This window comes from Myripristis murdjan, chromosome 3, assembly GCF_902150065.1.
Source record: "Myripristis murdjan chromosome 3, fMyrMur1.1, whole genome shotgun sequence".
Lineage (NCBI taxonomy): Eukaryota > Metazoa > Chordata > Actinopteri > Holocentriformes > Holocentridae > Myripristis > Myripristis murdjan.
The window spans coordinates 25750970-25823058 of record NC_043982.1 but is presented as its reverse complement, the minus strand read 5'-3'; the positions used below and the strand labels follow the sequence as shown (position 1 = coordinate 25823058).

The 72089-nt window shown below is 39.9% G+C and overlaps 2 protein-coding genes across 4 annotated transcripts; both read left to right on the top strand.

Moving 5' to 3' along the window:
* Positions 1-2810: 2810 nt before the first annotated feature.
* pnoca (prepronociceptin a) lies at positions 2811-23146 on the top strand. Its single transcript, XM_030046848.1, has 3 exons — positions 2811-2890; positions 17778-17908; positions 21341-23146. Exons 2-3 carry the CDS (start codon positions 17789-17791, stop codon positions 21944-21946), a joined length of 726 nt encoding a protein of 241 aa, XP_029902708.1. The 5' UTR covers positions 2811-2890; positions 17778-17788; the 3' UTR covers positions 21947-23146.
* A 15967-nt stretch (positions 23147-39113) lies between these two features.
* LOC115380299 (AN1-type zinc finger protein 3-like) lies at positions 39114-63912 on the top strand. Of its 3 annotated transcripts, XM_030081427.1 has the most exons (7): positions 39114-39511; positions 41955-41961; positions 49007-49040; positions 49567-49748; positions 54710-54776; positions 56642-56836; positions 61523-63912. In XM_030081427.1, exons 1-7 carry the CDS (start codon positions 39429-39431, stop codon positions 61675-61677), a joined length of 723 nt encoding a protein of 240 aa, XP_029937287.1. In that variant the 5' UTR covers positions 39114-39428; the 3' UTR covers positions 61678-63912. The 3 variants fall into 3 exon arrangements, with proteins under 3 accessions (XP_029937287.1, XP_029937278.1, XP_029937268.1); XM_030081418.1 differs by lacking the exon at positions 41955-41961 and having other exon boundaries at positions 39115-39511; positions 49001-49040; positions 54713-54776; XM_030081408.1 differs by lacking the exon at positions 41955-41961 and having other exon boundaries at positions 39119-39511; positions 49001-49040.
* The last annotated feature ends 8177 nt before the right edge of the window (positions 63913-72089 follow it).

Below are 72089 nucleotides of genomic sequence, written 5' to 3'. Positions count from 1 at the left end.
ATGTATTACGTAACATCTGGTTGTAAATTCTGTTGTTGGGTACAGCAAAATGATTTTATGTTGGATGGCAGTGCTGGCATAATCTGCCCGTTCTGCTCTTATCAACAGTACTGACTTCTGGTTTGCCGTCTGCCGTCCCCTGATTCCATCTGAATGCAGCATAAACTGTCACACACAACTTGAGGAATTCCTGTTATTTATCTGAATAGATCATGCTTGACTGGGGAAACTTTTAAAATCTTGAAGGATAATGAATTCATTCTAAATGTTTGTTGGTAAAATTATCTACACCGTTTGAAAAAGTTAGTCTTACTTGGATGACATTATTGACAGCACAAAATTAGTGCAGTTTTTGTCCCCCTGGGTGCTATGGGGCCAGTATGTCACTTTGTCAGTCAGCAGTTCGGCCCAGAGGATCATATCTCCAAATCTATTTATTCAATGGCATCTTTACCTTGAAATTTTGTGACAGTGTTCATGCTGTGACAGTATTCATGTTGGCTAGAGGATCTAATTAGTATTTTTGTCATGTTACTCCTTTTAAATTGTAAAGTGTTTTGAGACCATGTTGCATGGTGATTCTACACTTTAAATAAAGTATAAAGTTAGCCAAAACTTGCAGTTTTGGTGACCCCATGACACCCTCTCTAGCGCCACCAGCAGGCCCAGTGGGACATCTGAGAAATAATGGGCTTGTAGGTAGTTAGTAACCTCATTGTGTGACAGTATTTCATATGCCTTTGTGTGCTGAGTACTGCTGAGTGTACAGTATGTCTGTACACTGTCTGTGTGTAGTCTGTGGATAAACGAAAGAGGTCAGCCCGTAGTTTTTAGAAGCCATCGGAGAGAGCCCTTGTGATTTAAAGAAAACTAAACATGCACACAAAAGGAGACAGGAAAAACTCTGAGAGTCTAGAAAGAGTTGCCAGACTGACACGAATCACTGTCTGTAGCCTTGGAGAAGACCACTATACAAACAATGTTACATTTGATAACCCAGTGGAGAGTCAAAGCCTATATGTGTGTAACACTAGCCTGGCTTCCAGACTCCATCATGCTGTAATTCAATAGGGTCTGACCATGTGTCTATCAGGGATGATTTACCAAAGTCAGTGCATGTCCCACCTTGGGCCATGACCATAAGTCAGCGTTAAACCAATCATAGTAGGTTAACTGACTGCATTATTAGGCATCACTGTAGTAACAATAACTTGTAGACTGGCTAATAGTTTTGTCTTTTTTGATGCCTCAACATTTCTCAGGAACAGAAAAAATGCCAAATTTAGCTTGCTGTTGGTAACATCACAGCTCTTCATGGTCCATGCTTGCTTACTTCTCACCAAGTACCATGAAGGTGTTGACTTGTCAAATCCACCCCAAGGAATGAGAGCAATTCCAGACCTTGTCACAGAAATCATCACAGAATTAAAAAAATGTGGGCGTGGTGATTCATGACTGGGCTGGATCCAGGCTAAGTAAAAACGTCATTATGAAATAGCGTACATTGAGCACAGACTGTGAAGGGGGCGTTTATTTGAAAACCTATTCATTTTCTCCATCCAGAACGCCTACGGAACTACGTCATCATTTGTTACGTCACTTATGAAGTTTATTCCTCTCTCAGCATCTAGTTGGCTGGTAAATTAGTTTAAGTTCCTGCCTGATCCACACTCCATAAATCATGTCATAACCCCCTGTCTCTCTGGTGGAGAACCACTGGACTACTCTCCTCTGAAGAGCACAGCGCTTACAGGGCAAACTAATCATAACAGAACAGCTTTACCATGCATAGGGAGGCAAATTATCACCTTTTACAAACTTAGGAGTGAGCCATGTGGGTAGGGTTTGCCACAGACTGCAATACATTTAGCACTGGAATGACAAGACAATCGCATCAAAGTAGTTAAATGTCATTTCTTATGCTCATCTGTGTTTGACAGCTGACTGCACATGAGAAAAATCAAAGCTCTTAGTGCAAGTTCCAGCAGGAAGACAAGCCCTTTAACTGTCTCATTTCTTTGCACACCTGGTCTCTGGCTCATTTATTATCTTCCAATGAACAATTGGATGTCTGACTGAAGTGAATTAATTCAGGCCTGATCACTTCACATCCCTCTCACTCCTTAGGTCTGCACTAACAACATGGGAAGCAAGGTTATCATAACCCCCCCCCCCCCCCAAAAAAAAAACAAAACAAAAACAAAAACAAAAAACAATTACATTGAAAATAAGCTTGCAAGCACAAGTCAATCTCTTTTTTCCCCTCCCTTCATTCCTTTTATACTATTCCTTTTATGTGCTCTTGCACTGATTCAGTACCCCCTTTTCTCCTCTCTCACCCTTCCCTCCTCTCTCCTCAATTTCTCTGTTTCATTCCTCCCCCTGCACCCCTTTTCTTCTCCTCCCCCTCTCATCCCTCTATCCTCTCTCCTTTCTCTCTCCTCTCCACTTCCCTGCCTGTTCTCCTTTCTCCTCCTTCATCCAGTCTTTCTTTCCTTTCCCTCTCCTTCAGTCTCACCACCTCCTTTCAGTGTTTTTCTCCTTCATCTCATACCCTCCTATTCTCCTTCCTTCCCCCTTTCTTTCCCCTTTTCCTTCCTTTTTCTATCGCTCTCTTTGTCCTCTGTCCATCCCTAATGTCTGCCCCCCCCCCACCTGTCTTTTTCTCTGTGATGGGAAAAAAGGGAGTTTGGAAAGAAAGAGAAATCAGATGAGTAGGAGGAGGAGGAGGAGGAGGTGAAGGGAGGGGTGGGACCCTATAAGAACAGCAGCCTTCAGTCTCCTCGTAGCCAGAGAACCACGACCAGGCAGAAGGGAGGAAACGTATACGCCAGCACCCTGAACGAGCACCTGAGGGACCCCAGCCACCCGCAACCTCACCTGAACACAGGTAAGACCCTGCGGGGAGAAAAAGAAGGAAAAAGAACCAGTTTGACCTCTGACCCACAGGATCTTTTGTCTTTTTCCATTTTCATTCAATAACTGATGTTTTACAAAGGCAACCATTTTAGATTTTCATAGATAGATAAAAGTCTTTAATACACAGTTGGACCTTGGACTTCCTGACTATTGCTTGCAATATAAGTGATCAGAGAACGACTGCTCTGTTTAGGACAGTGAGGTCAAACTGGAGTGAGAGCGATTTTCGATCACCCATGATCATTCTACAGCTTTCCCTAGAAACCGCTCTATCAATTATGATCATTCTAGCGTTGCAGGAATATTCACTCCACCTATTGTCTATGACCTTTAACTCTTGACCTCTTTACCATTGGTTGCTTGTAAAAGCTTGTTCTACCATTGATATCAGTGGAATTCTGTCTGGGTAAGTCAGACAAATGACTCGAATATAAAGTGTGAATAATGGACGAGACATTTCCCACTGCAGGGTAGGAAATATCTTAGGTCACTGTGGTTATCAGGCCATTGATTTTGCGTTGTATGCGATTGACGCATCGCTCCCTGGAAGCAGCAACACCACGTTAATGTTCTATAACTAACTCGCCAAGGTTAAAGCTACATGTCTGAGGGGGTTAAAAGCATAAGGCAGCAAGGGTGGACACACACCAGAGAGCATGTGGAGGAGAGGTTGCATCTGAGGTCTACACGGGTGGTTTGTTTTGTCAGTCCATTGTTATTTAATCAGGAGAGAAAGGTCATAAATCGTCAGTGGTCACTGTTAAGTCCTGATTTACTGCTGCGCTCCAGTGGGTTTTTTGAATGAAACCGAAGCTTCTATGGAAACATGTTTGTGCTTATGATTTGTCTCAAGATGTAACAAAAAAGTAATTTAGATGAGTGCATGTTAGTTAATCAGGGTCAGCTTTTCCTTTCATTTCTTCATAGCATTATTTTTAGTTTTCATCTAGCTTGGTGACAGCTATTTGCCTAAAGGTAACTGAGTCAATGTATTGACATGGTTTGTTTTTAAAGGGAACACCCTGCCAGCTTCTTTCCTGGGACAGAATGACTGAATGTGAAAGGAAATTTAATGTGAAATTGTAATTTACTTTATTTTTTTTCTTGCCGTTTTACAAATTTCAGATATTTCGGTTGTCTTCCCTTCTCTCCTTCAGCTACACTTCCCAGTGAGTCGATGACTGTAATACATTTAACTAATAAATTAATAGATAAATTCAAGAATCAGAGCTTTAGAGAGAGCAACTGGTTTTTATGAACTGGTTCATTTTGTTGATGACATCTAGATTTCATGCTTCTTTATCACCCTGTCTGCCCTGAGTACAGAAATCACCAGACAGAATAATACAACAAAATCAAAATTTGGCTTGTTAATACAGGCAAAATGGCGATCTTGACTTTACATACATGACTGAACAAACAGGGACTGTAATGACACAGAACTGATGAAAAAACTCCTGGAGAGGATTCTCAGACAAACTGAGCATCAACCACCCAAATTTGGGCAAGATCACATAGAAAATATCTGCATGATAGATTCAGGAATCATTACCCATGAAATATATTACAGACAGCTACCATATAATCTTTTAAATCTTTAAGTCTTTTCTCTACTCTCTCTCTCTCTCCACAGTGCTTATGTCTCTACCCACCAATGTATAACTTTCTTTAAACTTAAATTTTAAAGTTAAATGTCATTTTTTTACAGTTAAAACAATTCACAATTTGTTTTTATTTAGACTGGCAGGCTTTTCATTTGACCTTTAGCAAACTCCAGAAACACTGACTTTTTAAAGATTTTTTATTAAAAATTATCTATTATAATTAGACACTCTCAGCAGCCACTGGCGATTACAGGTTTGACATTCTGCTTATTCACTTCATCAAATAAGCAGCAGAACATTCTCTTATATCTTGAGGAGGAGGACTCTGCTGCTATAGATCACCAGATAGGGCTCAAGCTGGATCGATGTGATTCTAAAGTGATTCAGAAGCAATTAGAAGCTGCCTTGTTGTATCTTGAGGCGAAAAAAAATTCAAAGTGTTCCCTGTCTGGCACGACTCAGATACGGGTTAGCTGTGAAATTAGCCTTTGATTGGCCGTCTCTTGTATTCCAGCATTACTGCATTACATGACTGCAGAGAAACAAGAGAAGCGCTGTTTCAATGGACGAGGCGCTGCTGAAATGTAAAACTGTAACCAGAGTGAAAACACAAGGTTAGGAGCTGAAAAAGTAAATTAGATGTCAGATGAAACTTAAGCAAGTGGGTAATTTTATATAAGAATGTCATATGAAATTGTGCATTAATGGAATTGCGAAATGTTTGATATAAGTCATAATTTTGATATAAGTCATCAGACAGATATCAAAGCTGTGAGAAGAAGGAAAAAAGACAGCATTAAATGAAAGTGGTATGCCTCAAGACACCTGAGACATGGATTGTCTCTGTGTGTGTGTGTGTGTGTGTGTGTGTGTGTGTGTGTGTGTGTGTGTGTGTGTGTGTGTGTGTGTGTGTGTGTATATGAATGGGAGGGTGGGGGATTGGTGCTGATGTGCCTTTTGGCATTTTCGATTCCATTTTCGTTGTTTGGCCCTGTAAAAGTGACAACACTAACATGGTCAGCCCTCCAGCCCGCTGCAATGAATTATCTGTTAATGCTCCAGCTGCTGGGAAAAGAGACGGCAATTTAAAGAGAGCTGCAACACGACTGTGGTACGCGGTGGAAACCACATTTGCATAATCAGCAAAAAATGACCACTTCCTGACAATTTTATCAGGTTGCTCGATGTGTTTGATAGGAGCACATGGACCCAAAGCACTAAAAATTAGGACTATTTTCTTTACATTGTGATGCAGCCCCTTTTTTCACCATCCATGCTGGCTCTGTTTTATGGCTAAGCAATCAATTTTAATCTGTCATTTCCTCTGCTTAGTACACTATCACTGATTTTTGTTGGCTCTTTAACATCATTAGCTTCACAAACAAGCTTCCCTGACCTGAAGAGACAGCTCTCCTTCCTGGCCTGGACAGGGGAAAATAGAGGGAGGCCGAGCAGTGCAGATCAGAGGTCAGAAGTCATAGTCCTGCAGTGTACAGCTGTGGTGGCTATAATGATTTGGTGAGATTAGCAGAGTTAATCTCAGTGGACAATGTTCCCAACACAGCAGAATCCGTGTACATCCTATTGTGCTTGGTAGATTTCAGGGATCCTCCTCCTCATCCTCCTGCCATCAGTACCCTCTTCTCTGCCTTCTCATCAAGAGAGAAGTGGTAACCTGCTCAACTCCTTTGGGTTACAGTGGGCTGACTTTATCTTTTTTTTTTTTAATTACTTGCACACTGACAAGGCACAAGGGCACTTGTTTGGCCATGAAAACATATCCTTCTGATATAATTTATATATATATGTATATGTATATATATATGTGTGTGTGTGTGTGTGTGTGTGTGTGTATATATATTTTTAAAGATCAGGATGGTGTGCATGTCCACTTTTTGAACAGGTAGCCTAATCATGTGGGACAATGCTTTTTGTATGCATTTCATTTAGTTAGCACATACATGTGAAAATTTAAAACATACAGTAATAAAATACAATAAAAAAAAAAAAAAAAATCACTGAGGAGAAACATAGCAAATTAAGGGCAGGTAAGGTTTGAAAACAGCAAAATCCAGACTTTAACAATTAATTCACAAAAAATAACTCAATGGTGCATATGAAATAAATCTGATATGAATCTAATGGGAATTCATTCGAAATCTGTGAAAGCGCGGAGCTGCATACTTCTCCACTGTTCAAGGACCAATCATCGTTGAGGGAAATTGATTTAGCATAGCGTGTCTGGCTATAATGACTTTCCTAGCTAGTAATCTGCCTGGTTTCACACACACACACACACACACACACACACACACACACACACACACACTGCAATGTACTATACACACATATATTCACTTAAATTCCACACAAAAGAATATACTAACAATGTAACAATGTAAGGCGTGAATTTAGGTCCACGTATTTGGACACAATATTCATCATTTTGCCCTTGTGCACCACCACAGTGGATTTGAAATGGAGTAATCAAGATGTGACTGAAGTGCAAACTTTCAGTTTTAATCAAAGGGGTTCAACAAAAATATGTCATTAACTGTTTAGAATTACAGCCAGTTTTATACATCGTCACCCTATTTTCAGAGACTCAGAAGTCATTGGACACTGGACTGAAAAGCAGTTTCTAGCAGGTGTGGCCTTTTCCCTCGTTATTCCATGACAAATTAAGAAAATAAAAGGTCTAGAGTTCATTCCAAGTGTTTGCATTTTCATTTGGTATCTGTTTATAAGAACCCTCAACATGCGATCCAAAGAGGTGTCCATGCAGGTGACGGAGGACATCATTAGGCTTAAAAAGCAAAAAAAAAAAAAAAAAAAAAAAAAAAAAAAATCTATCAGACAAATAGCAACAAGTTTAGGAGTAGCCAAATCAATGGCTCAGTGTATCCTGAAAAAGAAGGAATGGACAGGTAAGCTCAACAACACCAAAAGGCCTGGAAGATCACAGAAGACGTCGAAAGTGGATGACTGAAGAATTCTTTCCCTGGTGTAGAAAAACCCGTTCACAACATCTAGGGGAGTCAAAAACACTCTGGAGGTGGTAGGCGCATCATTGAGAGAAAATAAATACAGAGGGTATACAGTAAGTTGCAAATCACTGGTGTTGCTCAAGACCAGGAGGGCTTTATTAGACTTTGCAAAAAACATCTAAAAAAGCCTGACCAATTCTGGAACAAGGTTCTTTGGATAGATGAATTGAAGATGAACTTGTACCAGAATGATGGGAGAGAAAAGTGTGGAGAATGAAAGGAGAAGCTCATGACCCAAAGCAGAGAACATCATCTGTCCAGCATGGTGGAGGCAGTGTTATATCATGGGCATGGGCAAGTGGAATATTCTTCAATGGCCAAGTCAGTTCCCAGACCTCAACCCAGCTGAGCTGCTTTTCACCAGGTGAAGACCAAACTGAAGGCCAAAAGACCCACAAACAAGCAGCAGCTGAAGGCAGCTGCAGTAAAGGCTTCGCAGAGCATCTCAAGGGAGGAAACTCGCAGTCATAGACTGCAAAGGATCTTCCTCCAACTATTCAAAATAATCCTTATAATTATAGCTATGCATGTTATGTAGAGTTTGTCCAATAACTTTTGAGCCTCATAAAATGGGATGACAATGTATAAAACTGGCTGTAATTCTAAATGTTTAATGGCATATTTTTTTTCAACCCCTTAGATCAAAGCTGAAAATCTGCAATTTCAAATCCACTGTGGTGGTATGCAAGGGCAAAATTATAAATATTGTCTAAAAACGTATGGACCTAACTGTACATAAGGCAAAAGTTGGATATCGTAAAAACAGGGACACTTTAAGGTTTTCCCATTTTTTTCTTGGACTGTTAAATGAAAATGGACATTGCTGTTACTGAATCACAGTAGTAAAACCATGAGATCAGAACAAGTGGACATCACTGATTTGACCTCACAGAGTGGGGTGGAGCAAGCTTTAGAGAGGGAGCTCACCCTCTGAAGCAAAAAGCATAAGTTTGATGTTCAGGACATAAATTAATACTGCACTGCAGATTTGCTTTCTGGTGCATCATGAAATTCAAGACAAAAAATGTGTTCAGCGTTGTGTGAAGCCTCAGTCATGTGGGAGGAGCTCCTTCACAAAAAAAATCTCGCTGACAAGAAGTTTGATTTGATAGAAATAATGTGCCACTTATCAAAACTTTATCAAACCTGCTGTCCCACTTTGCAAAAAAAAACTGAAAGAATCTGGTGTTCGGCAGACTGTATACAAACGAATGTGCTATGCCTCCTGTGAATATGCAACACGAAATTATTTTGTCAAGCAACATATGACAAATTTATAAATGTATCATGTGTCGGTCTACTCTGTTTTTGATAGATGTCATAGTCAGAGGCTGGAAAGGAAAAAAATGTCCCACTTATGCAGAATTCTGCCCACACACATACATGCACACATGCAGCATCACACAGTAGCACAATACACACATAAGACATAGACATACATGCACACACACACGCACACACACACACACACACACACACACACACACACACACACACACACACACACACGCACGCACACACACACACTGCCATAGGGGCTAATTATTTATTTCATTAATTAATTAACTGTCAGAGAGAGGCGTAACCTATTGATGGATACACATTTCCATTTTTTTTTTTTTTTGCTCTGTTTGCCATTTGCCCTTGGTGTGTGGTTATATGATGAACTCGATGATGAACTGTTTGACCTTTTTCCATTGCGGCTTGGTTCACCAGCTTAAAACCAACATGTGCAGAATATTAACCTCAATTATATCATTCTCTAATTAATAGCATAGTCATGATGGAGCCCAACCCTGATTAGGAATATGTTGGTATAGAGAATACATCAATGAGAGGGTGGATGGATAATCATTATGGGTATAAAAAAGAAAAAAGAGACCATTGTGGTGAATATTGATTTTTTCTATGTGTTAACTTTAAATATGTTTATTATTTGATTTAATGGAAAATGATGATTTGATGGACAAACTGAAAGGAGGGGCTCCATCCACATCAGAAGGAGCACTGCCTCACTTTATTTTTCTGTGGGCGAACAAATATGCAGACAAGTCCAGTCCCACAGAGCATATCTGTGTGTGCAGCATTTACTGTTGGCGTAGATTATGTTATGACAATTGTGGAATAATCAAGATAACCATACTAAATATTTTCTGCATCATTCATAAACCTGAATTGCCTTCAGTGGTAACAATATTAGTATTAGAGTAGCATCAGTGGTATAACTTGTGTCAGCAGCAGCAGTTTAGCTGTATTAGTAATATGTAGCATTTGGAGTGATGCTAACAGGAGCAGTGGCAGCAGTTATAGTTGTACTGTTGTATATGATTGAGCAAAAACACTAGAAATATATGTGACAGAGAGAGAGAGAGAAAGACAGATAGAGAGACAAAGGGCAAGACTGAGTGAGGCTGAGAAAGACCAACAGAGAGGTAAAGGGGATGTTAGAGGGAGAGTTAGATCAATTCATAGATAATGACAAACAGGATTAATGTATAGATTTGATATCTTTCAGCTTCATTTGTAAAATAGATTTACCGTCCAGCGTCAGTCAATACAGAGTTGCACCAAATCAATGATCACTTGGCCATTTTTACCGCGTGGAGTAGAAGTCAGTCAACTATCAATATTAAAACAAAGAACACAAAGTAGCTTGAGTGGGCCTGGACAAGGTGCCAATCAAAGTGAGTTTTCTGACAGAGAAAGTGTTAGTCTGTTATCTGCCTCCAGGCAGAAGACTAAGTAACATTTAATTAACTGTCAAACTGACTTGTCAACCGACAACAAGCCTGACACTCTAAATTCTCTCTAATCATTCAATATTTGATCATTTTTCTTTAATATGCTGGTTTTCTCTCATTTTAGGGTTGGAAGGTGCTGTTCTTCTATTAAAGTTATTACATTTTTGCAGTTCATTAAGTTACTGTGTAGCTTATTACCAGGTAAGGCTGAGCCCATTGCTGGTAAGAAAAAGCTTATAATTAACTTAAAAGGGTTTAAAAACACAGTATGAGCTCAACCTGCGGCCTGCGCCAATAACAATGTTAAATAAATTGATGAATTCAGTGTATTTAATATTTTAGACAGGAAAAAAGAGGCAATAAAAAAAGGAAAAAGTCTACATTTTGTTCAAAAATGAAGTAAAAGTCCATTAAAAATAAATATTACACATTGTTATAGAAGAATAGAACGATAAAAATTACCCTTTTCAATTAAATTTAGATTAAAGAGTAGAATTAAAGAGTTAGAAGAGTTAAGGTCCTGTAACATGACCACTTAAACAGCAAAATTTCACTCTGTCTGTCTGTCACTGACTCCCATTCATATCTGTGTGAAAGGCAAGAAAACATGGTCTTTGCGGTTGTGTTACAATTTCGCAGTCTCTCATGGCAAAAACTTGAACTCTGATCCGTGAATTTGTGCTGCCCACCTCATGTCAGCCAATGGCTACTGGCTAATAAGCATAACAATAACTCTTATCGATTCTGTATATCTTGTTTCACCGCAAAACGCAAAAATCTTTTTGCAATACAACATGCAGATGTGGCCAGGTCTTTATGAAGAAACTATTATCAAACTATTACACTTCCTCTGGTTTTTCCCCCCTCAATCCAGTCAAGTGGGCCTTAAACACATACCTGTATTCAGACTAGAAATACTGGAGCTGCAGACAACCCATCCGCTTTTTAAAAATGGGGCAGGGTTGACAGCTAACACCGAGTTTTTTTGTTTTTTTTTTTTGGCATTTGTGCTTTATTAAAGAGGCATGGTGGAAAAACAGGCCAGAGAGGGGGACTGATATACAGCAAAAGGTCCAGGCTGGAACTGAACCCAGGCTCACATCAACAACATGTCATATTTACTGTAGACTGTGAGCCACTGGGACATATAGCTAGCTTCTGGTTAAGTTTCTTTTTGCTGTAGCTGCATCGGTTGGTTCAAAACTTTCTGGCCAGCACATAAAGTCTGAACAGCAATTAAACTCGGACCAGACTACATATTCATCACACAGTTTTAATACACACTCTCCAGCCAATTTCTCCAGCCGATTTCTAAAACTTAACATATCCAGGTTAGAAAAAGACACGTCATCATATATATGAAATTCATATGAATTTCTTGATTAAATTCTCTCTATATATCTTTATTTTTAGCTTCATCATCAGTTTTCTTCAAAATGTGTTTTAATCACAGACTGAACATACAGTAAAACAGACAAACCACCCCTGAAACTGTATTAACTGTATTGTTTTCTATTCTAAATGACTTTTGATTATAGGTACTCTTGTATAATAATTGTCCTGAAGTGGATTCATGTCTGCACTGTGCAGATTTTTTCTGTATAGAAAAACATGGGACACACTTTTAATACATGTATTAAAAATGTAACTATATCTTTTAAATGACAAAAAACAGCAGAATCTTTTTTAGATGACTCCTCTTGAGGATGGAGCAAATCTGCAGCCGTAGTTCAAGAAGCATGCAATAAAAAGTGTGACGTCCACAAAGACTGCAGCTGTGGTGCGTAATGTGTTATGGTGACTGACTATGAAAAATTTCCCAGTATTGGGATTGTTACTTTTAAGTTATAGCATAATTCACTGTTGGGCTTTTAAAAATAAAGAAAAAGATAAGGTGGATGCACGCTGCTGCTCCATCCAGCCAGGCGTGGATAATCCTGGTTTAACTCACACTTCAGGTTGGGAGCAATTTATTTTACATTTCCTACCCTTGATGAGAAAAACGACGTAATGGAGAAAACTAATAGTGGAAACAGCTGATAACAGGGAGTGTGTGAGAGTTTCTAAGGATGACTGCGGTGGATGAGGAGACTTTAAATCAGGCTAGACTCAACTTTTATTTATCCTGGGGAAGTTGACTGAGAAGGCATGAGGTTTATCCCACAAGGCAACATTAGGCAAGTAGCTCCAGTGTTATGTGCATTGTTGGATTTTCACTGAGACACTTTGCTAAATCTTCTTACTCGTTTTCAGCTCCACACAGCTCGATACACTCACACTGGGAGCTACCCAGTCTGACCAGTTTTTTGCTGTTGGCCACTGAGCAGCTCCACTCAAGCAGTTGAGGTTTACTGCCTTGCTCAAGAGTGCATTGGTGGCAGATGGAGGGGAAATTTCCTAATTTACTTTCCCCGTCCAATTAGAATTAGTGAGATATCTACTCTTACGGGCCCAAGTTATAGATTTTACACTGAAATGTGCTTATCTCAAAAATAATCTTGTACATTCTTTTTTTTTTTTTTTTTTTGCAAATTTTCCTTTGTAATTTCCAACAAACTTCTAATTTTGTGTATATGAGAGAGCCTCATGTCCTATTTAACTAGCCATAAAAAGTTAATGAGGTCAGAGGTCAGGGTCAGCTGTAGAGCAGCAGCTGTGGAGCTTCAGCAGGGTGGATGCTTACAGATGCGGTCACCTGGATGAAGGATTGATTCCCTCCTCACCACCCCACCCTGCACCCTGTGACATTAGAGATACTGAAACAATGAAAGTCAGGCAGTGATATACACTGCGTCAAAAATGCAAATATATATCAATGCAATCAATAAAAGTCTTCATGTTTTGGTGGAGATTTAACAAACTGCTCTTGTCCAGCTGCTTCCCACTACATGCAAAACTAATTCAGAAAATTCTGAGATGTCATATAATCTAAAAATATAATAAAACATGGAAAAGGTCAAATCAATTTTATGACTGTGTTTGTAAATCAGCTCTTGAGGTTTCAGTGGAAGCCTGAAGGAGTGTTCCTCTCCCACAGCGTCAGAGCACATTGACAGGAGGAGCATATGGTTCAATGTTGTATATTCATACTCAACTGGACTGTCAGACCTGCATCAGGAGTGCCTCAGCACAGCACCGGACCGTAATGACTTAATTAACTGGTCTATTTAGTGGTTAATCACTTAATTAAACGCAGTAATTGGGTTTCGAAGGCTCTCCAGAGAACCTAACTGACATAATTACAAGAACACAGGAAGGTTCACATTTTGAGACTGAAGACCAATTTACTTCTAAAGCTTTCTAACAGACAGGTTTGTCACAAAGTACTTTACAGAGGACAAGGAACATAAATACAGATAAGAACAAGGCAGCATAGAGCAAGGTAGTGTGTGTGTGTGTGTGTGTGTGTGTGTGCATTTGAAAGGAACATAATCTTCAGGACACAATTGGTATCATTTTCTTACTTTGCATAGTTTATGTAATGATCAGACAAAATACTGGATAATGTTTGCAATTTGCAATCCTAAATTAATTCTATGAGCTTTACCTGGAATGAATTCACTGTCTGCTTTTGAGGGAAAATTAGCTTTTCTGGAAGTTTCATAAGCCATCACAACTCCACGCCTCCTACAGATATGAACTGATTATTCACTGCAATTAAATTAGATTGAATGAAACTTAATGATCCTGGGAGAGGGAAATTGCAGCCACAAACAGAAATAGCATATACCTTCCCCGATTGTGTTTAATCATGAAGCAGACCAACTTTTCATTTGCATTTAGAATTTATGTGTTATGCTTATCTGTATTCTGAACAGACGTATTGTAATTGCATCTTATTTTTTAAAATATTATTTATTGGCAACGTGGCCCTTGATCGAGAGAAAGACTGGGGAGATAGAGCCAGAGGAAAAAGTCTCAGGCCAGACAATAAATTGTACCAACTCTGATGTGTAGTTGCTTATTGAAACTGAATCTTCACAAATTTTATTTTCAGTCAGTGCTCCTCTTGTCCCTTTGTGAAGAGAAGCGAACAACATGAAGACAAAATGAAATATTAAAAATGTACATTTTCACGATTCTAAGATAATTTTTTTATTGTGTCTGTATACATGGGGCAGGCCAGCTTGCTGTATATCTAAATTCCTTGGCAGAACAGATGGTGTGTTGTTGTTGTGTGTGTGTGTGTGTGTGTGTGTGTGTGTGTGTGTGTGTGTGTGTGTGTGTTATTGCGGACACACAGCACGTGACTGGTATGGGACTTTAATGCCACAGTGTGAAAGCAGCACAAGCAGTGCTACGTGTCATACATTCAAGTTAAATGCAATTCTCTTACACTCTGCCTGTCTCCACTGAACTCCTCTTATCTCTGCTTTAACTTAATAAGCTGCTTTTAAAAGCCTGTTAACCTGGCAGGCTGTATCACATCCCCTAAGCTGACTGTGCCAATACTCTTAACAATGTTGAATAAAGTAAAAATAAATCACTGCATATTGGTCATGTGTAAAGTGCAGCCTTGTGTTGTGTGGCTGATTTAAGGGGATCAGACAGGAAAAACCAACCACGCCCTCTGGGGGTAAACACACGTGTTCACACGGGTTTGAGCCCACCCAGGGACCAAGGCTTTTCATATCTAAAGAACCAGTAGATAAGCCTTTGCAATACTTCAACAAACAAATGTCAACATGGGACAAAGAATAAGCACTTGGCTGGCTGATGTCACACAGAAAAGCTAGCAGCCTTGTCTATGTACTTTCAATGCAGTCTCACAACTGCAGAGGCAAAGTCAGAAAAGTTAATTGTTTTTTTCCCCAAAATACAAAACTGCCTCTTACTTACTGAGATAAGAAGCCGTATACTCGTGCACTTTGGCACATGGTGCAAAACGTGGTTAAATGCCCGGTGGACAGTGCTCAGGGAACATGACGGTGTGCATTTTCTTCTTTTTTAAATTTTGGACAAATTTGGCCTGCTGTGTTTGGGAATGGTGTGGGATTGAGATTAATGTGGGGTATGTTAGGGGCTGGGACTGACTTAATCAATCAATTGTTGTCCTCCTTTAATGGCGCTTACAGACTGTGAGATTTCAGCAATCACTGAAGCTTACTGTAAGCTACTCTGTGTGACATCGATCCAGTAAACTTGGGAACAACATCAAAGTGATGTGTGATGATCACGCCGAGTAAATCTTACAAGATACGACACAAATAATTCATAAGAAAACATCATCAGCATGCATCATCCATGTGTGCCAATGTGGTGGTAAACAATGTAGCTAAGCAAGAATCAAACCCTTGCAACAGTGGCATCAATGTGTTTGGACAAAAATCCAAAGAAGAGGAGGTGGAGGAGAATGTGGACCTGGTCGTTTTTCTTTCTTGTTGGATTCCCAGACATTTCGTTTTTGCTCATTATACCACCATTATTGGGTTTAAGGCCAGTGTTGTATTGAACATTATCTAAACACAGCATCAATCAGATTTATCTGTGATGAGATGATCAGCTCCCAGTCAAAAACAAGAGAAATTATTTTAATCATACCTACTGAATTCTGTTGAGATGGCTGATTTGTACATTGACATTTGAAGTTTAACTGCACTTCATGCAAAATACGTTTGATATGTGAAAAAATATGTGTAAATTTGTCCCATGTCCTTTGCTGATTTGGCAGTCATATTGGACTTGTAATATAACTTCCATAAAAACTTAAAAACCTTGAAACTCTATATTGATAGATACAATATGAAAATGAAAAAAATAATAAGATAGGAACAAAGCTGGAGGTTTTTTTTTTTTTTTTTTTTTTTTTTTTTCCTCCACACATTTTTTTTCTTGTATGCACACTAGAGGCCTGATTTGTGTTTGCCAATACTGCAGGTTTGCTATATTTCATGGGATTAGAGATCGGAGGAAATTCTAATTGAATTGCACACTCATCAACCTCTGATTCATCTAAATGAATTGTAAATTTCTGAGACATTATGCAATAGAACATTTGATTGAAGAATAATTAGTTTAACTCTCTGCCATGTCAGTTTAATTGATAATGACAACCTTCATCTCAGAGAGCACCTTAGTACACGTGTGTGGGCAGGGCTGTGTGTGTGTGTGTGTGTGTGTGTGTGTGTGTGTGTGTGTGTGTGTGTGTGTGTGTGTCTGTGTGTGTGTCTGTGTGTCTGTGTGTAAAGATGTAGCTGTGTGTTTGAATCTGTGCATGTTGTGCATGTTCTGTGTGTGTGTGTGTGTGTGTGTGTGTGTGTGTGTGTGTCTGTGTGTGTGTCTGTGTGTGAGTGTGTGCATGCATGTGTGCACATATGTTTGTGTTTGTTAGGTCAGTGACTCAGTTCATCGCCAGAGGCATTAATTGGGGCATCAATTAAAGGAGTTAACGAGTTTGTTTAATGAGATGAAAACACTGGTTGTGTTTCTGACGTCAGACTCTCCAGACTGGGCTGTTTGTACCATAATAAGGTCAAACAATTTTCTTTTCCTCCTTTTTTCAGTCTTACCTTCTCTTTCTGTCTCGATCTCCCTTCATCTGCCTTGCTCGCTATCATCTCTCTATCTTTCTCCCTTACGCACCTGTCTCTTTTTCCTAGTCTCCATAATTCTCTCTCTCTCTCTCTCTCTCTCTCTCTCTCTCTCTCTCTCTCTCTCTCTCTCTCTATGCCCTCCACATGCCTGTAAATGCAGCTAATTTGCTGCACAAACATACACTTCACTATAACAAAAACATTGCAGTTCCTCCTGTGATTATGGGAATAATGTTAGGGCCAACATACATGACAAAAAAGTTTCCTTGGTACCACAACAGATAATAAGGCATGATAAAGCACATTTTAGACAAACCAGATTGTTTGGCTGTTGTATAAATGCATGTTACATATTCTCAGACTGTTGTTACATTTCACTTTAAATGTCTAATCAATGATGTTTAGACCAAAAATAACAAGTAATATATAAAACATATATGTATTTAATGCATGAAAAAATCTTGCAGGCTTAGAAGGACACATTTCATTATGCATGGCATTGGTCGCATTATCTTAGGGGCCACCAGGTTTAGCTCATGTGACTCAGCACAACACTATAAAGAATATAGAGGCTCCTCTATGCTGAGTCAGTAGGTTTTAGTATAGACTTCCAAAACCAGAGTCAGAATGGCTGTTTCAGAGGGAAATTGAGAATTGGTCCTTTAACTGAATCAAATGAAACTTATTGAAACCACTGAAGTAGTAGTTTATTATTTTTTTTCAAACAGCAGGTAAGGGAGTCTGGGTTGAGATGGAGAGTCACAGGTGAATAAAAAGATATTTATCCTCTACCTGCGCAGCCTAGCTGGCTGACTCTGCATACCAACTGGTGGGAAGAAAGAGGATTTCTTGGATGAGAAGAGTGTATAGACTCAGTGAGTTTTAATGTACTGAATGTCCTGTGCTGTGCTTGCTCTGTCCTGTGTTGTCCAGACAGTAGGACCATGAAGACCGTGGTGGCTCTGCTGCTGCTCTGTCTGTGTGATCCTGGACAGAGCGATTGCCAGACAGACTGCCTGTCTTGCAGCAACATCCTCCCCAAGCAACTCAGCTTTGACACCCTGGTGAGGAGCGCAGTGCAAACACACACATACACAGACACATACACATACAAGTGGCTACAGTAGAGAGGAGCCTCCCATGGAAGCTCACAATGTAATAAAGCCAACAAAATACACAATGCACACTTGAATATGTGAACAGACAAAATTAAAAATAAACACAATCTTTACAGCAGCGTTCTTTCGGTCAAATGATAAAATAAGTAGAAGCCCCTCACCCCCACCTTCCTGCATTCATTCCTTCCACCCATCTCCCTCCCTGTCTCTGACTCACCAAATTACCCTACTGGCATTTGAGTTTTAATTTGTGGTGGCTAATTGATTCCTGAGGATAAATGTGTGAGTGTTTCCCTTCTCAATGCTCAATGTCAAGTCGTTATTTGTCTCTGGTTATTATTTTAGCTGGGGACACTTCAGAAGATTTTAAAACCCATTCTGAAAATTTGTTGCATCACATGCATAACAAATCAGATTTTTTGGTCTCTCAGTGGCAGATCTGTTCAGATAAGAGAAGACTTGTGATCTCCAGTAAATTAAGACAACACACTCATCCGAATAGAAATGTTGTGTTCATTAGTTATTGATGGTCTCCTGTCCCCACACAACAGAGGATTTGTTCAAGACCCATTCCAGACCTGTGAATCACACATTAAATCAACACACAACACACTTTAGAGCAATTCTGCAGATGGTAACAGAGTGTAACGAGTTGACAATTCAGTCTTGATCTAAGACAACCATTGATGCCTTTTATTCATCAAAATCCAGCATGTCTAGACAGCTGACCAAAGGGGACAAAGATTTCCAATGCAACAATACTTCAGGAACTAAAGCCACCTGCCTTTTAAATCATCTCTTAAAACCAATGTTTACGAAAATACATATTGTTATTAATATTAATTAGGGCTGAACAATTAAGATATCAAGATAGTCCTGAAATAGTAATATGGAGAAGACATTTTTTTGATAAAGGTGAAATATGTGACAAATCATTATTATTACATTATTAATAAAGTACTATGATGCTACAGAGAGGCCCTGGCCTACAAATTGCATTTTACAGATGTAATAAAACATATTTGTTTGGTAAATCATAATCATTTTTAACAGATTTTTCAGTGAAAATGAAAACTGTGGTGCAAAAATGATAATTCCTACTAAGATTGTGAATCGTGAATTGCAAATCTATAAAATTAAACTTATATATAGAGATAGATAGATAGATAGATAGATAGATAGATATACATTTTTTTTTTTACTGAAGACAACAAATAAATGAAGCAAGATATATGGAATTATGTAGCAAAGAAAAAAATGTTAAATAACTCTAAATCTGTTTTATATTTTAGATTCCTCAAAGTAGCCACCCTTTGCTTTGTTGACAGCGCTGCAAACCCTTGCCCTTCTCTCAATGAGCTTCATGATGTAGTCACCTGAAATGGTTTTCACTTCACAGGTGTGCCTTGTCAGGGTTCATTTGTGGAATTAATTGCCTTCTTAATGGGGTTGGGACCATCAGTTGTGTTGTGCAGAAGTCAGGTTGGTACACAGCTATAACAGCCCTATTTGACAACTGTTAGAATTCATATTATGGCAAGAACCAATCAGCTAAGTAAAGAGAAACGTCAGTCCATCATTACTTTACGAACTGACGGTCAGTCAGTCCGGAAAATTGCAAAAACTGAATATGTCCCCAAGTGCAGTTGCAAAAACCATCAAGTGCTACGACGAAACAGGCTCACATGAGGTCCGCCCCAGGAAAGGAAGACCAAGAGTCACCTCTGCTTCTGAGGACAAGTTCATCCGAGTCACCAGCCTCAGAAATCGCAAGTTAACAGCAGCTCAGATCAGAGACCAGATAAATGCCACACAGAGTTCTAGCAGCAGACCCATCTCTAGAACAACTGTTAAGAGGAGACTGCGCGAATTATGCCTTTATGGTCAAATAGTTGCTAAGAAACCACTTCTAAGGAAAAGCAACAAGCAGGAGAGATTTGTTTGGGCCAAGAAACACAAGGAATGTCCATTCCTTGTGTTTCTTGGCCCACACAAAGTGGAAATCTGTGCTTTGGTCTGATGAGTCCAAATTTGAGGTCTTTGGTTCCATCCGTTATGTCTTTATGTGATGCAGAAAAGGTGAACGGATGGTCTCTAAATGCATGGTTCCCACCGTGAAGCATGGAGGAGGTATGATGGTGTGGAGGTGCTTTGCTGGTGACATTGTTGGGGATTTATTCAAAATTGAAGGCACACTGAACCAGCATGGCTACCACAGCATCCTGCAGTGACATGCCATCCCATCCGGTTTGCGTTTAGTTGGACCATCATTTATTTTTCAATAGGACAATGACCCCAAACACACCTCCAGGCTGTGTAAAGGCTATTTGACCAAGAAGGAGAGTGATGGAGTGTGGTGCCAGATGACCTGGCATCCACAGTCACCTGACCTAAACTCAGTCTAGATGGTTTGGGATGAGATGGACTGCAGAGTGAAGGCAAAAGGGCCAACAAGTGCTAAACACCTCTGGGAACTCCTTCAAGTCTGTTGGAAAACCATTTCAGGTGACTACCTCTTGAAGCTCATCGAGAGAATGCCAAGAGTGTGCAAAGCAGTAATCAAAGCAAAGGGTGGCTATTTTGAAGAATCTAAAACATAAACATGCTTTGAGTTATTTCACACTTTTTTGTTTACTACATAATTCCATATGTGTTCATTCATAGTTTTGATGCCTTTAGTGAGAATCTACAATGTAAATAGTTATGAAAATAAAGAAAAAGCATCAAATGAGAAGGTGTGTCCAAACTTTTGACTGGTACTGTGTGTGTGTGTGTGTGTGTGTGTGTGTGTGTGTGTGTGTATACATGTGTGTGTATGTGTGTGTGTGTGTGTAAATACTTAAACTAGATTTTTTAAAAATGAAATTTTTACTGCATCATTTGTTATTCATTAATTTAGTACAATTTTTTAAAAAACAAAAAAACATAATTATGGTCATTTAATCTACATTACATTAACGTTTTGGAAATGCTACTATACAAACAGTTTTTTTTTTTTTTTTTTCTAATTGCTGTTTTACTTGAATCTGTAAATACCTCACTATCAGATCTTTGCCGCTGACATTCAGTCTCAACCACACCTCTGACCGTCAGTGTTGGCAAATCTGGAGAAGTCAGCCCGATAATCCTCAAGTCCCTGGCCTTAGCTGATACTGATGTGCAGTGACTTTCAATGAGTAAACAGGTAGGGGTTCAGGGTCTTGCTCAAGGACACTTAGACATGACTGCTACCTCTGTCCTTTGCTTGTGCTCAGTGTTGCAGCTTCAGGCGGTGGTTATGTAATTTTGTTTGTTTTTAAATATGTTGTAATAATGTAATGTAAGACAAGTAATGTCTTTAATTAAAGGCTGACAAACTCTTGTCTTTTTCTCTGTTAGGTGTGTCTCATTGAGTGTGAAGGCAGCATCTCCCCATCCTCCTCCTGGGATCTCTGTCGCAAAGCAACCTTGTCGCCGTTCTCCATCTCAACAGGGGGTGACATGCTGAAGAGAGCTCAGGAGGAGGTGGAGGCCCTGTTGCCCGAAAACGAGGCGCAGGTGGAGGGAGGTTTGCTGGCGCCTGCTGCCTTGCAGAGGTTCAACCATGTGATGGACGAGAGGGATCTGAGTGGCAGGCTCAGCCAGCTGAACGCTGCGTACGACTCAGAGAATGCCCTCTCCCTGAATGAGGAAGATGATGAAGAAGCAGGGCAGGAAGAAGGGGACATCGATGTGGCAGCGAGAAGGCAAGGTGAAGTAGGACTGAGTGTCTCCAAGAGGTTCGGCGGCTTCCTCAAAGGGAGGCACGGCTACAAGAAGCTGCTTTCTCCAGGAAGGTCCTACCAGAAGAGGTATGGCGGCTTCATCGGTGTTCGGAAGTCAGCCCGCAAGTGGAACAACCAGAAACGTTTCAGTGAGTTCCTGAAGCAGTATCTGGGCATGAGCACTCGTGCCACTGAATTCAACAGCATGTCAGAGGACCTCACCCAAGAGAATGAAGTTTAGCAGATTGCACCTTTAAGCCTAAAACAATGTCCCTGAAGCATTTTCACTGATCTCATTTCATTTTAAAAACACCACCATTGTAAAAAATTGGCTTGCTTTGACCACTCTTTCACCAAAAATGATCATTTTAAGTTCTTTGCAAAAACATTAAATTTAAGACAGTCATGAGGTCTAAGAAATATGTACATATACAATATATCTGTTCCACCTGCTGGTGCACTTGTAACCTCAAGATGCAAGGATAACAGCTCCTCCATCTTTCTTCTGTCCCCAGTAATTATGTTGCAAACCATTTGCCTTTATCTGTCATGGATTTCCTGAAGACACTGTCAACCACCTTAACCTTTCAGTGGATATGTACATGTTCAAGGGCCTTGTATCATTTGATTAGCTGTCCTGTAACATCAGAAACACTTTTCTTAATTGGCTGTTAAGGGCAGTTGCTCTGGGTTTTGAAGATCCTTGCTGGTCATTGAGTGGTTTCCAGCAAAATAAAGAAGGATTCAATTTCACTGTTTCATTTCATTAGCCAAAAATGAGCACACTGACAAAAGTGATTTTTGCTTTTCCAATCCCAGTGATAGATTTTTACAGATTATTTTCATGTGTCATGTTGGAAAAACAAACCTCAAAGATGGGGATTCCCAGGGTGAAATTTTCTTTCATTAAGGCCTGCCCTTTTGGGGTCCTTGAAATAGAAAATGAATGATATTCTCTGGTTTCAAGCCTGGCAGGATCACACTCTTTATTATGCTGCCATCTTGTGGCTAATATGCATAATGCAAGCTCCAGTAAACATTCAACATTTGTCAGCGAAGCCTTAGTCTGCCTAGTAATATGAATCCATTGGTTTGTCACTGTGCCAAAACACCACTGAGACAGGGCTACTGAAACAGGTTTAATTAACATATCCCTACTTTGATCGGGTGCAAAATGTAACAGCAACAACAAACTGAAAGACTATACAAGACTCAGTATTCACTTTTACATGCCAATGATCTGTTTGCAAAACCGATGTTGTGTCTCTAAAAGTGCTCTCGGTCTGGCTCTTGTGCTCAGGCCCCAACATACTGTATGTACCAACGGTGTTTGGAATTTTCTTTAAAGTGTAACGGTGTGGATTGGTTGTGTTGCTCACTATCAAGATCTGTAAATAGCTGAATTTGAACATGTCAATAAAGATAGTTTACTATTTCCTTTGTGACTTGTCATGCAGCAACTGATTCTGTGTCTTGAGGTGTTTTGTTCAATCTCTCATTTAGCCAAACAAGTCATTCTTATTTAACCAGGCCACTTGACTAAAGACATCATCATTCAGGTAATTTGACTAATACAGTCATATTTAACAATGCAAGTAAGCTAACAACACATTTTTGTTTAACCAGGCTACTTGACTAAACACTTTCTTATTTAATTACTGGCGTTGTTGATCAGTCGACTAAGGAAACATTCATACTGTTTGACAAGAACATGAATTACTCAAATTTACACAAATTTATTTAACTTGGCAAGCTGACTAGAACACATCTTCTGTCATCCAGGATGGTCAACTAATTTTGCACTATTATTGCTATATTGCTTCATATACTTATACTATATACATAATATAGTATATATACATATACTATATTATTGCTCTGGGTTACGGAAAAAGCTCATACGGTGTCTCAGTGCATTCACAGAATTGTATCTCTAATTTCCAGAGTTACTGTAGAATTTTCAACTGCCTTCATTGACAAATGATACCAATCATTCAATCAATCAATCAATCAATCAATCAGAACAAGTCTAGAACAAGTCATACATTGAAGGAGTGCATTACAATTGACTAGCCTATTAGTGATAAAAGCAGGCACTAGTTTGTCACTATCGGCCCGCCTCCACCTCCTTGACTTACCTTACGGCATTTAATTTAATTTAATTTTATATTATATTCATTGTGTCATTTATACTCAACTGCTGTAATATTATTTTCAATATTATGCCCCTTCCTTTTGAGTCAAATTTTCCAGTTTAATTTGCTCCGTAATGCCTAACAAATGAGCAAGACAACAACAGGTAGTTAATTACATTCTTATTTAATCAACCAATATTCTGAATACTTAAGGAGTTGCAGGAAAGGGAGAGTTTTACATATTTTCATGTGGCCCTGCACACCCGCCATCTTTTACTGCTGGTAACTCAGCAGCTCTAGCTGAAGCTGCAGGGAATTTAAATGCCTTGCTCTACTGTGATGGGAATTGAGGGCAGAAAGGACATTTCTCAATCACCTCCTCATGCAACTCAATTAACCAGCAATCAGAAAATTTTAACAGAATATCCAAAACACTTTCTAAGTAAGTAAGTAAGTAAGTAAATAAATGGCATAACTACAATGGACATAGAAGATAGAATATTCAATACAAAATGAGAAAATACGTTCTCATGAATCTTATGATCAAAATTTTGGATTGTGTTTATAATGTTATCATTCACTTTGTTCATTAAACAAATGTGAACAGCACAAAACAGCATGAATAAAAATTAGTCTTATTCCCGCTGACTGACTTTGTTGTCATGTGTAAACAAACCAAACAGTCTAGAATGATAATAACAATCCATTCATAACATATCACATTTAGTTAAAATCAAATCTCAAAGTGCCCAAGGTAATACAAAACACAAAAAGCAAGAAAAGCACAATGGGATGAAAAAAAGAAAAAGCAAAGTGAAGTCTGCTAAAGTCCAGCTACAGTGAAGAATTTGCAGAAATGTACTATTTACTTGTTCATATTTGCTGCCACCTAGTGGTTCAATCATATTTACTAGAGACAGTGATCAGCTCCTTTACCTTCACGTGACTTTTTTAAACAAGTACCTGGACTTCAGTTACATCAGTGGTGGAAAACACTCTCACTTAAGAAAAGTAGAAATTCTATCAGTGAAATACATAGGAGAGTATACTTACCGGTATACATAAAATAATGACAAAATTGAAATACTTCAAATAAAGTGCTAGTACCTCAACACTTTACTGAAGTATATTTCTATGAGAAAGTAAAACAATTATGCGTTTTTATTCTTCCTCCACTGAGTAAAATTTAACTGTCAAGACTTCAGTCTGAATAAAATATTTCATAACCCTATCCACCCTGAAAATTACAACAAAAGAGTCATTAGAACCATCAGGTAGAGCAAATTAAGTTAACAACGCTTCATTGATGAACTTACTGTACCCACACCTGTAAGGGAGACCAAGGCAGGCGAGGGGAGAACATGCAAACTCCTCATAGAAATGGGAACTGAACCCTCACCCTTTTTGCTAAAGAGGCCACAGGGGGTGCTGCCCCACTTAACATGAGTTAATAAAGCTAACCTTAAAATGCCACAGAGAAAACAAACAACTACAGCAGTCAAATGGATTCCTATGAAAACAACTCAGCAACTTTAATAGAACTGTGTCTTATATAAGAAAAACACTGACATCTGCACTATAAGCAACACGTCGACAGATAGAGTAGATAAATATGAAGATGATATATTTATCAGCATGTAGGGTCAGGTAACTTCACTCCTACAGATCATCATTGTCACTAGTGCATTCAACTAGGTCAATTTGTTTGTGTATCCAGCCATTGGACCAAACAGGACTAGAGCCAGCCTCCACGCAAGGATTTGTGCAGCGGCTGGACAGACCCCTGATGTTGTGTAAGCAGTAAAAAGAGCCACTAATGCACAGACTGGACCAAAAAACACCGGTCTATGTTATGTAAAATATGTTTTAGAGTTTTAAGTGGTATATAGCGGGATTTTCCATGCCTATCCCGCTGTCTTCTACAGTAGTGGCACCAAAGTGTATGATAGAGGCCAAATGTTTTAGTCTAGCATTTGTATGTCTTCAAGCCTAAGGGATATCTCAAGCCACTTGAAAACTTTTACTCAGGCTTCTCCTAGATGGAGTTTACCTGAAGGAGCTGATGACTGGTTTTAAGTTCAGTTCAGATTTTTATAGCCAAGGGGAAATGGACAATAAAGAAATGGACAAGAAAAACATATGCAGACTGTACCAAAGGGGTCTTAAATCAATGCAAAATATGATCAAATGCATATGGTCAAAATGCAATGGCATGTGAAGTGCAGTGACAAATTGCATGGTGTTGGTATGGGAAAGAAGACACAATACCAAAACCTGGGAATGTGTCCCTTTAACATGATATATAAAACATGTAGGCAGTAAGCATCTACAATATCAATACTGGGGGGAGCAAAAAAAACAAAACAAATGAATGCTGGATGTTTATACATAAAAATGATGCTGAGCAACTTCCATACACAAAGATCAGTGTTTATGAAAAGGGAACTTGACCTAGGATCCTGTATAAACCTCATGGAGGTGGTGTATACAGATTTCCAGGGAGCACAGGATTTACCAACACCTAGTGATGGTGGGAAATTATGCAGAATCATAACTTTGATGTTCATTGTCTGTTCATTAATCTATTCAGTGTTTTTTTTTTTTTTTTTAAATCATTCAATCAATCTGCAAATAATTTGTGATGTGTCCGTTATGGCTGGCTACTTGATAAGACTTAATTATGAAATTGTTACTTTTCTATTTTATAATATAGCTCTTTTAAGATTGAGTATTTCATGCTATAGGTGACACAGGATATCTACTAAGAATGTGGCTGCTCACTCCCTTGATAAACCCTCAGGGTGCACAGCAAAATCCACTGCTGTGCCAGGTCAGTGGTAGAGCACACTGTTTGTTTGAAGAGGAGATGGCTGTACCGGGATGCTGCAAGTAGAATCATTTCTTCATAGTCCACAAAAGGTCCGTGCTTTCTGGTACATGTGGTCATTAGAAATGCTGTGCCTTTCTCCCAAGAATTTAGCACAGACCAGCCCCAGCTGCCCCCAGCAGCAGCAGCAGCAGCAGCAGCAGCAGCAGCAGCAGCAGCAGCAGCTGTGAACCAGCACCTTGCAGCACCATGCAGCAAATTCAACTTGTGAGATGATAAATTTGACAAGGAAAAGCTAGAATTTAGATTTAATAAAAAATTTTTTTTTAAAATGGCACGATGACTCAAAAGCCAAAATGTATTTCCTTAAGATAATGAAGTCAATGTAATTAAGGAAAGTTAGATGAACACAGGTTTTATCTCTGTGTTCTCTTTCGGAACAGTTGAATCAGTTTTTGCAACTCGGAGTTCCCTTAGTTCTATTGCAAAGTTGTCAATTGCCTTAATAATTTCCCTCTGTGTTTTGAGCATAGCATGAATGTGGCCCGGACCCTCCCAGCTCTGCTCTGCTGGGAAGCTGGCCATGACACAGTAGTGCAAGCATTTCCCTTTTTTTCCCCCTTAAAAATATATAAGTGTTGATCACGGGGGAAAAATATATATGTATATATATTTTTAGTTGAGTCACCTCTGCTGCATCATGGCGTTTTAATTTTGTGTGAGAGCCTTGGCAGAGACATTACTTAACAACCTCTGGCAATTCTTTGCCGTACACTGAAAGAGAAGCAGCATGTTTGTTGACTTGCATGTTGTGTTCGGGTGTGTTTGAATATGTATAGTACATTTTCATATACCGTCTAGCCTGCATCTGTGCTGGAAAGTTAGTCAATGTGTCCCACATAAAAACAGATCATACTATTGCTCTTCATAAACACATTTTTTTAAAACTTCATATATATCATCAACTTTACATTTGTTGTACATTGTGAAATATAACTACAAAATTCAGTGGCTGAGTCAAAGACTGAGATGTGATTATGTGGAGCATCGTGTGGCATATCCTCCCCTCCCTCTTCTCGTCTTATCTGCTTCCACATTTTTGACTTTTCAAAATTTCGTACTGGTTGGAGATGAGCACTTACTATCTGTTTCATCACACTTTAATGGGCCTGGGTCCCAGGATGAAAGAGTATATTTTTCATTTGGATCCCTGGTACAAAGCATAAGAACTCTTCATTTAGAGAAAGCAGTTCTCTCTGTATTTTGGTGTTCTGTGGTACTTTTGAGATGATGCAAAGCAAGTCTCTAATTCACTGTCAGAGGTGCTTTGGGAGTCTTTTCTTCATGAGATTACAAAAGGAGTCAACTGTTATATGTGTGTTTGAAATTATAAAGTAGTTTTTCATTACAGAGCTGATCCTCACAATGTCTTGTGGCATTGATCAAATAAACAAAGCTAATGTAGAACTAAATAAATGCTCACACCCCCAGTTACAATTTGGTAGGTGGAGATCAGGAGACTACTTGCTGTTCATTTCCATGTCACAAATGGAAGCTTTGTTAGTATAGAACTTGCAAAGAGAGCCTGTCTTATTGATTTGTCATTTGTCTTATAGTGTAATGCATACAAACGTCAACATTTATTCTTGACAGGTGCCACCTCTGCCCATTAAGAGCGAGTTTAGTTCACAGCTTTCAACTCACAACGCCTGGCAATGGTTCAGAGAGAGATTTAAGTTGTATTTTAGCAATAATCAATGGGTATTTTGAATTGTGTTGTTGACCTATTAGCACAGTTTATTTGTTAGGATCCCCTTTGGCCACCCTGTCAGCAACTTTCCAAGGTTCTGTGCTCACATTCATAAACAAATCAGTCTCCACTTTACATGACTTGCTTCACTTGTGAAACGTGGGAGGAAAATCCATGCAGGCACAGGGATAATTATGCAAGCTCCACACAGAACATGCCGGGGCCTGGAATCAGACCCAGGTCCATCTTGCTGTGAGGCGACAGTGCTGAGATGCTACTCTTTCAGTGCCAGTGCTCTCCAACAAACTCACCCGTTAAAGAGAGGTTACTTTGTCCTGTTTTACAGTTTTCACTATTTAAGACCCTTTTCATAAGGATTTTCTACATACTTGCTGAAACCTGCATCACAACCCACTCTGTATTACGGAAACACACAAATTCACAAATCACATACACAGACACACACACACACACACACACACACACACACACAGGCACAAACTTTTCAGTACACCAATCACTCCACTCGTCACTATCACTGCACTATTCTTTGTTGTTTTTCATGGTTGTTGGGTTATGCATATCTTAATGTTGAAACTTTCCTAAAAGGAGGAAAGCTTGCGATGTGTGCAGGCGGTGGGATAATCAAGTCTAGTTGCTTCCTTGTGTTAATTACTGACAACGGGATGCCATAATCAAAGTTTTCAAAAATGCAATATTGGACTGAGCATTAATGTGCATAATATTGAAGAGGATGTGAATGCACAGTCTAACATACAGATTTAGATATGCATGCACACATGCCTGCATGTGCACGCAGACACACACACACACACACACACTCACAGACACTCACACATACACACACTTCTTACACTCACACACACTGAGATATCATCTTCACTAATGGATAGACAGCTCTGATGAGAATTCATCTGCATATCATTATCATCACATTACTGTTTTTCCAATCAGCTGGTGAATTAGCATTTGGATTAGAATCTCGCAATCATTCAGCGACCTTTCTAAAAACTGCATGTTAATGTGTTGCTAATGAACATATGCTACAAATGAATCTTGTGCTTCTTCCGATTGTTTTTGGATTATCAGAAGTTATGGCTGAAGACCTCATGGAAAATATTTTCTGGCAGACTTGTATCTGAGAATGTTCTGTTTTGTAATTTTCTAGGCTCATACACTGTTTATCTGAAATTCGTGCTATTCACTGTTTCCCATAAACAGTAGAAACAAAGAGTTTTATTCCATTCTGTATGCTGTGATGTTTAATGGATGAACAGCTCCATAAAAAAGGCACTGACATGAGTGGGGGAGTCTTGTGCCTCTAACTTCAGTGTCTGAGCTGTGGATTTGCTGTGAAAATGCCCTCTGCCTACTGATTGTGGCAACTGAGGGCAAAGAAAATCACAGGGAAAAGTAATGAATTTAGAGACTAAATACACATGGGGAATAGGACTACTGTAAGGTTATCAGTCACTTTAGTCAAAGCAGATGTTTTCCTCCACAGGATGGCGCACTTGGATCATCAGTGGCAGCGAAGTGAAGCAGCGCAACTGTATCTCCGCATCGTGATCCTTTTACAGCAGAGGAGACGTTCCTCGGATTTGTGCCGGGTCCCAAGCTGGCATCGCTCCCAAAAAATGTCCCTGCATTACTCTCCCTGCACCTAAGCTGCTTAAAAGAACATGCTCTTAATTTGAATGATTCTATTTCAAACGGCTGTTTTCTCACAAGGGTCTCATTAATAACTTTTTTCTTTTCTTTCCTCCGCTTGCATGATTGTTTGTCTTTTTTTTGCCCAGTCACAGAGACATTCCTACTTTAATTAATTCCAAATGTGTGGGAGAAACTTTCAAATAGACCACAAAAGTGATCACTTTTCATTTCTGAGGGTACCGGAGGTGGTGTGGCCTCTCTTTTGAATGTTCACATCTCCTTATTTTCATCCTCTTACACAGGCATTTAAACATCACTGAAACGACCTAAACTGAGAGTGGTCTATGTTATGTCAGTATATTATACTACACTTAATACAACTGTGCCAAACAATAATTGTGACAGTGCTATTACCTAGATCAAGCAGTATTTGCAAATAATTATAATCTGTTTTACATGGGTGGGGTTAAACGCATCACGTCAGTTTAAAAATTACTTGGTAATTTTTCAGTGAGTGGGAAAGTTTGAAATACTTTTCTGTGATTGCCTCTTGCACTCATTCAATTGTCTTATCTCATAAATCCAACCCATTTGGCACCTAAGCTGCTTAAAACAAACTATGCAAACTATTTGAGAAGACTATTTGACCTGGGCTTTGCCTGCAGTTTGAAAAGTAGGCTACTTAATCATTCAGCTAAGGTATTCAGAGCAGCAGCTTTTGTCTTGGGGATCAGCAAAGTGCATGGACATGCCCAGCTTTCTGCCTCTGCTTCATGGTGTTGCAGCTGATGCTGCCTTTCCCTCTTTACATCAAGGGTTATATCAAGGGGTATTAATGGGGTAAATATATAGCTCTTGGTTTAGTTGACTAGCAAGATACTGTACATAATAATAACAATGTATTTATATAGCACTTTTCAAAACAGAGTTACAAAGTGCTGTACATACATGAAATAGAGTAAAATAATGAAAGACATGGGGAAAAGACAGTGTCAGTCAAAGCTTGTGTTACAAGAACAAATACAAATATGAATGTGAAAACAATAAAATGATTAAAATAAACAGACAAATGGTAAATAAAATCATCAGATTCTAGAATAAAAACAGCTTTATACAAATGTGTTTTGTGTAGTGATTTAAAATGGGCACTGACTCAGCATACCTGACCTCCTCAGGCAGGGCTTTCCGATGTCTAGGGGCTCTGACCGCAAATGCACAGTCACCTTTAGTTTTTAGCCATGACTTTGGAACAGGTAACAGAGTTTTGCTTGAGGATGTCAGGCAGCACGTTTGGTTGTGAGGGAAGAGCAACTCGGAGATATAAGTAGGTGCCAAACCAGAGAGAGCCTTAAAAGTGATTAAAAGGATTTTAAAATCAGTTCTAAAAGACACAGGTAGCCAATGTAGAGAAGCTAGATAGGTATAATATGGTCACATTTTTTGGAACCAGTTAAAAGCCCAGCTGCAGCATTTTACTGACTATATGCTAATTTGGAGTTCCTCAAGTGATGTGTGATTAAGTCTTTCTGTCCCTCTCTCTCTTTCTCTCTCCCTCTCTCTCTCCTGTTTCTTGTTGACAAATAGATGGCCGACCTCCAGTGGAGGGTTATACATGGGGCAAAAGCTACATACAGACATGAGGCTCACCTGGATACTCTCTGTGGGAGGATAACCCTCTCTGTCCGGCCTCAGAAACACATGAGCATGTGTACTCAAGTGTCCTGAGTTAGGGGGTAATTTAGACTTTCAGAAAAAATTGTGTTGGGAGCTTTGAGAGTTTTTTGTTTTTTTGTGGCTGAGTTGGCTGTCAAGAAGAGCAAGAAGAACCTGATCCAAGGTGTGGGCTCTGCTCATGCTGTGTCTGTAACCATTGGTCAAATTGGACTTGTTTATGCTCACCTGGAGCATTGGTGGTGGCTGGGGGTGGGAGGGTGGAAGGTGGGGGGAGGGTTTCTTTCCATGGAGAAGGTAGTGGAAGCCAATTGGCGCTCATCCTGATTTCAGCATTGAGTTCTGATGGTTGGTTGGTTGGGTGGTTTTGTAAAGGGTGAAGGGTTAAATCAATGATTTTTTTTAAAATTCAAAATTCAAGCAAAGTGCGCGGTTAAAACAGAGATACACAGATACACTCACTGGTCTTATATGCTAACATTCTAAATTGTTTTTCTTCTTGGTTTGACTAGTTTCAAGTGTGGATGAGCAGAGTCCAGGTGGATACTGTTGCTGATAGATTGCTGCTAGCCACAGCTGACCTCTGTTTCTCCCACAAGCTGCCAGGAAAAGGGTTTTACACAGAAAAAAATGAAATAATTCCACCTAAATCACTGCATGGAGTGGCAGGTAATTACAGGAACCTGAATATCAGGGTGACTTTTTTGTATTATACTGCCATCCATCTCTTTTCTCTTGCTCTCAATCACACAGTCTCACCCTTCTTCTCTCTGTCTCTCACCATCACACCATCTCGCTCACTCTTGTCGCTCTCTTTCTCTAGAATGCACACATTCATGTCCATATGCTATCTCTATCTGATTCTGCTGTCTCTTTTGCACTTGCTCGCTCTTGTTTCTCTGTTCTATGTCTTTCTCTTACCCACACTTTCCCTCACTGCTCACTCTCTTCCTCTTTCTCCAGCCAGAAGGATCTTCTCTCTATTCCCTTTGATCTTCCTCCTCCTCCCCCCGTCTTGCCCTGTAAAGGCTCCTCACTAACTTTAATTGAGCAACTTAAAGATCAGCAGCTGATGCCATTGTTCACAGGCACTCATAGGTAAAGCTGGAAGTCACTATGTTTTGTAATCTCTCTCTCTCTCTGTGTGTGTGTGTGTGTGTGTGTGTGTGTGTGTATGCATACATAAGCTTAGCTGTTTAGATATTAATTATGCTCATGGTTTTTTAAAGCATATATTGGTATGTATCTGTGTGTGTATGTGTATGTGTGCATCAAACTGACAGGGATCAGGAGTGGAATTCCACATCTAAAAAAGTCCTCCTTGCTAATTGCATTGCTGTGCATGCTCCACTCTTGCCCCTGCTGTAGTTTCTGGCTGTTTAGCGATGCTTTGATCAGCAGATAGTGAGTATGGTGGGGAGGATGGTTACGTTAGTTTCCATGCCTGATGCGCGGGTGGCTTTGCTACACATTCTGCACACAGTGGGAGGCACGGATGTGGGTGAGGGTGTGTGTAGGAGAGAGAGAGAGACAGAGGGAGAGAGAGAGGAAAGAGCAGGGTGAAAGAGAAAGAAAAGGAGATTGTGTGGTGAAAGAGAGAGGAAAAGGAGAGAGGGAGACAATAATTAGGTGGGGGGGCATTTTGCATGTATTGAGGAGTGCAAATAGCTTTTTTCCGGCTGCCTGGCAGGGTCTTCTCTGATGTTTATCCTGCCTGTGTGTACTTCTAAACATTGCCTACAGCCACTACTGCTTCACAGCCAAGTTGCGATCTCTTGGCTCCTTGTCAAAGATGATTCTCCTCCTCATGTCAATGAGTGTTTGCGAGCAACAAAAAATCCATATTGACAGCACAGAGTTTGCACTAAACATCATTTGACTAAGCTCAATCAACACACAGGAAGCGCAATATATTACACTGCGTTGCGCAATGCACTGCAAAAATCCAGACAGAGGGAAAGAGAGACTGAGATTTTAATAACACTGTAAGTTAAGGGAGACTGCATCAGCTTTCATCAAGAACAAAAGGCAGCACACCTCACCAATCTGTCCCTTCCATTCCAGATGTTTGCTTATTTTCTTTTTTTTCTCCATAACAGGATGGTGATATCACGATTAAAATGATCAGTGAATATAATTTTTGACACTAAACCAGCTAATCAGTGAAAAACGATTGTTAGACACTCTGAGGATCCATGTCCAAATAGCTCAATTACTTAAATCTATAATGCTGTTTTTAGCAGTCATCTGACTAAACAGGGTAATCCCGTTTTGTGATAGGAGATCTATAAGCAGTGAGACGTTGGTTGTCCTCCTGTCAATAACTGACGGTCGTGTCTATCTGGGGATGACATTAAGAGATAAGAAAGACCCTCATTTATGGACAAATGTGCTTGCATGGATTTCCCATGCAATCCATCCACAATGTGCTTAAGAGAGCCTGCCTCTCATATTAGCAGCCATGAATCAACTCTCTTTTATCGACACATGGAGCAATACTGGGCCTAATCAGCATGTGTTATACAGGCTCTGATTTGTTACCTGTTACTGGGGCTACACAGTGGGTGTGAAGTTGCAGGATGGTGACCCTGCAGCATTATGATAATTGGACCACACTGGGTTGCATCTAAGCACAAATAAACTGTCCTGCAAATGAAGCTGAAGTCCAGTTATTAACCTATAAAATTAACAGGATTAAATGAAATTTTGGAAATTATTTGAATTAATATTTCTTTGATGTGCGCCGAGGGAAAATGATGGTGGGAGCAGCCCTTGTGGCAAAAACACTCTTTTAAAAACAGACCTTCAAGGAGTGGCTGCTCTATCAAGGAAAGTTCCCTTTTCCTTTTTTCTCATCTGCTGTAATGCTGTCCCTCAGTGTGAGGATCAAAGGCTGCAAAATATCCCTAACCATATCACTTGGTGAATAAGACAGGGGTCAAAGTGATGTCTGTATGAACTGTCATGCTGGATCTGAAATTAAATACACTACACAGCATGTGTCCAAGATATAGCATAGATGACACGGGATACAACATTCAGCATTTGATTGTGCCATTCTGAACATCTTAAGTGAGCAGAATCTACAAACACATCTTTGATCCAGTGTCTAATTAATTCCTTAAGTTCTTGTGTTTATTGCAGGAGGGGAGAGAGGGGTATGGTATGTAAGGAGAGGGGATCTGTCTTTGAAGTGGTGTTCTGCAAATCTCTAGAGGACAGCCAGGCCCGAGGCTGGACTCAGGCAGCAGTTAGGGAAGCAAGAACCACTTTTCCACTGCCAGGCCAAATAGGTGCTTGCCGTAGCCATGTTTACAACACTGAATTGTCAGTGCTGTTTGTTTATTTGAAACAGTATGTCCCATCAGATATATGATGTCCTAAGGCAACAAGATGTCGACAGAGAATAAGACAGAAAGTTTGCTTTTGAGAAGACTGAGTGACATAAATAACAAGTAAACCTTTGCTAGCAGTGTTTGGCCCCACACTGGAAACTGGGCTCTAAGCAGTGCTTTGAAAAACGAGATTCTGCAACCCTCTGCGGTATCCCCCTCTCTGTTCCTAACTAGCTAATGAACTATCATCCATCTATCTTCATTCCACCTTGGGCCCACTTGTCCTTTCCCTGCAGACAGAAGCTACTGGTTGGCAGATCTTGCTGAGGGGAATCCAAACCTCCTGGCTCAAAAGTAAAGTGCTGCATTCTTCTGAAAGTCATTTTGAGGTGAACAACAGAATTCACCGATGATCTCAGACAGCTCCATCAATATTTGTGAGCATGAAACAACTCCATCCCCAAGCTAGACACCAAAGAACTAAGGCTGTATAATCTGAGATGTCAGCAAGAGACAGAGTCTTGAGCTGCTCCAGTCACAATAAATTGCTGACTGCTTTAGAAGAGTTGCATGACATCTAATCTCACAAGCAAAATTAGAAATTAATCTCTCATTTACTTTGGAAGACTACAACTGTTTTGACTCGACTCTAGCTTTAGTATTTATACATATTTTTCATGTTCATAATTAATGACTAAGCTTTTCCAAATAACAATAATAATATGCTGTGTAATTCTTACTTACGCCAATCTGACCTTTAAAAATAATGTTGGAGCTTTGTTGGAGCTGCAACATAATGTGTGCCCTTTTCACCCAGAAAAGTATGCTGTTTCAGATTTAAATTTTGTTGCACATGACAAGGACTGCATCTGATATATTTCAGTCATTTTATTTCAAGGAATAGCTTGAGGGACTGACTGATTGATTGATTTCAAGTCTGCGGTTGTCTGCTGTTTGTTTTTGAAATGAGCTCTCTGTTGATTGATTGATTGATTCATTTAAGTACTTATTTATTTATCAAACCGAGGGAGACCCGTCTTCTTGACAAGTGTGATCTGGCCGAGTAGAAAGCGGTAATCAGTTAGCAGTGCAACTTACAATTTTAAATATCACAAAACAAGACAGAGCTGTAAGTTAAAAGCAATGCAACAGCACACCCACAGTACACTCTCACTGAAGAGAGCTCTTTATAAGGCTCATAAATTCTCCGAGAGGAACTAGTACAGCAAGGTAGAGTGTACTTTGCACACGATCCCACGCCTGAGATGCACGGTGAGGGAAAGTTAATTTTCCTGGTTCTGTAAGTGACCTGGGAAGTAATGAGTTGGAGCCATCTAGAGGAAAGGGTTTCAACACTAGGGTTATTTAAAGGAAACGGTCTATAGAGACAGTGGGGGAGCTTGGACCAATAAGTGCTTCATAGTTAAATATAAGAACGTAATGCTGTCTGCACATAAAGTAATGTTACATTTATGAAACAACCTGATCTAATGTCTGCAACCCATGAACTATTTCTGCCCCCATGTAGAAACCTAGCTTGGATATTAGCTGAGAATGGAGTGGGTGATCTCCAGTATTAGGGTGAACAAGTTCCTTTATTGAATTTGGCCTGTGACACCTTCAGAAAGCTCATACTCACACTCAGCAGAATTATAATACGCTTACACTCAGCTCACAGCATTACACCCAAACATTTCTAAGCAATTATAGGCTAAAGAGATGGCTGATCCCTCTGGCCTGAAAGAATGCCCCAGTAGTATTGGAGTGTAAAATACGCAAAACTGACATAAAAGTCTTACAGGAACAACAAAAACATACAACTTAACAATCATGCTATGAATTCATCTAAAACAACTTTAAATTTGATTTATCTCAAAACAAATAACATCCAAGTATTAATACATATTGGTATAGTCCCTGCTGATGAGGTTTATAGATTTATTCTGCAGTGATACAAAAATATGAGTGTGTGTTTGGGGAGGGAAGATTGCACCTACATGCAGTAACAAAGTGTAAAAAGGGTGATTTTCTGTGCAAGGTACAGAATCCTGACCCATCCCATTTTACAGCTGCATCATTCACTCAGAAAATAGCAGGAAGGGGCTGCTATAAATGTCCTAGGGCATTTAATATATCTTTGCACTTGAAACCACATCAGTTTGCATACCCATCATCTGAGGAGCAGATGTAGCATGGCTGGAAATGGGCCGACCCAAAAATATTGTGTTTGGCAGAGGATAGTGTCAGACTGTTGCAATGTTGTACCACTGTCAAAACCATATTTGTTTAAAACTGTGATTATTACTGATTATAATCATCATTATTTGATCACCATTGTTTAAAATGTGTTTTGAATGTATTGTTGAGTCTCTGCTGTTGCCTGTTTTAGATATTTGTCTTATTTTGTGTGTGTGATTGCAGTAATCTTACTAATTACACCTTGACTCATATGACAATGAAGAAGAGCATTTATGTTACATGACCTTACAGTCACTTACAGAGACAATGCAAGTGTATTTGTAACAGGTAGACAGGTAGAGTGTTTTTAAAGATTACCTTGTCTATATTTTAGGTTTCAATCCAAGGTATGGATCTTATGTCAAGAGATATTATAGCACAGGACAATATCACTGGATTAAGGTTTCAACTATAAAGCATTGGAACCAATCAACTTAAATGATGAAAACTGCATTGCATCTATGTAATTAAAAACTATTAGAAGGAGTGCATAAAGCCAATAAGAAAGTCCATGATGACATCTTTCTCTGGATATGCACCTGCCTGGCATTGAAGTGTCTAAAAGGTATGGTCATCGTGAAATCACTTCCTCAGTGATTATCACTGTGAGAAACTGACAACTTATGGGGAATGTAATTTGATACTTTACTGCCATTTCAACCATTGTTGATTGAAATTAAGGTGTAAACTGATCCTATTAATTTAGGATTAATGCACCTAAGTCATTTGACAAATTCATGCACATTAAGGGATTTTTAATGTCAACAGCCAACATGCTCCCATTTAAGAGGAAAATTTTGAGGAGCATAAGGAAAACAGCAGAAATTATAAACTCATGCATTTCCCTGTAACAATTTAAAACCCTATCATCAAAATCTAACAAATCAGCTTGTGATGGAGGCCATTCTGTGGGCCAGAAGATGCATGGCAAATTGTAAAGTTAATCGAGACATATGGCTTCTTGGTGTGCAGTGTTGGATAAAGTTACTATTCTACATGTACTCAATATAGAAATACTGAACAATTAACATACGTAATATTGCAGGTTAGTTGATGTAAAATAGGACCAAGGTCCTCAAGGTCTGTATTTCAACATCATGCCACAAATGTTATGTCCTCTGGGGTGACAGATTTCACCAAGTACCTAAGGGACACCCGTTTTTAAGCCCACTGTGCAGCAGTGGCCACTGGCTGGTGTGTGGACCCTTAAAGAGCCCTACACAGGAAAGATGACATTTTCTCAAAACAATAAACATTTTAGGGAGCAGACAATGTACTTAGCAATTGTATATGTGATCTGAATCACCAACACATGAATAAAAAAAGTTATTTACAAAAATATGAGTACGACAGTGTCATACCAACCCAGGTAACTTTGACATACATAATGCACAGCCTACCACTGAGTGTGGGCAAACTCCCATGCAATGTGGGAACTAAGTTACAACACAATCTTTCACTTTTAAAGTTAGGTTATCTAGTTTATTCAAAACTGTCACACGTTTTAGTTACTTCTTCTTCTTCTTTTTTTTTTTTTTTCTTCTTCACAGTTCAACATATCAGTGTGGTGGGTTTCCTGGACTATTTGTGGGAGTATAGTATTTAATGGATCATACCATATTAACCTAAGAACTTCGCAAAATCTCACACATAAATGCAGCGATTTTAATGCCTGTAAACATGACATCGGAACATACATATTTTCATAACCACATTATCACAATCTATTCATCGGAACTACGTGTGTGTACGTTGTGACTGCCGTGTACCCTGCACGGCTGCACCCCGCTCTCCCGGTGGTTCCTTCCTCACTCCAGCTGATCGGCCCTGGATTCCCCGGTGGCTCTACCCGTCGGTGGTTGTAACCGCTGGCTTGTCCAAACGGCAATTTAAACCGTCTTAATTGCCACAGTCGGCGTGGCTTGTCGTGTCGGCAAGTTATTCCTTGTCCAACGACACTGAAAGGGATATATTTTCGGAGTATTTTTCTCTGTAGTCGTTATTAAAGGCAGGGGATCTGAACACAAACAGGAGGCCCAAGCCCCATCCCCGGATTCACCTGCTACGCGGAGAGCCTCACACACAAGAGCGACATGGGGGACACGGGCAGCGAGCGCAGCAAGCCTCCGAGTAACGTCAACGTTATACCCCCGCGCTGCCCTTGTGGCTTTTGGGGGTAAGTTAACGCAAATAACCTGTAAAATATCCTGTTTGACGGTGGTTGTGCACATAGCTAGCCGAGTCGCTAGGTGTTAACGTTAGCAGCTCAAGAAAGGATGAGCCGCTTTCCCTGTTGTAACCCCCCTCCCCATTGTTTGTAGTGCTAGCAAGCTAACAGTGGCTAACTAGCTCGCTAACTTGATGTGGCCCGTGTCCTGCAGGAGAGGCAGGGCTGGTTGGGGGATGTTAGCCGACCAGGTGCTGTGACAGGTGTGACAGTGGTGATACAAGTAGCTTGTCGCTTAACAGTAATGGACTCTGTATAACACACCGAACAATAGTTTATCCACAAACTGAACTGGGGTAGAAACGCAGCCGGTCATGACTTAACCACTCAGGCTACATGGCAAGATGCTGCCACATAGTACTGGCTCTGATGTATGTCGCTGCCACAGAATGGCAAAGGATAGCTGAATAAATATAAACATTGTTGCCGTATTTTGTTGTATAATATTTAACTGTTCACATTACATTGGCCTCTCCCAAATGAGACAGTGATCATGTAAATAAGTGTTGGTGGCAGTTTCAGTGGCAGCCATGTTCAATCCTACTGCATGGCCTTTTCTTGGTTACTTGGCCCTCTGTAACAGCTGATTATATGCCAGTATCTGTCTATATCTATCTGTCTATATATATGTATTTTTATGTGATTTGGGGAATGAGGACACTATGGTGGCTATAGTTCAACAGTTGCCAGTTTTTTTTTTGTAGAGGAGCGCAAGCAACATGGTAGCCATCAGGTCAGATTTACTTGCCTTATTTGTGAGTGTGTGTGTGTGTGTGTGTGTGTGTGAGATAAAGATAGTGAGTCTTTACTTTTCCTCTTGTTGACTAATATAACCCTCTAGACCTGGCCACTTCTGTCTACCTTCAGTGGCAGAAATGGCCAGGTTTTACTGAGTGAACTCTTCAAATCTTCCAAAAGAAAAAAAGTGCGCATGAATAATGTTATACATACATGTATCATGTATAACCTTTTTGATAAGCCAGTTGCCTTTTCACCTCCCTTAATTTAAATCATAGCATTTCTCCTTCTAAAATATACTTTGAACACTGTGCCTGTGTTCATAGTCTTAAAGTGTTTACAGATGTCCTATTCTTGATGAAGTTCCTTATTCTATATCAGACACAGACTAGCCCTACTTCCTTCTATGAATTGAAACCCCTTTTTTTTTACCTCATTATGCCACATGAATTTTACAGATACAAAATAAATTTAGCTCAAAATTTCTCTGAAAACCGTCAAAAATCTGCCAATTCAGTGATAGTTTGTCCTTTGAAATGCACTGAGGTGCATAGGCGCACACAGACACACATGTTGTATCTTCTCACTTCAGCATAGACTCTTGATTATTGACTTGTTTGTGTGTATATGGGACTCACTGTTAAACAAGTAACACGGTTCTGATTATTCAGAGTCTTAGCAAATGATTTATAGCTTGTCTGTATTTTACTTTGATATATAATATGCTAGCAGCACACGCTCTTTCAATTAACAGACAGCCATCATTCAAAACTAGAATAACCTGCTGGCACACAGTTTACAAGCGCTGAATCTGTATGCTCTTAAACCTGGAATCTCTGATTTTTTTTCCAGTAAGACTTAAGTATTTTTTCATCTGGATTGATGAATCAGGATGCACAGTGCCATTTGGAAGTATTGCCATGACATGTTCTCCGTAGACTGCTACTGAATTCTTTTGATGGGGTGGCACTGGGTGGACAGATTTTGCTCACAAGTTTCCAATAGCCTGGTTTTAGACCAGTGAAAAGCATGTTCCATCTAAAAAAAATTTACAGGGATTCATATGGCGCTACTGTGCCCAGTTCAGGTGCGATTAAAATGTGCCAGAGCCTAAGAGATCATAGCATATCAGCTAACACTAACAGCGTGAGAAAAAAACAACCAAAAAATGGGTGATAAAGTAATAGATACCACAGTGGGTGTTGTTTTAAAAAATATATATATATCTAAAAACACAAAGCATAGCAGCATTGTTTTGTGTGTTCTGTCGATGGGATAGGTAAACATTTAATTCATCACCTAGCCCTGCTGGAAGGGACCTCCGCAGTGTTTGTTTGAATAAGCCTAACTCTGTTCCAGGGAGTTTGTTTCCATGGATAGTGTTCATCTTAATGTTTTTCATTGTTTTTTTTTTTTTTTTTTTTTTTTTTTGCCAATATAGAGCTCTTTTATCATAGGACAAACTCTACATTTGTCCCATATCCATCTGTTTGGACCTAAGCTACACTATATTACCAAAAGTATTTGCTCACCCATTCAAATGATCAGAATCAGGTGTCCTAATCACTTGGCCTGGCCACAGGTGTATAAAATCAAGCACTCAGGCATGCAGACTGTGAAACAAGACATTTGTGAAAGAATGGGCCGCTCTCAGGAGCTCAGTGAATTCCAGCGTGGAACTGTCATAGGATGCCACCTGTGCAACAAATCCAGTCGTGAAATTTCCTCGCTCCTAAATATTCCACAGTCAACTGTCAGCTCTATTATAACAAAATGGAAGCGTTTGGGAACAACAGCAACTCAGCCACGAAGTGGTAGGCCACGTAAAGTGACGGAGAGGGGTCAGCGGATGCTGAAGCGCATAGTGCAAAGAGGTCGCCGACTTTCTGCACAGTCAATTGCTACAGAGCTACAAACTTCATGTGACCTTCAGATTAGCCCAAGTACAGTACACAGAGAGCTTCATGGAATGGGTTTCCATGGCCGAGCAGCTGCAGCCAAGCCACACATCACCAAGTGCAATGCAAAGCGTCGGATGCAATGGTGTAAAGCACGTCGCCACTGGCCTCTAGAGCAGTGGAGACGCGTTCTCTGGAGTGATGAATCACGCTTTTCCATCTGGCAATCTGATGGACGAGTCTGGGTTTGGAGGTTGCCAGGAGAACGGTACATTTCAGACTGCATTGTGCCGACTGTGAAATTTGGTGGAGGAGGAATTATGGTGTGGGGTTGTTTTTCAGGAGCTGGGCTTGGCCCCTTAGTTCCAGTGAAAGGAACTTGAATGCTTCAGGATACCAAAACATTTTGGACAATTCCATGCTCCCAACCTTGTGGGAACAGTTTGGAGCGGGCCCCTTCCTCTTCCAACATGACTGTGCACCAGTGCACAAAGCAAGGTCCATAAAGACATGGATGACAGAGTCTGGTGTGGATGAACTTGACTGGCCTGCACAGAGTCCTGACCTGAACCCGATAGAACACCTTTGGGATGAATTAGAGCGGAGACTGAGAGCCAGGCCTTCTCGACCAACATCAGTGTGTGACCTCACCAATGCGCTTTGGAAGAATGGTCAAAAATTCCTATAAACACTCTCCTCAACCTTGTGGACAGTCTTCCCAGAAGAGTTGAAGCTGTAATAGCTGCAAAAGGTGGACCGACATCATATTGAACTCTATGGGTTAGGAATGGGATGGCACTTCAGTTCATAGTATGAGTAAAGGCAGGTGAGCGAATACTTTTGGTAATATAGTGTATAGTAGAAACTCTAGTGCTTTTAATCATAGTAGATTCATCACTTCTAAGAGAATAATTTTTTAGTTTTAGGTAACAGTAAAATGCAATTACAATGTTTATTTTAATCTCAGATTTTCTCTTGCGCAGCACTGCTAAATGAATACAGAGGAAACACTGATCTTAGTGTTGTTTCCTAAATTGGACGTAAGTGAGGCGGTGGTAGGCTTCATACAAATTTTTTATGTGAAAATAGGAAAATAGTGCATGCTTCTAAATGATAATTAGCCTAATATATTATTATTTCTAAGCAATTAGACTATTGCTTCAGACTCGAACAATCATAAGCATAGCTCTGCATAAAAAGACTAGCGTTCAAATCATGGCCAGGAAATCTGAAGAGGCTGGCAGGAATCAGAAGCAAATATATTGATAAATACTGCTGTCGAGTTGCTTTGACTAAATAGTATGATAGGTATGTGTTTTATTAGTATAATAGCTTGGTAAACTTGTGTAAACAGGGTTGTTTAACAAGTGTAGTTGATTGATGACTGTCAGTGACACTGGAGCCTGCTAGATCCATAAATGCTGTTTTGTCATGCAGCTTATTCGTGGGAATAAAATACATTATTCATAAGTATGAATGTGAATGTGTAGAAGAATCTAAAAAACTATAGTTGCGATATATTACCACTAGATAGGCCTATTGGTAGACCAGCTAAATGTCATTCCATTTTATTTTATCCAGATTTGTTCTTGGCTGTCCTTTCGTAGCTCATTACTGTACAATGTATAAAACCCATAATTTACCCTGTGCCATCATAAGAAGACAGAGACATTGGCTGAAGATTAGTTTTAAGTGTATGCATTTCAATTACCCTCACTATTTAAAACAGCTTATGGTACCTTTGTCCTTAAATTATCAGTTGAGACGTTGGATAGCTCTTTTTTCTGTTCTTAGAGTCTCTAAGTCAATAGCTCCATCTTAAAGCTCTGATTACAATAGTCTATCTGTAAATATTTGATCCATGATATCATCTTTCCACTTAATTACTTAACTTGTTATTTTTAATTATTATTATTTTTTAAATGTTTTGTCTAATTGTGCTTGTACTGTGTTATTGTTATTGAAGACTTGGTACATTTCAAGGGGTTATTCCTAATAAATAATATCAATATTATTTGTATGAATAAATAAATATGAGTGACGATTGGTTTCCAGTCACTCCATTCATGGTTCGCCCTAATAACTGTTGATGTACTTTAATGATTGCCTGCCGAGTGAGCCTCAATATTGTACATCTTTTGAAAAAATAAAATAATTATAATATAATATAATTATTGATAATTTTCTAAAAATATTGACTTTTCAAAATGGCATAACTTGGCAGTCCTTTATAGCTAAGAAAGCTATGCCCCCATAGGTAATAGCTAGTAAAGTACAGCCTACTGGTAAATACAGGGAGTAAGGCAGTGTAGTGTGCAGGTTTGCAGTGGCATGAAGGAAGTAAACTAAGGTTGCTGGTGGACTTATTTACTTGCTAAATGATCCAAGTGCCATTGTTTTATACAGGTCATGCTGGAATTTTGTGTTTTATGCTAAAATCAATTGTCAAGGTAATTTAAATCAACGACCAGTTAGCAAGGGAATTTCCCCCAGTGATGGCTACAACCTGTTGTCAGTTCTTAATGTATTTGCTGAATTGCCTAACCCTGCTGTAACTCCAGATTCTGTAAACACTGACACCATGTCAAACATCTTATGTTCCTTCAAGATTCTGCAGAGCAGCAGGGCACCTACTCTTTGTTTAATAATCTTTCTTTCTGTGTGTCTTTCACATTCTGTCGCTCTTCTGCTCCTAATTTGAGGGAAGCACACTAAGGTGGACCCTGTGTGGTTTTGATTGGCGCACCGGCCATGGCTCATAAGCCTTAATTGCATCTGACATTTAGCAGGAGATGTCAAATTAATCCCTGCGCCTGCTTTGTTATTCCCCCCTGAGAACAGCAGACTTGATTGGCTCAGAGTGATCTTCGACAAGGAAGGCAAAGGAAAAAAGCAATGGAAAAGTTAAAGCAAAAAGACAGGAGGGGTCTTTTGCCTTTATTTATTTTCCCATTTTGTCAGCTTTTTTCACAGTGTGGACACTGTAGGACTCTAATAACCAACTTGCCGCTGAGAGTGCTTTAGTAAAATGGATGCTAGTTAATTTGGCTGAGCTGAGCTCACTTTGGCTTTTAAAGTTGACCATAATCATGCTAGTATATTTCAGGATTGAGTGCTAGGCCTCTAGTTCCAGTGCAAGTGACAAGATTTTTAAATGCATAGCCTATATGTTAGGCAAACCTCAGCTCAGGTTAGTACTCACAGCGTGTATTCTTTCTTCTTCAGCATTTCAGGTTCCCTGGATATTCAGCTCTCATTTGCTTTTGTGAAGATTCCAATTTCTCATCCTTTTCATCATTGGGTATTTGCTACTTTCCCCATTTGACTTGATTACCTCTATCAAGTTCAAGACAGTGCTGCAGTACTGGTAACTCATGCCAATTCAAGCTTCACATTATCAGTCTTATACCAGCTTTGTCCTTTCAAGTACGGGCTGTTTGTGCTGGGAGTGAGTATGGGCTTGTGTCTGTGTGTGTGTCTGTGCGCACACACATGTCATGAGGGTTGCCTAGTATAGCTTACCTGCAGCCTATCTCACAAAGCAAGTTAAACATAACAGTGGTATCTCTGTGATAGTTTCCGAAACCAAACCGGTTTCATCGAAGTGGTTCTCAACTTACTCTGTCAATCCAAGATTTTCCAATCCAACTATGAACTCATTACATAAAAGGAGTGGGGTTTGTAACAAATCACCAGTCACATGCAACATGTGCACCTCTAGAACACCATGTTTAAGATAAGATTAAATTTTATTGATCACTACTGGGGCGGGTCCTGAATATCCAACTATTCAGATATTTGTTAGTTGAGTAGGTACTTGGTTTTCAGTTATGGGATTCAGATATTCTTTAATTTTTTTTTTTTTAAATAGTTGCCCACTGACTTTACTTGTCATTTTTGTCAGTGGTGAAATCTTAGACTCTAACATTTTTTACAGTGTTGTGCTTCTCTAGCGTCAGATCTTTGAGTTGTTGATGTATAGTGGGTAACTCGCCCAAAAATGAAATGCATATCAAGATCTTTTCACCTGGCATCGTAGCAAACATCGCCGCAGTAGGAAACAAAAGTGAGTGAGCTACACAGTGAATGAGGTAAGAAAGTGACGTAGCACGCTAGTAGTGTGAAAAGACATGAAGAGAGCTGTGTGGTTTGGTGAAACAGACGAATTGCAGTGATGAACCGCTGCATAGTGATCCTGACAGAGAGAGAGAGATAGAGAGAGAATGAGAGAGAGAGAGAGAGAGAGATGGTTTAGCAAGGTAGACGGCGAAATGAGTGAGTGGAAACTGGAAAATCAAATATTTTTTTGGAAAGGTTTTGAATCACCACAACCGTGAGAGGTTGTTCATCATACAGTCATAACTGTGTACCATTACTGAGCAGGATATTGGTCTAATTAAGATTTTAAAGCTCAAACCACAAGTCCTGTACCTAACAAAAACAAACAAAAAATCTATGTGGCAGCCAACTGATTGAACCAATAATTTAAAAGTGTATTTGGATAGTATTTCTACCAGAGGTGTGAACATTGAACAGACTTCCATTGCTGTTTCATTAAGTTATTTTGTTTGCTTTACTGCTCAACTCAACAGTATGTATTACAACTTAATCCCCTCGAAAATGATATCACCCTTCCTCCCTGCGCTCTGTTTTGCCTGTCACTCAAAGTGAATTACCAAGGTGCCAGAGCCCAGCTGCCAGTCTTCGCCAATCAGAAGTTCTCATTAGCAGCAGCGGTGGTCTAACTGCAAGTGTTGACTGATTGTCTGGTTCAAACTTCATTCAGGCTTGACAAGAGTGCAGTTTTTCTTTTTAATTTCCATATTTTCTGTTTGTGTATTTCTCTCTGTTTCTTAATTTTTTCACAAAATACTTATTAATTTCTTCTTCTTTTCTCAACCCTTTTCATGTGCTTAATTATCCTAGATTATGATTACCTGTGATTAATGAGTTCAGCAACAGGAAATAACTGCTGTTGTTTACCTATGGTTGGCTTCCTGCCCGCCCGCGCGCCATGATGAAGTATCTTCTATATCGGCCCTTCTTCCTTCCTCCTTTCCCCTTTAAAGTGAGACACAGACACACTGACAGACAACCCTCAGGTTCACTGCTACCAACCCTACATTTAGAAATGAGGACAAGGGTGTGCAACAGAGCGCTCAAAATAAATAGAATGTGACTGATAGCAGCGACCGTCACGCTCGACGGGTGGACGGCATGGACAAGGGCTAGAGAGGAGACGAGAGAAGCCCTCTTAGAGACAAGTCGAAGCCGCCTGATCAGAAATAGCTGTGCCACCGAATTCAGCTAGGCCCCAGTGAAAAGGTACAAAGATACAGGAATTTACTGGGCCTTAGTTTTTTCCTTAATTGGAAGGGAAAATTCATGTTCAGGTCAAACATTAAAAACAATTTCCACTTCAGCTCACGGAGGAGCCAACAAGCTTTCCTGTACAGATAAACAGTAACAGGGATAAAACAAAAGCCTGAGGGGATATTCTTGAGGCTGATCAAGACTCTGCATTCATACGGGTTGCCAATACATTCATCAGACCTTTTGCAGAGTTGTCAGCTACCTGCTTTGCCAGCTTACAGCCTAGCGGTGTTGGCTTTTTTCATCGGAAGCAACTGTGTAGTTGTGGGAGTTGCTGCGGCCCTTTTTAACACTGAGCCAGCTCCATCCGTCTGACTTGGATGTGGAGTATACTGCTATCAGACAGTACATGATACTGCAAGGATTGATTCATAATTCTCAGCACAAGGAACTGCCAGTTCCATAACAGTAGAAAGAATTTTTACTTTTACTTTGTACAATTAGAATTAGTTGGTGCCATGTCAGCACACTACAAGTTTCTAGGTTGCCGGGCCCCTAACTAATGCCAGGCTGTTTGACTGGCTATTCTAGGTATTTGTCACAGAGTGGTGAACTGAACTGCTCAGACTACAGAAGCCTCTGAGATGGGCACGAGTGGCAGTTTGTCTCCAATGTGTGTGTGTGTGTTTTTTTTTTAATCCTACATATAATTCTATATGTTTAAATTATTAATATATGTTCAAATTTTCAGGTCTCTGCCACATACATTGTAGTAGCCTTAAAACTGGCCAAAGGCCAGTGTGTAGCAGTGTTGCAGCTAATGCAGGGCTCTCACACCAGTCTAGCTAAGCTGAGCAGCCCACCTGAGATGGAAATGAGCTCTGTATGACAAAGCTCATGTGTGCAGTTGGTTGGAAATGAAGGCAGTGTGCCATGGAAGTATCATCCATACGACTAGATTAGACTAAATCAGACAAGCCAATGAATTCTGTGTACAACTAGTCATTTCAAATATAAGTTTTTTTCCTTAATTCCAAGCTTCTTTAAGGTGAAAAAAAAAGTTTAAAAGTTAGATATTGCAGATTTTTTCCTCTGCTTCCTTCTACACTGTAAAAAGCAATTTTAAATTTTCCTACTCCCCCAAGTCAGCAACTGCAGTAGCTGGCAGCCATCTTTCCTAAATGGCTTTGTGTCAGTTGGTTACCATGGAGATCACAGCTTGAGCCGCCAATGTCTTCTAATACTTTGTTTTATCATAATAGCATCAGTGTCGTCCGACACTTTTTGCAAGACGCTTATTGACATGACAAGTCTTATAACCATAAACAGCCTTTAGGCTCATGGAAACATCATATTACTTTTGCCATGTGGAGACCCACCAGCAAATGCAATTACCTTTTTCTGAGTCCTGTTCCATATTTTAGGTACCCCTGCAGTAACATTACTATTTGATTACACACTTTTCTTTCCCTGTCCCCTCTCTCCTCAGGTCGAGCAAACCATGAATCTCTGCTCAAAATGTTTTGCAGGCAAGTTTTTGTAATTCTGTGTTTCTGTGTATGTGTGTGTTGGGGTGACTGACCCATGTTGTGGTAGCATAGACCCGTGTGTGTGTGCGCGTGTGTGCGTGTGCGTGTGTGTGTGTGTGTGCGTGTGCGCGCGCGCATGCATGTGTGTGTGTGTCTGTGTCACAGATTGTTTGTTCTGCTGTTGCTGTTTTGGCTGGATCTTGAAGTTGCTGAGGCTGGTCACCCAAGACAGTGAAAAGAAGTCTAATAAAGAGACCATGGGGTATAGTGGAGTGTAATCCCCCCAACTCTGTTAACATATTTTTCTGAAAGAGTTTGTAAGGTGTGATAGAAATATGGCATCATAAAACCTATAAGCCCATGCAAGAAGACAAAGAGCTATTGATCACAGTATGCACCTGAGTTCACCATGCACCAGCTTTAGGGAGTGCCCATATTGACAGTAACTATTCCATACTCCAAAGCTGGGACGTACATGTAAACACACACACACACATCATTTTCACTGTTTGACTTTTTCTTGTAGATATTCAGAAGAAACAGCCAGACGAGGGTTGTGCCTCAAAGGCCACAGTGAGCACTGCAGCCAGCAGCCAGGCAGACATACTCACAAACAGCAGCATCAGTCAGTCCCTGATGTCAATGCCCAAAACCTCAGAAGAACCCTCACCAGTGGAGACAGGCGTGCCATCTCTACCTGCTCAGGAGGTAAGTCTGCAGTTAATGAGGAAGGAATACATAGTGTTTAGAGTTTCCTTTCAGCTCAGATGGTTTAGGGCTAGGGCTCTTAATTTATTTTCGAGCCCAGGACTCAAATGAGTGATTTACTCTTGCTATGGGCCCATAATTCATTAAAAGGCATAAAATCCTTTAATTTTGGGAACCCATCAGAAAAGGCCACTTGTGCCTTTTGGCTCTAGACCAATAGATAGTTGAGCACTCCTTCTCTGTGGGGCCTGAAATGTTTTCATTCATTTAAAACATAAAATTTCAAAGGTATGTAATCCATCCTGTTGGTAAGTCATGCCTAAAACATTTAAGTCATGTAAGTAAAAGAACCAATCATCTGGATTTATTGCCTTACCTCTACATCGCTGCTGCATTGTGTGTACACTTCTTTTTCCTCTTACTGTAGTTGATTGTAATGCTCTGTTTGAGTGTTTTATGATGGTAATTATTTGACACTTTGCATTTTTTTTTGTCATTGACGGTTTCAGTTTGGTAACATCAGCAGGGTACATTTCACATAGCGATTGAGGCTTGAAGACTTTCCATTAGCCCCACACTAAGCTGTGAAAGCAAGCTATTAAGTCTCATTCAGGAATGCAATACAAAAACCTGTTAAATATATCAAATTATTGGAAAAGATATTGAATATATGACATTCTCCAGATTGAGATAGAAAAGATAATTGCTATGCTAAAAAATTAGATGGCATTGAAATCTGCTTCATCTGCTTCTCCAGAGCAGGGCAAAATTATACTTTCCAGGGCTTGTGGGATGTGGTAGAAATGAGTATTGTCAGTGATTAATTTCATTCATCCATTCATCCATTCATTCATTCATGTAAGGAATTAAGTTGGTGCTCAATGTATATAACTGTATGGAAATATAAATTTTTTAGTGTAAAACACTGAAAAATTATATGATGGGCAGTTTGTCCTTGTTTCCTAATGTTTAATGATATGGGAAAAATCAAATATCACCGTATCTTTGATCATTGTCATATTGGAGGCATGGCTATAGTTTCTTGCTTACAATCTTTGCATACATTATGTTTGATAAACAACCTCAATTTGACCAAGCAGCTAACAGAACAGCTAAAACACTCTAATTAAAAAAAATATCTTTTCTCATATCACAATATTGATGAGACAGTGTGGCATACGATACATGCCTTGGTTGCAATGTTTTAAATTAAATTTGCTCATCAATTTGTACAAAATAATTTGTGCAGCTAAGTAATACATACAGTCCTTTGCTGCTGAGCATCTTCATCACAAACGCCAGATCACTTTCCAACAAGATCGAGGAGCTGGAGCTTACCATATCCACGCAGAAAAACATCTAGGAGTGCTGCGTTATGGTAATTTCGGAGACATGGCTCAGCCCAGCTGTCCTGGCAAAGGCTATGAGCTAGCAGGCCACTCAGTGCACCGAGCCGACAGGACAACAGACTCCTGCAAGAGCAGAGGAGGGGGCTGTGTGTTTACACGAATAACAGCTGGTGCACAAACACTGTGATAACTGACACTGTTCCCTGGACCTGGAGTTTTTGTCAGTACGATGTTGCCCCTTCTATCTGCCACAGGATTTTAAAGTCGTCATAACCTCTGCTGTCTACTTTCATCCCGATGCTAACACCACAACAGCCTTGGGCCATTGCTAACTGCTATTAGCAAACAACAGTAGAGCCATCCTGGTGGAGTTTTTGTAATAGCAGGTGGTTTCAACAAAGGTAATTTAAAGATTGTCCTCCCCAAATTTCACCAACATGTTCAGTGTCCCACGATAGGAAAAAACACACTTACCATGTTTATAGAAACATCAAGCATGGACTTAAAGCATCACCTCTCCCCTATCTGGGACAGTCTGACCACATCTCCTTGTTTTTGACTCTAGCTTACAGATGACTTATTAACACGGTCAAACCAACTGTTAGGGCAATACAAGTGTGGTCAGAAGGGGCTTCTGAGCAGTTGTAGGACTGCTTCAGTCACACTTACTAGACTAAATTTGAGTATGACAATATTGACATCTACGCCTGCTTTGTACTATTTTACATAACATGCTGCATGGACAAAGTCACCACAATGAAACAGATCCGTGTGTTTCCTAACAACAAGCTGTGGATGACAAAGGATGTAAAACTCCTACTGAAGAGCTCGCAACATTGCTTTCCGGTCTGGTGAAACGCAACAGTACAGTGCGGCCATCCTGAAGAAGGGCGTCAGGGACACTAAGGCAGCCTACAAGCGAAGGATCGAGGACCAATTTGGCAAGTCAGACCTCCACTTGGCATGGCAGGGGATACATCACATCACCAGGCAGAAAAACATCAGCGGTGTTTCAGTGGCCGAGCAGCTCAGTCAGTTCTTCGGCCGCTTCAAGGAGAAAAGACCAGCGATGACCATCAACCTGGCTGCAGCCACCAACAGCCAGGCACTTATCCACCCTAACCATGTGATATGCACACTCTGTAAAATTAACACACAGAAAGCAGCTGGACCATAGGGTGTTACAGGGTGGGTCCTCAGAGACTGTGCTGCTGTGTTAGGTGAAGTATTCACCAACATTTTTAACCTATCTCACATATCTATTGACCAAACAGGTCGATGGATGATGCCATCTCCATTACCCCCCATGCTATTCTGTACCACTTGGAACAACAAGGGGCATATGCATGGCTGCTGTTTGTGGACTACAGCTCTGCATTTAATACCATCTTACCCAACAGACCGTTTTCCAAAATGTCCGACCTGGGCATAGTACTCAGAATCTGCCTGTGGATAAAAGACTTCTTGACAGACAGACCACAGCCAGTCAGGATGGGCCTCCACTGTCCCTCCACTCTGAGTCAGCACAGGAGCCCCACAAGGCTGTGTGTTGAGCCTGTTTCTCTGCTCCCTGTACACTCATGACTGTGTTTCATCCTATATACCACTACCATAGTTAAATTTACAGACGGTACAGCTGTGTAGGGGCTGATCACCAAAGGTGATGAGTCTGCCTACAGAGAATAGGTAGTGAGGCGGACAGAGTGGTGCATAAAAGATAACTGTACTCAATATCAAGAAAACAAAAGAACTCATAATTGATTTCAGGAAGAGCAGAATGTCCATTCACCGGTGCATATCAATGGGGAGAGGGTGGAGATGGTGACCAGCTTTAAATTCCTCGGCACACACATTTCAGAATACCTCTCATTGATGACAATCACCACGGCAATAGTCAAGAAGGCACAAAAGCAGGTATACCTCCTTAGGACGCTCAGGAAGGTAAACCTGTAACAACAGCTTCCGGTGTCATTCTACTGCTCTCCATTGAGAATGTCCTCACATACAGCATCCTTGTGTGGTATGGTAGTTGCTCTGCAGCAGATAGGAAGCCTCTGCAGAGAATTATAAAGACTGCATAGAACATCACACACAGCAGCAACAGCTACCTGCCCTGGATGACATCTTCACCTCCCAGTGCCTGCAGAAAACTCAAAACATCCTAAAAGACTCATTCTATCCTGCTCATCACGTGTTTGAACTGTTGCCCTGCAAAATATGCTACTGGTCCATCAAAACACGCATCACAAGATTCATAAACAGTCTCTACCCCAAAGCCATTACCATACTGAAATCGTTTTTTTTAAATTTTTTTTTTATCCCATTTTAATTGCATACAGTGGCAATGAGTGTATGAAGTGGAAGTGAGACATTTATTTATTTTTATGACTTTTTTTTTTTTTTTTTTTTTTTTTTTTTTTACTATTTATTAATAATTTTTATGTATGAGCCCGGTCCTTGAGTGCACCTGAATTTTGTTGTATGTTTGTACAATGAAATCTCAATCTGAACAATATCATTACAATATGATTCCACTGAAAGATCGTATATTATTTTTAAATTAGTGCCCAGTTCTTCTTGGTCCAAATCAAAATGTTTATAAAACTGAATTAAAATCAGTAGGCCAATTTCGTCCTCTTCTATAATTTTACAACTTCAGAATCATCTGCTGTGTAGAAAAGTGCAACAGGTATCATAGAAAGGTTATTGTGTTGGGCAATTCCAGAAATGTGAATGAGCAAACCCTGTTTGACCTTATTCTTGTGGTCAAAACTGGGCTGTTGTAGCTTTTAGGCTAGAGCTTGATATTGTAGAAGACTGAGACTATTTTCCGCAAACCAAAGCAGCAGTGGCAGCTGCAGTGCCCCTGCCTTGGCTATATTTGTCCTAGTGGCACAGATAGAGGTAATGATAGGGAAGGTTGTGTATTCAGAAGAGAAGATTTGAGTAAGACCGTTTTGGTTGCCAGGGTATCCTTCAACTCTGTGCAGAGACAAGGTTATTTGTTGAGAAAAGAGGCTGCATATGAGTTGCATATGGGCTGGAGGCTCAGTGAAAGGAGGTGGTGTTAAATGAATTACAGAACAAACCAGTGGCCACTAAATGGAAGCAGAAATTGAACCCATAAAACAACATCTTTATGAGGTAAAAATTACATTTTTCAGGCCTTCAGAGCTTTGAATTCAGTAAATACAGAAAGAGATATGATAGTACCTTACTGTATTGAATTTTATTTACTTAACATTTTATTTATTTATTTACTTCATAACATGAGTGTTAAACATAGAACACCATAAAACCTTACAACTGACAGTGTATTAATTGCTTTAGTATCAATTTAATATCTTTAAAAACAAAACCAGTACCATATACTTTAAAAACAACAAAAGGTATGACAGATGCTAAGACAGCTTTCATTATTCATTTTTTTTTTTTTTTTATATTACTTTTTTAAAAACATGGATTTTGTAGTTGGATTCTATTTAGAACATTTGTCCATTTAGAAGACCAGTGTGCATCATGAAGAAAATAACCCTGTTGAATAGTGTTTATCTCTCTTTCTTTCTTGTCCTCTCTTTCTCTCTGTCTCTATTTTCCTCTCTCTCGCTCTCAGAAGTATCCAGCACAGACACAGCCTTTGGCACACTCTCCACTCCCACAAAACGGCCCTTTGAATCAGGTATGCCTCAGCAGAACCTACAGCAGTTTCCCTGTCCAGGGTTATGTTTTGCACTGCTTGCTTGTCAACTTCACTTAAAGAGCCAGAATGGAGGAACTAGTAGCATCAGCGGCTTTGATTGATCCAAAATGGCCAGGTTAATTGGTCTTCCAAAGGAAACAGCAGAGGGGAAGAGATTGGAGATGTAATAGAGCGTGTCTGTGAGAGGGTGCAAATGTAAAGGCAATCAAGCGATTACTGGAGTGGATGTTGCCACTGAATACATGTGAGTCACAGACCTCGCACAAAAAACTAACCTGTAGCTGTATAATGCTGAATTTTCATGGAGAGAAAATTATGTAATGGTATTTCACCTGCAATAGACAAGGGCACATAAACACACACACATGCACATCCACATGACTTAAGACAACTGCAAAGTGGGCATGGCTCAGCCATGGTGAGTGGGGATGTTGATCCCTTGTCTAATGCGGTAGGATCATGTGAGCACTATGCCATAACACACACACACACAGGATCATGTGAGCATCGTGCTGTGGAAGGCCTTTTTGCCATGTAGTCTTACTCCTGTTTACAATGACTCTAAATGTCGCCTTTTGTATGCATTTGATTGTGATTCAAAGCATGGATTTATTCAGTTGTTTTTAACAGTCTTTTGCACAGCCCATCAGACTCTCTATTCAAAGCTGCATTCTGTTTATAGAACAACATTCTCTTTGGCTTCAACCATCTTTCGAATCTTGTTTTTTATTTAAAAGAATAAAACTACATTCTTGTTAGACCAAAATCAAAGTAGTGTTTCAACCAATGTAAATTGGCCACAGAGATTTACCAGGATAACAGAAGGCAAGCAGGGAGGAAGCAGTTTTTGGCTCTCAAAAAAAAAAAAAAAGACATGCGCAAAAACACAGGAATCGATGGGGCAGGCTAGGAGGATCTGGCTGCCCAGCTTGGCCTAATTCTCAGAGATTTATTGAGTGCTGATCTGCATTCAGCCAGGCCAGGGAAAAAGTATGCAGGATGGATGAGAAAAGCTGAGTTGAAATTCCAAGCAACCAGTGGAAGTAGCTGTGTACTCTTCCTGTCTCAGGTGCTAGAACTCAAAACATTATGCTTCAAAAAACCTTTTAGTAGTAAGTAATTTATGTTGTAGTGGGGTTTTGTCAGGGCAGACAATTTACATTCTCAGGTGCAGACCATATTAAAACAGAAACAATGTCTGTATACTGAATGAAAGGTATACAATAGTATAGGAGATTCTGTGTTTTCTCTTGAAATAACTACAGACCTGCACACCTAAGCATTTGGTGATATTATGTGAGTAAAGGAGACAGGGAAGTGAAAAAAAGGCGTGAGATAAATGAAGTATAGTTTAGTGGTAGTTCAATTATTTGAAAGAATTTCTAGTAGATCCTTTAGCTAGCTGAATACTTCTGATCTGTGTTAATAGAAAACAACCAACAGTTCATTTTTTTTGTTAGATAGCTAGCCTTTCTGGCTAGCTAGCTACTTAATTCCATAAATCCATCTTTGGCAATTTTAAACTAATGCAAACATTCTCCTTGAGATTAAAAAAAAAAAAAATCTCTGTATCTATAGTTCTCTTTAAAAATACTTGGCTGGAACCACAGTAGGGGGGTAACCCCTGTGTAATCATTAATGGACTGAATCATAAATGTATTACAAATGTCCCTCAATGTAGATACGAGATTTGAAAGAAGATCTCAAATACTGACTTCAGAGATATCAAACCACCTCTTCACAAAAGTAATTAATTGCTATTTCTTTTCACACTTGTTTTTGTGTGTCTGTTTATGCATGTGTGTGTGTTTTTTGCATGTGCTCATGCATGTCTCCTGTTTCAGAGTCAGAGAGTGATGTTTCTCCCGAGAAGCAATCAAGAGTGGGAGAGGTGCCAGGGGCTGAGGAGTCTTCATCATCGTCATCTTTATCGTCATCCTCAACTCGCAGTGGCTCCAAACAGCGGAGCCGCAGACGCTGCCATCGTTGCCAAACCAAACTGGAGCTGGTACAGCAAGAGCTGGGCTCCTGCCGCTGTGGTATGATGCTGCAACAGATTTACTCAGCACATGCACATTCCCGCTCACACATATGCATACACACAGTGGTAGTTATTATAAAGTCCTCAGTTATGTATATCCTGCTTCTTTCTCTCAGTGGTATTGCCTTGCCGTTAGCAACCAATTTTTAATCAGATGATTCAGAGCTGAAGGCAGTGTTGACCCAATCAGCAGGTATCAAGATCATTCCAAATTTCAATTTCCATTTCAGTGTGCTTTATTGGCATGAAATTTCATGAAGTAATATTGCCATAGCATCAATATTTTGTTGCGTATGTTCAGACATTACATTGTATTACAATATATTCCTTGTTGTGTTTGTCAGGGTTAGGCAAATTTTGTAATATATTGTATAGAGTTTATGCATGATTATTTGATTATTTATGATAATTCTTTCCACCTCTGGCAGCTGGAAAAAGAAATCAACTTGTGAATTTTACAAACAGTGTCTTTGTGGAGCACTAACCCAGCAATAGTTCAGTGCAGCACAGAACACCTGAAGTGAAAAGAGACTTTTATGGTGGCTATATTTGCATATGTATGAGTACATATTTGCCTCATGGACTTGTGTGTTTTCAAACAAACTGAATTTCAGGGAATTTCATGACCTGTGAAGTACATTTTGTATCTGTGTGTTTGGGGCAATGTTGATGACAGTGGTGCTTTTTGCCACCCTCAGGGGAGCATTACAGAAGGCCGACTGTTTACACATCACACATAAAACATAAGCCAATTACCACAAACACTAATGCAGTTTAAACCAATACTTGGCCCGCTAATCAACTTGTTTGCATACAAATTAAAGTACTTAAAAAGTCACAACTCTTCACTGCTTAAAGACCATGTGCTTAACCCCATGCAATCATTTTCAAATTGGAAATTGACTCACCTTTTTTCACAAGTGGCAGTGAATGCATAGACTATCCGTCCTTAAAATTATCCCTTGTATGAAAACAGATTTTTTACAGACTGAATGGGATAATGGTGGCAATTGCAGTGATTTCTGACTATTGCAGTAATTGCAGATTACTTTACTAATGGTGCTGCAGAATGTTTCACACTGTCGGCTAAGAAGGTCTGATAATGACTTGAAAGGATGGGAGCTTTTTAGAATTTAAATGGGCTAAAAAAGTCGCTTCAGCTGGGAGGCTGATCCAGTGTTGTCACATTAAATACACTTCCTATTACAGTGTATATATCCCCATCAATAGGCCTTAGTACAACACACAGTATAGCTACTGGAACTTGAGGGCTGATTTAGGTACATAGGCACTCTTTATGATGTGTGGGCCCAACAGAAACAGGGCCACAATCCACCACAATGTTAAAACGGTAACAGCCTATTTACTGAATGTTTCTGTGGGTGCGTCTATTATGTGTCTGTGTGAGAGTGGGATGCTTTTACTTTGCACTGTTTTGTGCAAACAAGAAGGGATGTAAAATTCAAGTGGTATAATAGCCTGATTCTGATATTCCATAGCATCCCCTCTTGGTTAGGGCTAGTGTTTCGCCTATCCTACAGCTCTGTGTTGCATGTCTGTTGCTTCCACTTCACTCGTGTGCTTCATAATCACACAGACTTTAATTGCACAGCAACGGGCTGTCAAGCAAGGCTTTTAATCACTGCTCATTGAATGCTAGCAGTGTTATTATGTGTATTAATGAAAGAATTTAAGGCGATGAGAGCTAACGAGCTTCTCTGAGCTTAACGAGCCTCCTACTGCGCCAGAGCCTTTTGTTGAGTGTGCTACAGAAGAGACAGGGAGTCCATGAGAGAGATGAGGGTTGGCTCTCTTAGTTGAATGGAGTTAGAGTAAGAATTTATCAACAAGGCTGTCCCTGGTAACACTGAGACCTTTTACTCACAAAAGTGTGACTGCAAAACAATAAATGTAGTGTGCCCTTGAGAATGCAAAGCGTTTTAGATGGAAGGAGATTTTGTCATTGTACATATCAGCACATATAGGAGCTGATTTAAGTAAGTTATTTAAAATCGCATTTGCACTTGAACAGATGGCATATGTCGGAAATGCTACTATAGCAAATGATCTAAGAGTAATTGTTTTGGAAACAGATTTATGTAATATTTATGTAGTCATATGTAAATGAAGCTTTCATGTGTTTGGACTACTTTCAACCATGGGGAACTTGTGAAACTCAATAAGTAAAAAAAAAAAAAAGTAATAGTATTTTATTAATCGAGTAATCGGATAAAATGCGTTTCTGCCAACATAAAGAGCAATTATGAATATACAAGAGAAAACCAAACATTTCACTTAATGAATGACCAATTGATTTCCATTTTTAAAACATTGAACATTTATTTCTCAAAATGCACATTGTGCATAGCAGCATTAAAACAAAGGCATCAATAAAAAGAAAAAAAGGCATAAACATTGCCCTCAATTGTAGCTGCCAAAGGGAAGTTTTTTGGAATGAAATAGTTTGTTTTAATATTTACCTGGGGTCCGTTTCACAAACCAGATTTAGTGAAAACTTTGAGTTTCTTAACCCTGAAATGAGGGAAACTCTGAGTTTTCCGTTTCACAAAGGGAGGTAACTCAAAGCAGAGAAAGAGGGGTAACTCTAGCCTGTTTCACAGAGAGAGGTAACTTAAGCTCTTGGTCAGTTACCGCAGTCTCCATGAAACTAACCTGGTTGGGACCAGGTTTTTCTCATGAAACCTTGAGTTTGTCTCTGTGTCCGCTCTCTTTCAGCCACACACGGTATTTAACTTCCTCATTCATTCAGTCAGCAGGCGAGTTTTGGTGTGGCATATTAGTTCTGCCATCTGTTATTTAAAAAAAAAAAAAAAAAAAAAAAAAAAAAAAAAACAGTCAGTAGGCCTTTATCAGAAGTCCATTAGTAGTTAGGTGGCAACTTTTTTTCACGAATATGGCATGTCCTTTCGACAACGGTCCCGTGGATGAAGGTGCAGTGTTACTGCGCAGAGAATTAAATAGTCGTCGGGAGATAAGACCGCGCATAGATGTTTATGCCGAGGTCTTACCTGTTTGAACAATGTTTTTATATTTCATCTTAAGCTGCTGCTAAGTGCGCTTCTCCCCCGCGGGATTGCACCTAAATGAAATTAATTAATAAGCTACCATTCAAGCAGTTTTCCCCTGTAATATTATTGTGATTGCAACGGACTACATTTAAACTTACGCACTGACCCGAGTAGCAATGTTCTCCCACGCCGTCTCCCTCTCCTTAGCCGCTGCAGCGGTGTTGCACTTTAAAAAAAACAAAACAAAAACATGTTCAAACTCGCTGTATGATTGCATTAAGATTTCCAATTCAGCTGGGGTGAAAAACGCAGCCCGACGCTTCCCCGTTGCCATGGTGACTCGTCAAATCGGGGCTCCATTGACGCTGTCTTTTTACAGCTGTGGTGCACTCGTTTAACTCCAGGTGAAACTACTCCGAGTTGATCAAACTAACTCAAATCAGCTGTTCTGGAACCGAAAACTCAGAGTTTCCTATCTCAGAGTAGATCAACTCAGAGTTCGGGGTAAGACTCGGAGTTTGTTGAACCTGCTCCGTGAACGGACCCCAGGTCTCCGACCCCGATCCCGGGTGTCATTGGTGGAGGTGTTGGAGCATCGATGAAGTGCTGTTGTGGTACATCAGGACCATCTTACAGTGAACGCAGGTCACTGTATTCATCTTGGTGATGAAATCAAAATGCTCCCATACTTTGGACATTTTCTGTCTTTTTCTAACACATTTCTCTTCACTTTCCTCATCCCCATTTCGCTTCCCTTCTGACAATTTGCTGCTACTTCTCAAAACACGCTGCCTCCGCGTGCAGGAACGTAAGCACGTTGCGCCGGTTGTGCCACATTAAAAATAGTCCGTAAATTTTTATTTAGTTATTTATTAAACGATTCTTCGAGGCAGGACAAATTACACGAGGCAAAAAAGTAATCAAGGTACTCGATTACTTTCAGTAATCGTTTCAGCTCTAAACTCAAACTTACACTGGCCCTCTGTAACTTTTCAGATTTTGCTGCAGCCAGTATCTCTTTGCTCCTAGCTGCCACCTTTTTGAAGGGATGTCTGTTTAATACTTGTTATTTTACAGATTCTATTAGACATGCACCTACCATTCCCTCCTAATCTCAGTCTTGATAAAGCACTTTAGATGTGCAAATTATTATGTTTGTATATTCTCCACCCAACAGTTTGTGTGCTCTGCTAGAAATGCCCAATACATCAAGACACATAGTACTTATAATAGGATATATAATAGCATATAATGGGCTTACATTTTGCTCATAGCCCTTTAGTAGATCAGGCCCACAGTGTAGTTGTTTTGTACTTTGTACATTTAGTACTTGTCTTCCTTTATCATATGAGTGAATGTGGCCATGTCTTCCTCTTTCACCTCCTGTCCAACTGGCATACGTTTTAATAGCCTTCAGAATAATACTGTATATATTTAGTCATATACTTAGTCTTCTGTTCATAACATGTCTTGCATGTCCTTTTGTACTCTTGAGGCCGTGTTGTCTGTGCGGTACAACATGTACTGTATTTTGTAACACTGTAAGCTGTCAGTATCTCTCTGCACCAATGTCACCATGACAAATCCCTGTATATCTATTGACCTCAACTAGCTAACCCCTCTGTTCCTCTCTTTCCCCTGTAACTTCTCTCCAGGTTATGTGTTCTGTATGCTACACCGACTCCCAGAACAACATGACTGTCTGTTTGACCACCTGGGCCGTGGCCGTCAGGAAGCTGTCCTCAAGATGGTCAAACTGGATCGCAAGGTGGGCCGCTCCTGCCAGCGCATCGGGGAGGAGTGCTCTTGAACAACCTTTTGAGGGTGCTGCTGTTTTCCCAAAGGCATCTAAGTGTTAAGATGCTGTCTTGGCACTAACAGGGGTTTGATTTGATTTGTTTTTTTGTTTTTTTTTCCCAAATTTTTGCAGGTTTTTTGGACTCAAACCTCCACTCATTCATTTCAAATGGTGATTTTCCCAGCCCCCCCTTTTTTTGTTTTGTTTTTGCATTTGTTCGCCTGATCATATCCCTGCCATTAAGATGCCTTTTGGGAAATCCAACCCAGGAATGAGAGAACAATAACGAGGAGAGGAAATATATACTTTGTACACTTTTTTTGCAAGTTCCTGAATACATGGGAATGAAGGGAGAAAGAAAATGAATAAAAACATGAGGAGAACGAGGAGAATAAATGCAATGCTTTGTACAAACTTTCCGAAGGCCCGTTTGAGACTTTGCTCTTTACCTCAAAAAAAGAAAAAAAAAAAGACAAAGAATGAGGAGGAGGAGGGAATAGTTATCCTTTGTAAACACTTTGCCCTGGCGCTGTTTATAGACTGTGCTCTTTACCTCAAAATCAGACAGAGCTGCTAAGTACTCTGCGCCAAGCATGGAACCCGTGAAGCAAACCAAGCTAACCAGCTTCACCTTAAGCCAGTGTCTTACCCCCTTGACCACCCACCACCCCTAATGCTTACCTTTAGAAACATGCACCCGTGTACTCACTACTCATAAGCACCACCTCAGGTTAACAGAAGATCAGCTCGATCTTCACCCCCGTTCCTCTGACCTTTACCCTCCCTCTTTCCACCACATCATACCACTGTCCTCCTATTCTTCCCTTGTTTCCTTGATTGTTTTGATGTCTTTTTCTTCTCCACTGAACACAGCACTTTTGACAGATAAGGGAAACATGGTGGTCAGAGTTGGTGGGGGTGGGGTGAGACATCCATGTTCAATGCTGACCAGAAGTGAATGGTGCACGTCTTTCTCCACCAAGGCATTGTTCAACATTTCCCCCCATTTTTCTATCATGAGCCACATAGCCTGGCCTGCTGCTGATGTTAATCTTGTTGGGAACAATCAACTGGTCATCTGGATTGGGCCCAGATCTGTCTAAACACAGGGATGTGATTGATCAAGACTTCATCTGTTGAGGATTATCTCTTGCTGTCTTTCTCATTCTGTCTCTGTTGTTATTCCCCCCCCCCAACCTTCCCACTATTCTGTTGTTTTGGCCCTATTACCATGTCAGCATGTCTCTGTCACACCTGCGTTCCCTTTTTTTAACTACCTTTGGATTATGGGTGCTGGATGAGGACAAACTTCAGGATAACTAGACATGACATGACAGACACTGAGCTGTGCTTATGATTTATGACTTGACGTGTCTGCATTGTATACACCCACATGTTACCATGTTGTTGCAAATGAACACACTCACTTTTATGTTGTATAAAGTTCAGCTGTTGTGCACATTGAGTACAAGTGGTCAAAAATAGCAGAACATTTGGTGTTGGGACTCGAGCTGAGTTGGCAGAATGTCTCTCAGAGGTTCCTGTTTGGAAAGGTGATGGCTGTTCTATTCCAGCTCTGTTTAACTACTTCTCATAATGTCTTTTTGAAGGTCTTTGTTTCCCATCAGCCACCACTCTGTGGAAATGATTTTTGTGCTAGCCTTGAAACATTACTTCACCTGCTTCGCCTTTTAGCCCTCTCTTATAAATGCCGATGTCTTTCCTTCCGTCAATGCCCCATCTTTTGATTTTCAGCAAGCATGATGTGCTCTCTTTCATCTTCTTCCTTCTGCCTTGCTCTTCTCTCACCTCTCCCTTTTACTGATGACTGTTTTTCTTTATGTTTCCCATTCTCTCTCCCCCTCCTCTCTCTTTCTTTTAGTAAACAAGGTAAGGCTGTGGCGGCAGATGGGGCTTGGGTGAGCATAATGTTGAAAGTCAAAATCAGCACATTATTACTTCCTTTTCAAGTGTTTTCTGGGTGGACTATAGAAAGAACTGAAAGAAACTGCATAATGAATGAATATCTTCTATCTTAAAGAAATCCTTATTTAACCCCCTTTTGCATTTCAGATATACTCACACTTTAGTGTAGAGCTGCATTTTTTCAGTTGTAATGTGGTGCAAAATGGGAAGATGAACATGGAAAATTGTGTTTCTTTGTTTCCATTGTTTTTTTTCTTTCTTTTTTTCTTCCCTTTTTGACTTTTTCTTTTGCTGAGAAAGAATAAACTGGATTAGACAGTGCTGACTTCTCCTGGTGTGGTTATTGAGACAATGGACAGAAGGATAAAGGTGGCTTGTAACGTGACGGTAGGAGGGGTGAAAGATAATGACAACATTATCAATAGATGCTCTGATTCTTTCCACATTAGCTCTGCTTCGTAATGGCAGAAAAATTTTCAAGAAGAAATGGCAACCATGTGTACCTGGCATTAGGAATGGTGAGTGTTTCTGTGGATGGACATGTAAGAATTAAGAGGGGTGTTTGGCATCTATTGCCCCTTTTCCACTAGTACCTACTCAGGTCGACTCGGCTCGACTCGGCTCGACTCTACTCGGTTTAAGAGCTTTTCCATTAGGTCGTAGTACCTGCTAGCAGGTCCCACTTTAGCACCTACTCAGCCAGGGTTCCAAGCAGCTGAGTCGAGCTGAGTCGAGCTGAAAATGTGACGTAAACGCCGTGCAGGCAACTGATTGGACAGGGAGTGACGAGAGCGACTCCCGCACGAAAACAAAACCCGACATTTAAATAAAAAAAAAAAAAAAAAAAAAAAAAAAAACGGCAACAGCGGCCGTGCGCATTGATCGTCAGTGAAGTTGTCAAAGTCGGAAAATGGCAAGCACACCGCTACCGCGGTCAAATAAAGACGTAGAGACTCTTCTGAGCTTTGTGGCGGCCCAAAGAATCCAGAGGGAGCTGGACAGTGCGCCGCCTTGCTACCCACGGCCAGGTGCTACTCAATTGTAATGGAAAACCACCTAAACCGTGTCGAGGCGAGTACGAGCCGAGTAGATACTAATGGAAAAGGGCCATATGTGAGTGAGAAAGCTGAAGCCTTCTTGCAACATGCCACAGGGTCTACCATCTCAGTCATAACACCCTGCCATATTTTTATAGTGATGTAAATGTCTGTTTACTAACTGTAAAGCTATTCTCATTTACTTAACAAATCCGTTTGAGTGTGTTTTTGTATGCTCACTAATAGGGAATTTTAGCAAAAAAAGCTTTCCGATGGCAGCGATGAGTTGTTAGCCGGCTGTGCTAATTAACACTGAGAGAAGAGAAAACTTGTAGCTGTGATCAAAAGGTGTCCGCAAGCGCTGCCAAGGCTGGTCAAGTGCCAGCCGGAGCAAAATCCCTCTTCTCTCCTCAAACTGAGCAAGGAATATGGAGATAGGATGCATCTCATCAGCACCAAGTTCAAGGTGGCTGCAGGTCTTTAAAAAGTATTAAAACATCTTGAATTCAGTTCTATAAATAGTATGCCTTAAAAGTCATGAAATGGTCTTACATTGAGTTTATTAGGCCTTAAAGGGATGTTGTGGACATAAACATTTACATAAAAATAACACACAAATGGGAAATTTCTTAATATGCTGAATAAAGGTATGGCCTTTTCTGGGGGAGAGGGGGGATGTATTAGGTCTTCCTAGTGATTTTTTTTTTTTTTTTAAATTTGCATTAATCACAAATGTATTTTGGAATCATACAGTGTATTTTGGAAGTAATTGTGGTCTGTGGAAGGTTATGTGGTGAATTCCCCAATGTAATCTGTAATTCAAAAAAACTTGCCATCCAGCAGGTCACAGTTCCTGTCATTCATTTAGTCTGTTACTGGTATTTAGCAGTGTGCACTCTTGAGTGAAGGGTCAAACATGCATTAAAGTTCAACATCTTGTTAATTTGTCATACCTACCTGTCATGCTTATAGAAAGAAATCCAAGAGGGGTCTTGAAGATAGCTGTCTCAGATTATGTAGAGAAAAAAAGTGATGGTTAGATTTATTACAGTACCACCTTGCTGTTGCACACAAAGGAAACTAAATAGTTCATAGAATCATCTAATAGTACCCTACTACAGTGTATTCCTACATACTCTGCACTGAACAAATTACATTTAAAGTTGATTTTGTGCCTTAAACTTAGGCTGGTGGACATATGCATTTGCATGACGAGATACCCCATAGTAATATCGTCTCATATCTCAAACAACAATATCAGTTAATATCTAAAAAAAAAACAACCAAAAACATGCTTTAGTATCTCTGATCCTTTTTCTTAGGAAAAAAAAAAAAAAAAAAAAAAAATATATATATATATATATATACATTCTATCAGTGCTGAGTTCTTGTTTCACATTTTCCTGTTTCTGTGTCTCTTTTGTCTTTCCACTCCACCCAACTTACCCTCTCCACTGTTATTTTCTTTTATAGCTACTGTCTTCTCATACTAATTTCTATTGGTCTTGGTACACTCAATCACACACACACACACACACACACAAGGAGCTCTGGCGTCCTGGATAAGGTTGTTGATATTATGAGCTTGTGCTGAAGCAGGGTCAAGTTAATCTCGCGCTTATTTCATTTTCATTTTTATTTCATTATTTCATTTTTTATAAAACTGACATTTTTTTTGGTACAATAGGTACCATTTATATACATTTTTTTTCTTTTTTTTTTTTTTTTACATTTAACTCCCCCTATTGTCTTTGGGGTCAATTTGATCCCATTCAGTGTTGAACACCTCTAAATACACGATTATCATATATATATATATATATATGTATATATATATATATGTATATATATATATATATATATATATATATATATATATATATATATATATATTTTTTTTTTTTTTTTTTTTTTACTTCATATTTCATTACTTTTCCTAATTTAAATTGGGTAAACATAAATTAACATGATATGTTTTCAATGTCCTGTACACATTTTGTATGCATCGGTGTTTCTTTGTCAGCCTGTTTTAGCTGTATGAAACATACAGGAAATATCAACGTTTCACCCAAATTTGTTGTAGTTATTTTGGATGACACTGAGGAACTATAACATGCCATTTATAATCTTCAAAAAACCTCCCTCTGCTTTCGGGCCCTAACTGAACATAACCATACCTGTAATAGTACGAGAGCCAGTGGTGGTTAATGTGACGTTTGGGGGAAAAAAACAAGATTCCTACAAAATGGACTCATTTCTTTCGCTCTTCTCTAGCGTACCAACCACTAAAAGCGCTTTACAATGTTTCTCCCGCTCACACACAGATTCACACACTGATGGCAGAGGCTAATGCAAGGTGCCAGGCTGCCCATGGGGAGCAATTAGTGACTTAGTGTCACAAGAACTTTGATCTTTGATGTATTTAGTCGCCATAAAGTACCTGACACATCAAACTGGGTAACATTTTTATTATAATCATTTTCTGGAGGTTAACATTGCTGGGGTCAAAATGACCCTAATTGATAAAGAAAAATGCAAGTACATTTGAAAGTAACAGGAAGGGTAAGCCTAATAAAATATTTTCCAACATTTTCTGAATCCATTCTTTTTTCTTTACACATATGCAGTGGAATGCTGTTTTTTTCCTCTCTCTCTGTCTTTCAGGCTTTCTGGAACCCGCTCTTTGTTTCCTCTCCCGCTTATTCCCCATTACTTTCTATTTTTTATGTTGTTTTGATCACATGCTGACACAGGATGAAGCAGAGTGCTGGCTTTGCCTGGCAGCGAGTAGCATGAGATCTATAATTGCTGGAGGCTCACTAGTGTTTGAGAGGGATTTGGGGGATAAGATGTGGCCGGTGGTAACTAATCTGCTTACAGCTCAACAAACAAGGAAGCCTGTCATTCTCACTGCCTTGATTGGCTAATGTAATCTATATCTGTGCCACCCTCGTGTTGGCTATCTCCTTGTTAAGTGCTTCCTCCTGTTTTCTTTGCTACCCTCTCTTCCCTCAGTGTCTCAGTGTTTTTGCTTTCCTTCTGTTGCTTAATCTCTCACTTTCCCTCTGTCTCCTCTCTTCACTTAACCTCACCCTACATGAACACACAAAATGATTAAAGCACTTTTTCTGAACCTCACAAGTACAAAATGGTGATACTGTGTTGGGCCTTACTTTAAGAGGGAGTCATTTTAAAAATCTAATTTAAAAATTAGAGTTACTTAGTAATTTGTATAAAGTTTAGAAGATGCATATTCTCACAAGTCAAATTTTTTAAACGTATTTACACTTTGTAAATGCAGGGTAATAATATCTAAGGTAAATGCAGTGTCACTTTGATTCTATAACAGGCTGTTCCAGGCAGTGCTGGTGACAACCAAGCAAACAGTAAAGCGCCTGATCAGATTTTGGTATAAAAGCATGTCGACATCACAGATGCATTACAACCACTTTAACACAGATCATGTTGCCTCTTCAGTGTTACACTAACACATGGCAAAGTTGTGACCATTGCCCTTTGAAACAAAGATCTAAGAGTACAACAAGCACACTTTGATAAAACTCATATTGTCCATGGAGTACCATACAGAAATTATTTGAATTCATGTACAGTGAGCTAGGGTACACGAGTGCGTATGCAACCAAATTAGGCTTAGGTTCACAACTCACAGCCACTAGCAACTTGCATGTTCTGTGATTGAATTTCGTTTTATTTCTGCAACCTCACCGAGCCTTAATCATTACACAAGAGGAAACTGCAGAAGTTTCAGTAATCAAGTAGCTGCCAGAGCAAGTGAATTCCATAATTTTAAAGTACAGTAATAACAGTAGTACAGCAGTACTGCTTGATTAATGATAGCAGAGCCAGGGGTTCATGGAGGTAGTCCAAAAAAAAAAAAAAACAAAGCTTATTATTTCTGAGGCAGCGATACACAAGCAATAGTGAGCAGATTTACCACCCTACCATTATTTCCCCTCTCTGGACCACCACCAATAAGTTGCTGTGCCCCAGTGCACACTGTGTACTAACCCACATCTGAAAATTGGCCACATATTTCTCAGATGAGAGGTTGCCATCAGTTTGATGGTTCAAAAACAAGCTATATGTTCTTCAAGAGGCCTGAGGGACCCCAAGAAATCAATAATCATATTTTTTTCTGATAATAATACCGAACACATTGAAGTAAGTTTTTTTTTTCAGTACTTACTTAAAATATTCATACTGTTGATAGATGCCATCAGAAAAGTTAATCAGCAAGGACACTTAGAAGAGGAAATTGGCGCCCCATGCTGTTTGTAACTTGAGCTTCCCTTTGGCACATTCCCGAGGGGAGGAATCCCTGCCGCCATCTTGATTACCGTTCCATTACTCTGGTAACTCAAGTAAGTGTCCTGAGATCAACCCTGAGGTCTTACATTGATTTAAACTTCAGTGCATCTTGCCCACTACGCCTTGTGATGGTTCACTTTTCCTGTGCACAACCCAACATGCTGTAAGTATGTTGGGCTGTTTAAATTAATGTTCAGATTTATTAATGAAATGATCTCTATTAATTTTACTCAGCCATTGTTCATTACTATTATTTTTTATTTATTATTAAGCCTGCACAAAGGCAACACTCTGCTTTCTCTTCTGTCAGTTGCCACTCAAATGATGTATCAGCAAGTATCAAAGGAAAGTCAGGAAAAGTACTCTAAATCATTAACAGGAAATTGAACCTGTAATCCTTCAGTTTTGGGGTCCTGACCACCAAAAAGCTGTGCTCTAGAGGTCTTCACAGGTCCTCAATTCATACCCAAATTCCAAAGGACTCAGAGATGGACTGCCTGAACCGGAACTGGCCCTGTAGATATTTTGGAAACACAGACCCAGACCATTTAGCACCCAGGGGACCGAATCTGCATCTCTTTGGTCTGGTGGCTGTCCGACTGACTCTGATCTGAATAGTTTTGGATCCCAACAGAAATGGTTAGAGCAGTCAGGGGCCATGTATGTGAATGTGTGGCAGGACAACAACTGTGAGTAATATGTCTGCCCACATAAAAAACAAGCAACCTTGTGAAAGAGCACTAACAAGCTGGCGGCTTCCTCACACTTCTTTCATTCGCTCAAAATAGTTGTTCTCGGGGATATGTTTCTTCATCAGCTGATTGCACATCTGACCACTCAGGTGATTCATGTATGACCCACAGACTTGAAACCTGCGGCGACAAAGCAGGACCTGACCTGCACCCATTTTAACAGGAACAGGAGTTTTTGTATAATGTACAACAATACAAATGCTGCCTTGCAAGCAAAACTGTAAACTGTTAAAGCTTGAAAGTTGACGTTTTGTTTTAAAGAATGTTCACTCTCTGGTTTTAAGTCTACTGTATCTGAATGCAGCTTTGGCAATTCAACATCCAGCTGCTCGTGCCATTTCACTGGTCAAGATATTACAACAATCCCTTGACATTTTGAAATTATCTATGTTGCTGCCATGCATCACGGGCTCAGACTTATTCCCTCACATTCTTCCATTATAATCCCTCTCTGAGCATGCTCAAAGAAGCCTATGGCATAATCTCCTCCTATACCATAACTAATGACTTCACTGCTATACATTCCCATCAAAACCATCTTACCACCATAAACTGACGACATGCTGCAGGAGCTTCAAACAGCCGGGCGGCTGACATTTAGTCAGGTTTAAGGGAAATCAGCAGTGACGGTGGAAGATTCCAGGGTAGCCATTATTGTCAGTTGGCCTTTTTTTTCCATCTGACCTTTAAGGAAGAAGCTGACTGCACACTTCTTTTCTGTTACTGGCTGACTTCAACAGTGAGATAAACCAATGAGGGGGATGAATCTTTAATGAAGAATTAGTGATGAATTGGTGGGCTTGTGTTACAGTGATAGAGTCTGTGATGGATAATGTCAGGAAAGAGAGGGAGTCATGTTACAGGCTCCAAAACGATGAGCTCATATCCAGAATATGCTGTGTCCATCTACAAGAAATTAATCATTCAGTATTTATAAAATGCTGTTCATGGAAATGTAACCATTTGTAATCACAGGACTTCAGTTATGTCAATACATTTTTTGTTACATTTTTGTACATCATTTTGAATGTCTTATTTTGGAATTCAACTCTTACCCAGCATTAGATGACTATTTTTTTTTTCCTGGCAATGCCCTGCTTCACACTCATTTAGGAACTAACAAAGACTAATGCCAATATATACTGTAGTTCAAACAAACAGAGAGAGAGAGAGAGAATGGAGGGCAGTCCCTCAGTCAATAACATATTCAAGCCAACTCCCAGTGGATTCATAGCACTAACTAAGGCTTTGAATGTTCAAATTGTTGCAGGCCATTCTCCGCAGAGGCTGCAGATATCTTGAGGGCAATCTGACCATCTCTGTTAGAGCTTTAATGTTAGCTTTTCTTCTCTTTTTTGTGCTGTTTAGTGTTGTACAGTGCAGGAATGACCACAAGGCTGAATAGCATATTGTCAGATTTCAATGATAACTTAGTGACTGTCATCAGCAAAAGCCACCAACATTTTTTCTGCATGGATACTGGCTTTGTATGTCATGTTCCTGCAGCAGTAATTCTCTGCCTATGTCTCATGTCAAAACCAGGCCACAACATATGATCGCATCTCATTTTTTTTCCAAAACATATTTTCCTTACTAACCTATAAAAAAAGATGAAAAAAGCCCGCACACTCATATTTTGCTCCAAAAAATGTTTTAATTAAACGTTTCGAGCGTGTCCGCTCTTCATCAGGTCATTTTTGACCTGATGAAGGGGAGGGCTTTTTTCATCTTTTTTGATGCGTTCCACTGAGCCCAGCACCTTAAGTATGTGATGTGCATATATATCTACAACCTTACTAATCTATAGCCATAGTAGGCTGCGTGTGACTGTAGAGCCACCATTATTTGGCTGTCTGGGTGGCTGCCATGATTGACTTTGGTGCCTCAGAGGTCTCTTAATGGAAGCCAAAGAAGCAAAGTTTGTTTACTTTGGATGTTCCCACCCCTTGCACTTATCTTTTCTTTTTCACCTTTATCTCTCTCCAGCTTATCCCATCTCCCCTTTGCCTCACTCTCTTTCATTGGTGTAATGTTCTGTTGCTGGTATGCTTGGTCTGTTTCCAAGACCCAGAGGTTAAGGAAAGTTGAATCCAGTTCGGGCTGAAGAATGAGCTTTGACAGCTGCAGCATAATAAGCAGCAAAGCAGCCTGTCCACATTGTCCCTTGGTGAACTTAACAAAATACACTGGCTTTTTGATGAAAATAACCCCTTTGATCACATTTTTTGTCACTGGATCAGATGATTAGTAGATGTTTTGATTCTCTGCCATGCACTATGGTGCTTTTGACATGGTGCAAACATGGCTTGTAATGTGCAGTAAACCTACATCCTGTGCTATAAAATGCAGTGTACTCAATAAATACTGGCTTCAAGAGATG

What these genes read in the sequence shown, in the direction of transcription:
- pnoca (XM_030046848.1), top strand. Translation starts at nt 17,789, where the DNA reads ATGAAGACCGTGGTGGCTCTGCTGCTGCTCTGTCTGTGTGATCCTGGA. An exon ending in AACTCAGCTTTGACACCCTG is followed by an intron (nt 17,909 to 21,340) that starts GTGAGGAGCGCA and finishes TTTCTCTGTTAG; the next exon opens with GTGTGTCTCATTGAGTGTGA.
- LOC115380299 (XM_030081427.1), top strand. Translation starts at nt 39,429, where the DNA reads ATGGGGGACACGGGCAGCGAGCGCAGCAAGCCTCCGAGTAACGTCAAC. An exon ending in CTGCTCAAAATGTTTTGCAG is followed by an intron (nt 49,041 to 49,566) that starts GCAAGTTTTTGT and finishes TTTTTCTTGTAG; the next exon opens with ATATTCAGAAGAAACAGCCA. An exon ending in CATCTCTACCTGCTCAGGAG is followed by an intron (nt 49,749 to 54,709) that starts GTAAGTCTGCAG and finishes CTCTCGCTCTCA; the next exon opens with GAAGTATCCAGCACAGACAC.